Source organism: Erithacus rubecula, assembly GCF_903797595.1.
Source record: "Erithacus rubecula genome assembly, chromosome: 13".
NCBI lineage: Eukaryota > Metazoa > Chordata > Aves > Passeriformes > Muscicapidae > Erithacus > Erithacus rubecula.
The window spans coordinates 9,270,574-9,340,559 of record NC_136665.1 but is presented as its reverse complement, the minus strand read 5'-3'; the positions used below and the strand labels follow the sequence as shown (position 1 = coordinate 9,340,559).

General features: G+C 48.8%; 1 protein-coding gene and 3 long non-coding RNA genes across 7 annotated transcripts; 3 read left to right on the top strand and 1 right to left on the bottom strand.

The window, feature by feature from the left end:
• Positions 1 to 19,466: 19,466 nt before the first annotated feature.
• LOC306807234 lies at positions 19,467 to 26,231 on the top strand. Its single transcript, XR_013775671.1, has 5 exons — positions 19,467 to 19,516; positions 21,560 to 21,700; positions 21,988 to 22,095; positions 22,629 to 22,777; positions 26,100 to 26,231. It is a non-coding gene; the product is annotated as an uncharacterized lncRNA (long non-coding RNA).
• GATA2 (GATA binding protein 2) lies at positions 25,994 to 38,680 on the bottom strand. 4 transcript variants are annotated; one of them, XM_079316586.1, is made up of 6 exons: positions 37,955 to 38,680; positions 34,829 to 35,314; positions 33,539 to 34,138; positions 30,750 to 30,895; positions 27,654 to 27,779; positions 25,994 to 26,822 (listed from the first exon to the last, which is right to left on the bottom strand). In XM_079316586.1, exons 2-6 carry the CDS (start codon positions 35,055 to 35,057, stop codon positions 26,523 to 26,525), a joined length of 1,401 nt encoding a protein of 466 aa, XP_079172712.1. In that variant the 5' UTR covers positions 35,058 to 35,314; positions 37,955 to 38,680; the 3' UTR covers positions 25,994 to 26,522. The 4 variants fall into 4 exon arrangements, with proteins under 4 accessions (XP_079172712.1, XP_079172710.1, XP_079172711.1 ...); XM_079316584.1 differs by lacking the exon at positions 37,955 to 38,680 and adding an exon at positions 35,849 to 36,379; XM_079316585.1 differs by lacking the exon at positions 37,955 to 38,680 and having other exon boundaries at positions 34,829 to 35,817.
• Positions 34,819 to 45,615, top strand: LOC306807233. Its single transcript, XR_013775670.1, has 4 exons — positions 34,819 to 34,936; positions 40,705 to 41,553; positions 43,034 to 43,137; positions 43,827 to 45,615. It is a non-coding gene; the product is annotated as an uncharacterized lncRNA (long non-coding RNA).
• Positions 45,616 to 63,989: 18,374 nt separating this feature from the next.
• On the top strand, positions 63,990 to 65,058 carry LOC306807415. Its single transcript, XR_013775718.1, has 2 exons — positions 63,990 to 64,358; positions 64,690 to 65,058. It is a non-coding gene; the product is annotated as an uncharacterized lncRNA (long non-coding RNA).
• Positions 65,059 to 69,986: the final 4,928 nt, after the last annotated feature.

Below are 69,986 nucleotides of genomic sequence, written 5' to 3'. Positions count from 1 at the left end.
CCATTCCATCAGGTCAAAGGAAGGGGAAGGGTGAATCAGTCCAGAACAAATGAAAACTATTCTGAATGTTGGCTCATAAAATTCAAGGCAACTTTTAAAATCTGAGGGGAAAAAAATTGGCAAATCTTTCACCACTCTCTTATTTCTGTTGTCAATCTAGCACCTGGTTTAATTCCTGCCCCAGATAAAAGTAGAAGTACCAGGATACCACAAGTAATTCTTGGTGCTGTAGCTCTTCAGGTCAGGAAGAAGCAGAAGTAGTGGGGATTTCTCATGAATTATCCTACCAGTTTCTAAAACTGTATCTGTACAGTCTTGAGCACTCTAAGGCACCAGCAGTAGCACAATTTCTGATTGTGACTCAGTCCAATTTGGCTGCAACATTTCAGATGCCTCATCCCATGAGCTCTAGGGCTCTCCATGCATTGCTTCAAGTCCAAGTGAGCATTCAGTGGAAAGGGAAAGCAAACTGAAGGGGCAGCACCCTCTGTGACACAGAGGAAGAAGTTAAGGCAGGACTGAGTGAGACTGAAAATACTATGTGGTGGCAATTTTCAACCATTGTAACAGGAGCTCAGGAGAGCTGCTACAAACCAGAATAGTTTGTAACAGCCCTGTGGGGCCAGAGCCAGAGCAAGGAAAGTATCGGGTACCTTTGTCCCCATCATAGAACTGAAGTTTAGCATGACTTGGAAAGCAAAGGGTATGTTTTCTCTCTCTTGGAAATAGGGATTTATGGATGGCAGAGGATTAGGGCTTTTTTAACAGAAAATGCAGAATAGAAGTATCTCATAACCCTGCAATCTGCTCACCTTTCAGCCAGTGATTACTCTCTCTTTTAGATCCTTTTGTGCCTCCTGGATGGAGCATTCACTTTTGCAGAGCATTGGCAATGTGATGCCATGTTCATGCAGGCCTGGAGGAGCCTTGTTTTCCCCATTACCACCATCAGGACGAAAACGTGACCTTTTACTGCAACCAGACCTGCCCATAATCCTCAGGTCACTGCTGACAGCATGCCTGACATCCACGTATGCCGACAAACATTCCCGGAGATCTCTCTGATGCAAAGCCCCTTTGGCCATGCGCTGCTGTGTGAGGCAGCTTCTCTCTTTGCATTTCAATCCCATCCATCTACAGCCAATCATCTGGGAATCTTGTCACTTGCATGAAGTCCCCTCTGCTCCATAATTAAAAGGGCTGAACTAAGGTCTTTAAATCGTTTTCGTGGTGATCCAGGTGATGAGGATGTGACCTAAGGTATCAAAACTTCCAGCAATAAAGGGGCATCATCGTTAGCTCAGCCCCTTCAGGGGCTGGTATGTGGCAAGCACTGGAATGCACCACTTTTCTTCCTCTGGCTTGATATAATTACTTTCAGTGTTATTTAAAGCTCTGACTAATCACAGGCAATGGCCAGGTTTATAATGCAACAGTGTGTAGCCTGGAGCAAATTCTGACATAATTACATTGTATAAATTCCCCCATTAGAAATGACACTGCATTGGCATTGTGTACAAAGCAGCCATGGTCCAGTCAACTGGCTCTGTGAAAATCTGTCTGACAATTGTTTACCCTGTTGATATCTTATTGACACTTCTTACAATTATGAGACTGTTACATGACAGCAAATGGAAACCAAAGGCTGAAGAGTCTCTCCTTTCCTCTTGATGGCTTCAGCTGTGGTGGTTGTCTTGCCTGGTTTTCTCTGGGTGAGGCCTTGCTCAGTTGTGATCACTCTGAAGTAGAAAAAGAAGCATGTGGTTGTGATACAAATCACAAAAGCCCATAGAAATCCTGGCTGGAGTTGCATCATCTGCTTCAAGGAGCAATTACTCCCCTAGGTCCTATCCCTCCACTGCAGTGGGATTATGGGCCATATTAGGATTTGTTCCGACCTGGCACTGCCTTGCTCCATGGCAGGGTAGCGAGAGCCGAGCTGCTCTCCTGCTGGTTTTAGCTCATGCCAATGGAACAGCAGGGTGTTGTGATGGGCTAATTTGTCAGATCCTGGTATGTTACTCTGCAAAGTGGTTGCACGATATATTTGTTTCTCACTGCAGTGTTAGGGCTCTGGCACATTTGGATTGCCTGGGAACTGGGGGACTGCACCCTTGGTTGGGAGGACAATGACAGAGCCCTCAGGACTGTGGCCAGTGCCATTTGGGAAAAGGAAACCAAAAACATTTCCAGTTTTGGAGCACTGATTCAATGTAGGTCAAGGAAGGACTTTGACCTTTTCAGCCATTATCTTACGTAAGGATCAGAAAAGAAAAAATAATAATCCGAATAAATTCAATGAATATTGGTTATTAAAACAGAAGCTTGTAGAGCACTTCAAAGCAGTTTTATCACCTCCCTGAGGAAGGTTCAGGAGGGACACACTGAAAATGTAACAATAGACTTTCTAGCAGCAGAGTAGCAACAAATGGTGATATGGTTCAGAGGCTTGGATAGGGCAGTATGATTCCAGCCTCCCTCTAACCTGGGACACCTGGGCTAATGTCAGCTATGGGGAATGGGATCTGGAGCCTTTTCAGATCTTCAGTTTCAAGGTGGCTCAAGTGACCAGCAGGTCTCCAACACTGACAAACTTAAGAGACAAATTAAGGGGTGTTTTTTTAGTTATAGCTGAAAAAAGAAAAAAATCCTACCTGTAGAGGATTATCCCTTGCAGTATGTTGTCTATACCAGTTAATTTACAAAATCCCAATAAATTAGTTTCATTGTGAAGAAAGTGAGACAGACTATTATTTAAGGGAGATACTGACACAACTATTTAGTAATCTTTTGGACTTCATGCAATACTAGTAATATTGGTGGTATTTGTCTATTTTCACCAACTAAGAGATGAATTCATTAACCCACACTCAAAAATCTGAGGCAATAATGCTTGTCCTTTTTTTGTTTGTTTTCAACATCATGAGGAAAGCTGTGATCTGGATGCAGCACACAGTCTCCTTCTTAAGCAGTAAGTAATTCCTCTAGGATATTTTTTCTAATGGCATTCAGAGGCTGGAGCATGTATGGAGACAGTGGGGAGGTCCCCTGCTGGTGTTTCCAAATCCTGGTGTCCCCACACTGAGCTGGGTCCCTATGGGAATGAGTGTTTTCCCCAATCCCCTCCTCTCTGGGGTGCATGCCCTTGCCTGGGCCAACACCAGCATGGAAAAGTTAGCACTGCTGTTCCCCATGGCAAACCAAGCTGTGGCTAAAGGAGTATTTGGATACCCTGGGCTGCCAATTCAGAACTTTCCTAAAACCAGCAGTAAAATTTGCCTGCGATTCCTTTTTAGGAAAAGAAGGCTGTAATATAAAGTCCCATTTTCTAGGCATTAAAAGTTTACAACCCACACCATTAAAAGCAACATTCTGTGTCTAACTTAATGTTTGGTCTTCAGGAACAGCTAGGAGGAAAAGAGAAGGTTCCCTGTTTGTTTTACAAAATAGGAAAGTGGTTGCTTTCTATACTGTAAATATGCATTAGAAAGCTCTTATAGGCTCGTGCTGGGGATTTGATGTTTTTAACTGACTACATTCCTTACATTTTTGTATAACTGCCAAGAAAGCTAAATAAAATGGCTTTTTTAGTGTTTTCTCTAAGAATAGCCCCACTTCTTTGTAAATATAGCAAAGGAATTGTTGATAATAATTCTTTGGGAGAATAACTAGTGTTATTGATGTTAAAAGTAGAAAGATTGCTGTTTCTCTGTCTCAGAAAAAGAGCTAACCAAGTAGGCTGGGACTTCAGAAAGCCTGAGCATTCCTTGGCCAGTTACTGAAATTAGACTGGCTTAATTCCTGTGCCAGAAGGTGTAGAATCAGAGAAGACTAGCACTGTAACCCAAGTAGAAACAAAAACCCCAAACCCTAAGGTTTGCATTTTCTTTCAGGATGTAAAACTGAACTTTTTTCCTTCTTGTTTGCACTTCTCCATTTGCAGATGGTTCTGTCTTATGCCAGCTTGCCCTGAAAAACTGGAGTTAATTTACTCAGCTTGATTCAAATGTGCACAATTAACACTTGGGCACCCTTAAACCTTTGCAGTGTTAGGGAAAGTCCCAGCCTCCTGAGATACCAGCATGCAAAGACTGAAATTCTCAAGTTGAGCCAAAGTTTAGACTACAGAACCCTGGCTATTGCTTGATTGACACCCATCATATATATGCCAAGAACTTAGATGTGTTTTGTAATGCCATGCAATTAACTGGTGGTAAAACCAAGATTGCAGCATGAGAATTTGAACCAGCCTGTGCCATGCTTTGACTGCTAAACATTCCTGCCATCCAGGAGTATGACAAGGTGGATGGCTCTTAATCCACTTGTATGTCACTTCCAGGGGGAAAAAAGCTACAATTATTTTTTTAGGGTTGACTGAAAGCATCTGTCTTCCCTGCAGTTGAGACAACCCCTCACAAAGGCTCCCTGTCATTAACCAGACCTGCCCTTCAGCTGAGCATGCAGAGATTTGGTGCTTGTTCAGCCCGGCTTCGTCAGGGCTGGTAGCCCTTGTCAGGATTATTTTTCAAAACAGAGACTCAGTGGGGCCAGGCTGTAGCACACGGTGCCCAGACACTGCCTTGTGTTTGTTCTGAGTCTGCCTCCTCCCAGCTTCCTCAGTTATTCCCTATCTTTGCCATAAAAACTGCTCAATGGTTGTTCCTGATACACCTTTGCCAGCTCCACGCAGCATTTTATAGCCCTCTATCATTTACTCTCTCATTTACTTTCCAGACTGAAATGCCCCAGTCTCTATTCCTCATAGAGGTATAGTAGGTAAAAATAGGGCAGTTTTAGGAAAAGCAGTAAGCAGTCAGTGATGTCATGACTGGGTTTCATTCCTCTGTTGTCAGTTTGATTACTTGCCCTCTTTGTCAGTAAGACTGATAAATGGCATTTGAGGGGCATCCTGGCATCTTTTCAGCCAAAGAAAGGTTCTGTGTTTCACCTTCAAGCCTGTGCTTGTGCCACAGCTTTGATGATATCCAAAGCTGCAATATCTCAAATAACAACAATATTCATGCAATCTGTAGGGGAAAGGCTTCTCATCATCTCTACAACTGACTTGTGAATGTGAGGTGGTGAAGGATGGAAGGCAGAGTTCCCACCCCACAAGGGCTTTCAAGATTAAAAAGTTAAAACAGCTCCTAGTGGTCCCTGTATCTACCAATTAAAGCAAATAAAAACCCAATGAACTAAAAACCAACACCACCAAAACCCACTTTGTTTTTATCAAGATTGAGAGATGACACAAAGGCTGACTACAGCATTTATGAGCTTGTTTGTGGTTTAGGAAGATTCAGATCCTTCTACTGTTGTTTCCAGTATGCATCTGAGCTGGTGGCTGCTCTGCTTGTGTTCTTAGATTTCAAGTTACCACTACTAGTTCCAAATTTGGGTGGATTTTCACAGGTAGGACTTTGTTTGGGTCTAAACAACAGCTAATTTAGCAGGTTCACAGAATTTCAATTCCAAATGAGGACAGAATTATGAAAACTGATTGTCCTTTAAGATTTCTGCCATTCAAAGTCAAATTCACATGTTATTCCTTTTACTACTCTATGGAAAAGTCTGAGCACTGTGATAAGGCATGTGTGGAGTACAATGAGAGCAGAATAGGTTAAATGTTGCAGATGTGCTCAAACTGGGGTTAAGAAGAGACCCCAACCTGGGATCCAAACCACTTTATGACTTCTGCATAACTGGATAATTGAGCTGTAATGGGATGCAGAGTGTTTGCATGTTTGTCTGCCCATGAGAGGCACAGCTTCTTTTAAGTTGCCTGGACTAAAGGCCCCAAAAGATCTTGTACTAACTATAGGATAAAGTATCTATTGCCTCCCTGAATCCATCCATGTGCCTGAGTAAGAGGGATGTGAGTGAGGGCTGAGTTCCCAGAGTGGGTGCAGGGAGCACAGTGTGAGAGCGTGCAATGCTGTTCAGAAACATGGCTTAAGGTCAGACTCCACTCTAAAGCTTCCCCAGAATCCCAAATCCTCTTTTTATATGAGTTTCACTCAAACACAAACAATTAAAGAATTTCATCTTCTCCTGCTACGGTGGGAAAGCTTGGATGCTTCTCTGGTCTTTTGACTTTATTAAACAGCCCCAGAGTGTTCCCTGGATGAGGGTCCTGCCTGCCTTCAGACAACCCAAATCTTTGTGTTTTCTGTGGATAAGCTGGTCTCTGATGCCAATTGGCAGTAAGGAAGAGAAATAACAGAGTTTGTTGCAAAGAAGAAAAAAAAAAAAAAAGAGGGGCAGCTACAAGCCTCATGTCTGCTCATATGGTTGGAATGATTTGACAAGGACTCCCATCAATGGCTGCATTTCAGAGACCTCAGCACTGGCCGTTGTTCATCTCCACTATCTGTGTCCTTTCATGTTTCCTTAAGCACCATATGTTCTGACTCCTGCCTGGAGCACAGGAAGGTGCTTTTTGTAGTTTTAATTTTGGAACTTGCCCCATTAATAGGCAGGTCTGGTGGAATGGAGAGAAACATTCCTCCTGGGCCAGATTGCTCTGGTCTCCATCATCTCTCTCATCACCAGGGGTTTGTCAAAGCGTGCAGTATGCTAACATCCTGCCAGCTCACCTTTCCCAAGCTGTCTCAAAGGCATTAGTCCCACCAGTGCAAATAAGGTGTCTGCCACATGTCTGCTGGTTTCTTCCTGGTGCACTGAGGCAAAGCAGCCTTTCCTTGTCAGTCATTGACCAAAACTGTTGATTCTGGAACAACTGACTGTGCTGGTTGTAGAGGATGCCAAAATCTCTTGAAAGCTAGGAGGTTAAGGTGTTCTCTTTTCAAATTAATTAAGCTCTAGAATGAATTTTCCTGAGATCTTATTTGATATCTGGAATAGAAATGCCTTTTCTTCTCCAACTCCACCTACTCAACACTCCAAGTCACATCCAGAGAGCCTTTTAGACACATTTCTCCTCTCCAGACTACCTGCATTGGAGTTCCACTGCATTTGTTTCTAGACAACTGACAAATATTCCAGGTGAGTCCAACTTGAATTTGATTGCTGAGTTAGTGTAGTGGACTTAATTCAGTTTAGGGAGAATGTAGCAATTGAGAGGCATTTTCTGGTCTATCAGATACTTGTATCAGGGCTGAGCCCGAGGAAATTTGGTTCAGTTTGATTAAACTATTAAAATTACAGCCAGTTAACTGCTTGTTAAAGTTCAGGTCTGCTACATCCCACTCTATGTAGGTTTTCTAGGGATCCCCCCCACCCCCGACCTTTCTGCTCTGTTTAGCAAACAGTTTTCCCCCTTCCACTCCCCAAGAGCACAATGAGAGAGATTTCTGGGTAGCTCCAGGTCCCTGGCACCCCCAGACACCTCATGACCTCCCTGCCTCCCAAAGGAAACACAGCTGTGACAAAGGAAAGTACAGCCCAACATCTGCATGTGCCCAAAACAGCATGGACCTGTTATTGCTAAATGCTGTCACAGGTTCTATGGCTGAGGAAGGACCTTGCATTGCAAAATGCACACATAGAGAGCAACCCTGTGATAAAGAGGCTTTAAAAAAATCCCAAATCTTATTGAGAGGAGTGGTAAGCCCAGCTCTATCTGTATCTGAGGACACAGATCCTGGTGGTACTGATAAATTGCTGGAGCAAGAGCCTAATGCTCCTTGGCTTCTGTAGGAAATAGGACCTCTACTAACATCTGTAAATAAATATCCCCCTGTGTCTTTACACACTTAAATACCTTTGCAAATCTGGCTCCTTGCCTGTTTCCCATACTTGGCTGCTGCTTCTTAATGTTTTCAGTGTAGCAGGAGCAAGAGCTCAGCTGTAACTTGGGGTTGCATTTTGCAAAATGCTGTACAGGCACAGAACAAAAGACCTCTGACCACTTCTTACCATTCAGGTCTTGTTTTAAAAACAACCTCCCCTGTTTTGTTTGTATGGGGCTTTTTATCTTTAATTCATTATTTTCTTGTTTCCTTTATATTCCTGATGCCTCCAAGCTAGAATACTTTTGCCGAGCTCCTGACTGAGCCAGGCCAAGTCTGCCACATGGAAAGGACTTTTTACCTGTGTTCTGCTTATCTGCAAGTGGTGAGTGTGGCTGGAGTGAAGCTGCAAGGGTTGAAATGGAGGGCTTTAGGGGTAGTACTGCACAACAAGATTTGTGCTTCAAGATTCCCACTGGGATTAGGGAACACGAGCACTGATGGAATAAAAAGCAAAAGTTTAGACCACAGAGAACTGAGCAGATGCAAACATGTGATACAAAACTGAAAAACTTTGCTCCAAGAGAGGCAAATGCACTCCAGCTGTGCCTGGAGTGGGTGGGTCATGCTTTTCCTGTGCCCAGGCTGTTTATTCGACAGCAACTACCAGGATGGGGTTTCCTCCAGGTTTACGTCAAGGAGCAAGTCATGTCTCTTGACCCTTAACTAGGTAAAACTTATTGTATTAATAATCAACCAACCTGGGATTCCAAACTGAGTGACAGTTTGTATCCATCCCCAACTTACATAAATCTAAACCACCATAATTTAAAGAAAAACTTCTTGAGCTGGTGTTTTCTGTGAAATGTCAATAGAAGAAGTGTGTATTCTGGGTGCTTTGATGCACCTCAGGTTCATTTTGGGGCTCTGTAATTCATGGCAGCTGCTTCTCTGATTATTTTATATTAAGGACCAACTTCCAGTAACATCAGTGGGAGCAGGATTTCAGCTCTAAAGCTATTATTAACTAATGCAGCACAACAATGCCTGGCTTTCGTTCTGTTTTGTTTTCTCCCAGAGTTGGAACGTGTGTGTATCCCATTAACTCTGTCCTCACTGCTCTCAAGATGTTCTGCACAAATGATTTTTTTTTTTTGTAAGAAAATATATTTTACTAGGCAGTTTTATGAGAACTGACAAAATGCCTCGTAAATAACCCAGCAGGAAATATGGGGTAAATAAAATTTTTACAGCTTTATCATAAACCTGAGAAGTCTTTGGTTCCTTTTCGAATGGAATGAGCAAGGTATTTCATTAAAGGAAAAGACATGCTCTCTAAAGCCCAACAATTATAGACACAATGCCTTTTTAACCTGCAATTCAGTCAAACAGGTTTGGTGGCAGTGGAAAATGTTAAAGGCCCTGTTTTGACACTTTGGGTCATGCTCCCCACAGATCAATTTGTGCTGTAGGTTCCCTACACAGCAGAGGTGGAGAACTGGTGTGTGCCTGACCTGTCCCCAAAGTATCCAGGACCTCTAAGGAAACACTTATCTGGGAGAACCTGCTCAGGGCAGGCTAAGCCTTTCTGCTGCCTTTGTGCATTTCTCAGCATGGGCCCCTAAGTGCAAATGGAATACAAACAAATATGATCCTCAGGTCTTCAGCACAAGAAATGCACTGAAATGCAATGATTTGGTCAAAGACCAAGAGTCTGAAATAAAAACGCTTGGAATAAGCCTCAGTCCTTGAACTTTGTGTGAAGGGGGAGTTCAGCTCTCAGAAGGATCGTTGATGTGTGATATTTTGGTAGGGTGGGAAGACAGGATGGGGTATCACTTTTAAGTTCTTTTCACTTGTAAAAGATCGTTGACGTCCATGACTGTTTTCTACTTGCAGTGAATCACAAATTGAGCAAAATAATAACTGTTCCTGGGTGCATAAAAGTTAGGGGAAACTATCTCCCCAAAGAAGTGATAAAGTGCCACTGTAGGCCTGCATGGTGTGATGAAAACCAGATGAGGTGATCTATAGTGAAGGCCTTTGCCATTTCTCACGCCTCTTGTTCTCTGATCCCCACCCCGTTTGTGCCTCCAGCCTGGCTCAAAACTTGAGAGAGAGCAATCCTGGAAAGGCTGGGTTTCACAGAAGCATTGGAGATGTTCAGATGCCTTTGTTATCTTCCCTGCATTGAGAGCAGACCAGAGTTGACAGCACCGCCCAGCCTCACCCTGTGGCACCATGGCTGCACCCCACAGCCATGGTCCCCCCCTCTCCTCTGGGGCATTCTTGCATAAAGCCCAGCACTCAGGGTGGTATGGGCCCTGCCTTCCCTTGGAGGCACTGCTGCATTCCCTGCCTTCCCTCCCTGCTCCACAGCCTCACCTGCCCACCACATTGCCTGGCTCCTCAGGACATCTACAGCACTGCCTACAGCAATGTCACCTGAGGAAAGCAGCTAAACCTTTTGTAGCTAAAATGCCACCTAAACAAAGAGCTAGGTTCACCCCACCCCACACTCAAAAGCTCTTGTGATGTTGATTTTTTAAATGGCCACCAGGCACACTTTGTGAACAGGACACCTTCAGGAGAGCTGGTTCTCGAGCCAATGGGTGCAGTTCTTCAGCCTGAGCCTCCATAGTGCTGAGCCCTGCTGTCTTCCAGGCCAAGGCAGGGTGTCCCTGGGAGATTTGACTCCATAAGGGCTCCAATGTTAAAGCATTGTAGAGAGACAATTACCACAGCCCTTTCCCTAAAGGGAATTCCATCTTGGCACTAAGCAGCATGGCAGTGTGGCAGAGCATGGCAGTGTGGCAGAGCATGGCCCTGGCAGAGCATGGCCCTGGCAGAGCATGGCAGTGTGGCAGAGCATGGCCCTGGCAGAGCATGGCCCTGGCAGAGCATGGCTGTGGCAGAGCATGGCCCTGGCAGAGCATGGCCCTGGCAGAGCCAGCTGGGCTCTGTGTAGGGCTCTGCCCTCCCCCGGCAGTCAAGGGACAGCATGTCAAGGGAAATTGGCTTTTCGGTGGGACACACAGCTTTAATGAGAGCCCATATGGTCCTGAGTTATCTGTTGTGAATTCCCCTTATTATCCCAATGCCTCAGTCACCACATCCCCGCCTCTACCCTCTTCTCAGCCCTCCACCGTGATGCAGAGGTTAAATGAAATATCATTTCCTTCTAATTTAGCCTTTGTCTTTGGCAATCAAAATGCCCTTCAGGCCCCTGTGGATTCAGCCTTCCAGGTCAGGGTAGGACATGGGAAACCCCTTCCCAGGCATTTCACTGTAGATAATGTGGCTGATTCATGAGATCATTCAAATCTGCCTTCCGCTGTGGCTGCTGCTTTTGGTGATTGGGCTCTGTCTCCTTTTCCCTCCCCACAACACCACTCTCCTGGCCAGATTTTGCAAACCATCTCCTGAGAAAGTGGGAGCCACAGGAGAAGGAAAATAAGAGCAGGTTAGATCTACTGCAGCAAAGTCTCTGTGCACAGGAAAAAAAAAGCTGTGTGAGTCCAGAGAGCAAGAGAGCTCTGTCCCTGCTCTAGGAGAGGCTGAGCCTGGGAAGCAGCAATACTCTGCAATTCTGCCACTCCTGTTTGACCACTTGAGTGCCAGCATGGACTGAAGTGGGAGGATTCATGTTGTGATACTGTTGGGCAAATATAGCAAGAGATGGGGGAACACAGGCAAATCTGCCTCCAGAAGCATCACCTGTGTGTTATTTGTTGGGTTGGGGGTGCAATACAAAGCAGCAGCATATATTTTTATTATTTATAAAATCCAGTACCCTATTTAGCATCTTCCTGGAGACTCCCTCTACATAACACCCAACAGAGATAATGCTGGTAAAAGAAGAACCTCTGGTGTAAAGGAAAGATTATAAAGGGCAGTATATAATTTATAATGGAGTGTTGTTATTTTAACCTTTCCTTGATTGTTCAGTTTTATGTATTTGAGTTGAAAGTGCAGAGGCAACAGGGAGATAGAGAGCATTAACTTCACCCTGTAACATGCAACAGAGGTAAAAAGTGAGGAAGTCTGACTTGTTTTTGTCACTTGTGTAGTCTCCAAGGTAAGTAGGATGAGTATGGAAGGAAAGTCTCTAGTGCTCCTGTCCCACACATTTTTCTGCCTATGTTTGTCCATTTCTGATACAGTTGAATGTGCAAATGTGTGGCTGGGGAACAGATATGATTGTCATGTGTCCTAGGACTTCGCCCCAGGTATCTCCTCACTGTCTGCTCTCAGCAGGAGATGCAGTAGGGATACAGGAAAAGGTAAGCACTGAGTAAAGGACTAGGTATGGGTTGTTTGTGTGCATCCATGGTTATCCATGGATTAAGAACCCTGATGGATGGAGTTTAGGGAATTAGATCACAGGAGTCTTTCAGAAATAGTATCTATCTATCTATCTATCTATCTATCTATCTATCTATCTATCTATCTATCTATCTATCTATCTATCCATCCATCCATCCACCCACCCATTCATCCATCTTAAAGCAGCATCATCCTAAATATCTATTTAAAACATTTCAAAAAGCCAAGCTGGCAAGACATGAAAATCAGAGGGAGACAGCAGGGTGGGGAAAGCGCCTGAGAGCCGGGAATAGAGGACAAATGGTCCCCACCCCTGCAATGGTCCCAGCCCCCATTCTCACCCTGCTAGCATCCCTCCCTTTGGTAAACAGAGACAGGCAGGTTTTCACCTTGTCTCCTCAGACAAAGGAGCTGGCCCTTTGTTTCACTGTGTGACGCCCTGGTAGATGGAAGATGCCTGAGGGGTCTTGTTCAAGGAAAGGCTCCAGTATGCAAAACGCGCCCACAGGCAGACAGGAGAGGGGTGGGTTTCCTCCTGTGAAAGAGCTGGGAGAAAAAGTTTTTGTCTCCTGATGGTTCTGTTTAGACTTTGAGAAGACATAAATAGCCTGTAGTTTTACTAACAGAGCCTTTTGTTTTAATAGGAACTGAGAGGGAAACATGGGGTTTGGAGCTGAAGTTTTAATTGTAAAAGGGGAGAAAGCCAAAATCCTGATGTCAGAAGTGTGTGCATATTTCAAATATTTTAAATTCTTGCGCAAAATTTCTTAGGAGGTGAGAATCTGACCCATAAATCAGTTCAATGCAAGCTTTTCGAAGTCCTAATATTTGCCAATCCTTGCTTTCAGCCCCAGGGGATTTACTGGTTTTGATTCTTGTTGCTTTCAGTGGAAGAGAGGCACATGGAGGAAATAGTCAAGCCAAGGACCAAGACTTGGTTACTCAATGGTGTGTTTTACCAGGTCCAAGGCCATTGCACCACATGTGTGGCCTAAGCTGGATGTATGTGGTTTCTCCAGCCTCCTACGAAACAAAAAGCCAGGCTGAGGCAATTACATCTCTGAAAACATAGATTTATTGTAGGAAGTGTCATGCACTGCATGGGGAGATTCATTTACATACCAGCTCTCCTGTGATGGCAGCTCAAATCTGCCCTGTGGATGGGCAGTCTCTGGGTTGAAACCAGTCACCAGCAGTGGATCTGTTTGGAGGTCTCAGACTGGCTGGTAGCAGGAAGATGCCAATAGTGCTGTTGGCATTATTTGACCTCTTGTTTCATTATTTTCCTTCCCTACTCTGACCTATTATTAACAGACCCACCTTCTACCTAGTGCTTCTGTTTCCCCTGATATATTTGTAAAAGGCCTCTTATTCTCCTTAATCCCTTTGGCTATAATTAACTCATTCTGCATTTTTGCTAGCCTTATCTTTTCCCTGCAAGCCTTAACTGACTGAATATTCTTGTTTGGTTGCCTCCCTGTTTTCCATTTCTACTAAAGGTTTTCTTTTTAAGCCTCTGAGCAGGCTTATTTCTTGCATTTTTCTTCTTTATTTACTATTCTTTTTCTCTCCCACCTTGCTGTGTAAGGTAGACCCCATCTACCTAACACACATCTCAGGATGTGTAGATCTCAAGACTGACTCACATAGCACATTATTTGCTCCATTTCTTAATTCACTTCAACTCATTCACCTTTTTCCTTTGGCACTATGCAATTTTTTTTTTTGCAGTGCTGGATTTGCCTCACCTTCTTGGGAGATTCCTACCTTCTTACAGTTCCTTTCTTTCACCCAATACCTTTTGTTCTATAGTAAACATGCAAAGTAAAAATTATTTCTTTTTCAGAAAATGTTATTTATGCAGGGTTTATTTTTGACCCAGAAAACCAGAAGGGCTGAATGTGGACTCAGAGCTTTCCAGCACTCTGTGGCTGTGGATTGGGGTGGTAAAAGCCCACAAGGGATGGTGCAGACCTGTTCACCATCCCCATGCTAAGACAGCCTGTCCTGCCTACTATTTTAGGGTGCAGAAGGAGGGGGCTTGGGCCACCCATTTGTTCCTCAACCCACTGCTACCATCGCCTCAGGAGCAAGCACAGAAAGGGGATGATTTTACTGCTAACAGAGAGATATAAACAGAACTGTGATCTCCAGCCGTGCTTTCCCTCTCCCTCCCAAGGACACCTGGAGGAGAGGCCACCAGGCCATGCAGGTACACCGTGTAATGAATGCAGTGAGTGGGGATGGGGATGAACAGCCCATTCTTTTGTTCCTGTTATTGTGGAAACAGAGGCTAAAGCAGATGCCCTTGGTGGAGAGGGCTGGCTGCCTGCCCCGCTCTATGCTCAGTCCTGGGTGAGGGCAGCAGCAGCTGCCCATGGCCATGTCCACAGCCAGTCTTGCTGGCCTTGCTCCCTGTCAGCACTCTTAACAAAGCCCATGGCCACTTTTTTATCCTTTACTTTTGTCCAGTTTCAGACTTTGCTGCTCTAGCACTGTGGTTCAGCAACGCAGAGTGGGGGAGGGAAGGAGGAAGAAGTTTGGGAGGGTGATTTTACAGAAAAAAAGGAAAAAGTGAAAAGGCAATCCTCTAGGGCCTGGGCATTTTGGTGGCTTTGCCACTTCTGTTGCCTGACCCACCTTTTCAGATAGATGAGGAAACTTCTGAGAATAGCCCTGAGCCAGCCCGGAGCGATCCAGCACAAGAGGTGCCCGGCACGCCAGGAAGGGGACCAGCGAGGCCAGGCTGCTCCCAAACACACTCACGCAGGCACACCTACCAGCCTCCTTCCACAAAAGAGGCTTCTTTCATTTCCTGCGAGAGGAGGAGGCGGGAGAGAGGGAACTTGAAGGCTGCAAATTCCTCAGCCACATATCTCGCCTCCCTCTCCTTTCCTCTGCTGCCTGCCAGCTCCACGTTCAGGAGCTGTAGCTCCTGCTTCCCATACAAATAGGCAAGGCTGAACAACTGTGCTTTTAAACCTTGTGAGACATTCTGTTGCTTTGGGGGCTGTTTTCTTATCACAGCATTTATGTGCTTTGCCTGTCAGAGCCACCTCGAGGCTGCTCTAACTCCAAAGGGCCAAGTTGCTGGGTAGATGTTTTGGAGCACAGGCATGCCTTGTACTGTGGTTTAAACATTTTTTCAACCTGAGCTGCCCCCTTCTTGCCCCCAGCCAGCCTCAGGAAGCTTGTCTTCATGCATATTGACAATTACCCTGTGCTGGAGAAATGCTTTTCCAAACCTTCAGCTCTATACCTGCCTTTTTTCAAAGGGATATTGTTGTCAAGCACCCAGCTTGTCACAAAACTGTGAGCTGCAGACACTAAATCAGCAGGTGGCACCCAGGTGTGTTGGGCTAATCTTCGGCTTTTCTAAGGCAGGGTTACTTTTCATGAGTCATGAGTAACTAGGACAAGCACAGGAGAGGCAGACAATATTTCTGTTTCAGTTACTTGGCACTTGCAGGCTTTCCCTTATTTTTAAGGGGTAGGTTATATGGCTTCTCCTGTGTCAGGGACAGACATTAGGGGTTATAGGTGAGATCTTATTCTCTCCATAGCTGTGAAAAAGCAGCTCACAGCAGCCTCATCAGAGATGCTGTGTCTGTGAAGAGGTGGAGGTTCTTAGCCTGTTCAGAGCATCCTGATGTTGTGCAGGAGTGAGTCCAGCTCCTCTTTCTTTTCCTGATCCTGGAGACATAAATGAGTGGTGTCAATCAGAAACAATGCCTGAAAGTCAAGTAGATTTGGTGTTCATCTAAATAGGGGAAATCCTGTGCACTGAGATTTCAGGACCTGGTGGCTGGAGTGCAAAATGCATGGAGAGAAAGCACACTTCTGCAGAACATTTCCTAAGGCATCCAAGGACTCTCTGAAACCCACAAAGCCTGCCCTAAAACCACAGCTGCAACAAAAGAGGAAGAATCCACAGGAGCATATTAAACCTTGCAAAATTGGTCCCTTTCTGTGGTGGGGAGCATGTGTATAAATACATACATACGTACACACAGAGACAGCTCTTCTTTTTCAGCATCAGGGCTAAAAGTGAAGGCAGGATGTAGGAATGCTGAGCAGCAGAGATGGTGATTTCAGGCAGGGCTGGATCAAGTGCAGTGGCCTGAGCCAGTGGCTTCACAAGGCAAATGACCAGTCTTCCCAGGACCTAGTGCAGTGTATTTAAAGCATTCTAGGTGGTTTGTAAGCCACAGAGGTAAATTCAGGAAAGATGTAAATGAGTGAGTGAATGATCAGAAAGAAAGCAGCAAAGATGAGGGTGCAGATAAAAAGATGTCCAACTAGTGCAGAGTACTTAGGGCAAAAGGAGTGTAATTTCCAAGTGTCACTAAGGAAGAACATAGGAAAAGAGACTAGAAAGACTTTGTTAAAATATAGCTATCTGTCTAACATTCCAGTACCACCTCTGTTCTTGTCCTGACACCACTGAGTGCAGTTGCTGCAGAGTTCCAAGTTGTGCCAGGTCCTGTGAAGGCAGACCCTGAAAAAAAGCTGATCCTAGTGAGACTGCCCGAAGTGGCTGCTTTCCTGGGCATTGAGTCAGGAGCTCAGGGTTAACTCTGTGATGCAGGACCTTTGTTGGGCAGTGTGTGTCCCTCCTGAACAGCTTTGCTGGAGCTGGAATGACTCTGGCAGCAGGAATCTTGATAAAGGAAGGAAATTCATGAAGCCTGTGCCTGGACACATCGTCTGTAAGAGCTGTTGCTTCATCTGGACAAGCCTCTGGGCCCATAGTGCTGGTGCAGACTTTGGGAATGTGCCTGTGGTATGGTTTGCAGTCAGAGCTGCATATTTTTTCTGCTGCATGTGTCCACCTGCAAGTTTCCATTCATGGCATGTGACCATGTCCAAGGCCTGCATTGACATGGATTTCCACAACACTGCATGATGGAGGAAAATTCTGCCTTAATTAAGCAGGCATAGACTGTAGGGGTTGGAGTTAAGCAGGTGTAGATCCTGTTCCAAATCTAGGACTCTGTAGCTCCTGGGTACAGCACACTCACCTCCTGGAGGATTTTAGGAAGCACAGAAGAAGGAAATGCACTGGAGATCCTTGTTGCTCTCTCTGTTCTGAGCACAAGCAGGAAAACAGCTACTCCATGCTATGTCTGGACTGCAGGTAGACAGACTCCACTGGACAAGCCATAGCCCTGATTCCCTGACCACCTCATCCAGCCCAGGGATGTGGCTGGAGCTCTCTCACCTCCTTTAGCCCACACACCCAATCTTTCCTCCCAGGAAGTCAGATCAGAGCTGCTGTAACCCTCAAGATGGAAGGTCCAAGGAGTGGCTGAGATCAGGGTTTACAGCAGCATTTCTGTCTTGGGGATTATCTGTATCTTGCCTTCCACTGGAGCAAAATTGACTTTCATATCCCTCAAAGTCAGCTTGCTGTGGAATTAGTGGAGAAAGAGAGTAAAGCAAGAAGATAATGCAGTGGGGGAGCATTTCTTTGCGTCTTTCCTGGGTAGAGGCATCGTCCCTGTTCCCATCACTTGCAGGACCAGCTGTGATTTCTGGCAATGCCAGACACAGCCATCACTCTCTGGGTTCCTTTCCCTTTCATTGTCCCTTTGGAGAACAGGACTCTTGTTAAAAACCCTGCAAGTATCATTGAGAGCCAGCTCTATTATTCCCTAGCCAGTGAAGCAAGACAGGCATACTCTCCCACAACCTAGGGATGCCCCTCTGATCTATTACCAATGGGGCTATCTTTAATGGGATCAGAGCCTGCCCTTTTTCACATCCCACAGGGACAACACCTGCCCACCAGAGAACAAAGAAGAAACCTGTTGTGATGGGAAAAAAAGACAGAGTTCTCTCCAGAGAGGCAGCAAGGCTGTTTGATTAAGAGCATCTTTCTCCCAGCCAGCTGGTTTGCTAGCAAAACCAACTAGACTTCATCTTTATGCAAGAGAGAAAATCTCTGTGGAGCAAATGCCACGAGTTCCGTTTTATTCACCTATATAAACCACAAGAAATCCGGGGAAATCTTTGCAGAAAAAGACTGTAGGAGCAAGAGGGAAAATGTTTCTGCCTAAACCCAATATTTAAAAATATTTTAAAGGGTAATTTCAGTGCATTTGAAATTCTGCAGCAAAGAGATCTAGAAGCTTTATCTCTAGCTTGTCTTCCTCAAAAGACACAACATTTACCATTGCAGTACATTTCTCTGTACCCCCTCTCTTCACACATGTGCAGCATCCCAGTCAGGCAAGTCCAATTCCAGCTGTGTTTTCTGCATGACTGTCCTCTGGACACTGTCCCATGTGTCCACATCTGCCCAGGAGTCCCCTTTATCTGTATCACTTCTAGTCCTGAGGCAAGAAACCAGGACAGGACCAAACAACCCCCATCTCCTTGACAGTGGTGCCAAACTGCAAACCAAGCCACACCTTTTTCTTTTCTCTGCCTGTTTCTCTAATTGGAGACCAGGCTTCATTGCTGGTGCTTATCCCATAAGCTGCCCAGAGAAAAACTGGCATATGAGCACAGGTGCAGGTTCCAAGGGGGTCAGAAGAAGGTTGTCTATGACAGAGGGAGCTTTGTGGTACACGGTTCATTAGCCCAGTCCAGAGCTGGAATGGAAGGACTCAGGCATGCTTGGGCGTGTTTGCTCATCCTAGTTTCTTTGGTAATTTGGTGACTCTTGCAGAAGTGCAATTGTGAGCAAAGTTTTATTCCAGTGGATGCAGCACGTAGCAAGAAGTTCACCTTCAGTTAGAGAGGATCTTAATATGACCTTCTGTCAAAAAGGGACATTGTTTTGAGTTGTTAAACAGCTGCTGTGTTCCACCCCACTAATGGTTGCAATTCAGGAGTGAATAATATAAGCTTTAGATAAACACCCGGTAAAATAATTGGGATCTTTCCTGGAGGGGGGAAGCAGGCAAGTTACTCAACAAAAAGAAATTATTATTCTCACTGCGTAGGAAAGGAAGTGCTCTCCTTTTCATCATCAAGTGGGCTGTCACACGGAATCTCTCCCCGCCCTTCTGGAAGCAGCCCAATACCATTTGCAACTCTCTCTTGCCATCTTCACTCTCATAGGAAGCAAGAGACCATTTTAGTTTGGATTCATGTATCTTCTCTGTTTTCCCTTCCGACCTTTGTCTCCTTCTCCGTCCCATCCCGTCTTCTTAAAAATAATCCTTCCAAGTGCCCTTCTAGTGCTCTGTGTGGGACAAACACCATCTCCTTTCTTGAGGCAGCTGTGAGATGACCACAAGAGAAGCACAAGTTTCCCCCAGCCACTCCCTCCTGCCAAACTCCGCGTGTGCGCTGGGTACACGCTGTGTCTGCTGGGCTGGGGCAGGACTGCAAAGCACTGGGCCTTGGGTCTTGGCCTCCATCGGATGAACAATTTCCCGTCGAAGGTTACTCACTTCCTGTTTTCCGTATTTAGACAATCTGGGCCTATTGGGAGCTTTGATTTGTTGTAAACTTCAGCTGTTTTAAACGTTAAGTCGCAGCAGACTGAGGTAAGGGGAAGGAGGGGGAAAGGCCTGGAGACAAATTAGGGTTATTTCATAGCAGGGCTATGTTCTCTCTGCAGTGTTGTAGTGACCATTAGAGCATGTGAAAGGAAGGTCAGGGGCTGACAGCCTGGGAGATGGCAAAAGGGCTGCTTCACAAGGAGGAGCTGCTGCGTGCGGCTCTGCGTGTGCGTGGGGCTCTCCCCGAGTGTGTGTGGTCAGCACTTGGAATCAGCCAGGGGATGCACTCCAATGACTAATGTCTCCAATGTGTCATGTGTGCCACAAACAGCTGTGTGGAGGTGGTAGGAGCAGTGCAGCAGCTCCACAGCAAAGTAGGGAGGAGTTTCTAACCCAGAGTGTGCTGTGCCCTTTCCCTGTGCCTATCAGTACACACCACATACTGACATTTGTTACAACCTGCCCTGAAGTTTGCTAGGCTGGAGCAAGTTAACACTTGTATGTAGCTGATAGGGCAGGTCATGTCTTCTTTACGCCTGCTTTGCAAGGTAAACTGAGGCACAGAGCGCTGTAATTCTGCTTGTTATCAGAAAGTGAGTGTGGGAGGGAATGGGGTGAGTCCTGGCACCAGTCAGGCAGTGATCTGCCTCCAGAGATGTGCTTTTTCATCAAGAACATCTTTCCTGTGCTGCTGGGAGAAATGCTTGGAAAGAGGAAAATAGTGTGCAGTCCAGAGTGCCAGTGGGCTCAAAGGTAGTTTTACTTCCAAATTTTTCAAGGATCCACAAAAAAGGAAAAGAAAAAAAAAATAAAAGAAAATAAAATACAATAAAATAAAATAAAAAAAAATAAAAAATAAAAAAAAGAAAAAAAATAAAATAAAATAAAATAAAATAAAAAAAATAAAATAAAATAAAATAAAATAAAATAAAATAAAATAAAATAAAGTAATGGATGTGCTGAATTAAAGCAAGAGATGGTGAAATTATCTGTATTTTACAGGAAAATCTGATAGGGATTGCCTTGAGATCACCCTAGCAGTATAACCTGCCACCAGAATGCCAATGTGGGCAAGTGGGAGTGAACTAAAGAACCAGAGATAAAAAATCACAACCAAATAGACAGTAAAATGTCCCAGATAAAGAAATCTGCCATATACTCTCTGCCTGACAGAGCAGGCAGGAACTGAATCAAGAGCCAGAGAAAACTAAAATTGGGGTAGACTTTGGTGAAGCAGGTGAAGAAACAAGGGTCCATGTTCACAGTCTGGCATTGATAAGCCCAACTCCAAATGATTGAAGAGTCAACTTTCCCCCAAATAACTCCCTGCACCCAGAGTGCAGAGCCACAGAGAGAGGTGTATGCAGGATACAGGCAAGTGGCTGATTGCTGCCTCGTGCTGCTCTGTAGGCTGGGTTAACATTATACTTCCCTGATTCAAATTTTTATAGACCAAACAGTAGCAGTTCCCTCCCTCAGTGGTATGTGGAAGGCTTTCTCTGAAGGAGGAGTTAGTTTGCTATTGTTTTTCTACCTGCTGATGTTTTGTCTGCTGTATCTCTCTGCAACCACATTTTGTTCAGATGCACTTTTGGTGCTCAGAAATGACACTTAGCTCTTCCTGCAAATGCAGGGCAGTTCTGCAGTGTCTCCATTAAGTTTCCTCTGATGAGGGTCCTAGACCTCCCAGCAACACCTAAGTGCAATGTGAGCCCTGGATTCAGGACAGGTTCTGGATCTGACAGGGTCACATCAGGGTAGACTGCAAAGCTGGCACCGCAGAGAATTGCACCTAAAGCTGTTCAAGTAAATGGTGCCTCTGAATTGGCACAAGCAGGCTGCCCTAATGCTGAGGTTTGATCTGTTAGACCCAGAGAAGCCTGGTTTGCACTCATATCACTATGCTTAAAGAGCAGTCACTCACTCTCACTTAGAAATGTTTACTTGCAAGGACCAGATGGTCCAGGGAATTGAGCTAAACAAAGCATTTTACTTCTAGGTCATGCATTCTAATCCAGTCCAGGTTGGTGATTAATGAACATACTCACCTGATAGCTCCTTTTGGCTTCATTTTTGGTTGTTTTTCAGGCTAATCTCCAAGGAGAGATGCCTCACCACACAATCTCCCTCTCTGCCCTGCCACAGTTGGTACTGATTTGACTGTCTCTGTGGAGAAGCCAAGGATCAAATGCTCCACGGCGCCAGACTGTTTTCTTTTGCAGCCTGCAGGTAAGGGGAAGTTGTCCAGTGTCTGGCTGTGTCACGCCTGCTCTGTGGATGGGCAGTTCAGTTTGTAAATCTGCCACCCCAACCCCCTCCACCAACATCAAATTATTTTTTTTAAAATGGGAAAATGCTTAATTGCAGTTGACATATAGGCACTCTCTGCTATGAACTTTACATGCAATCACAGATAACAGCATCAAAATTAATGCCTGCTTCCCACTTGTCCTTCTATAAGCAATAAACGTTTGGCAAGTCAGTAAATAACAAAATTCTCATGTGGCCATCTACAGGTCACCAGGATACTTAAGAAGTTTGCGTTAATTATACCATGTTTGCCATCAAAGAGGGGATATTAACCCTTTCAAGCTGTTGCAGGAAAGCTGTGGAGTCATTTGAAAGTAAGTAAATAAAATCTTGTCACTAAAAGTGCAACCTTTGCAAAATAATAATAAAAAAGGGATGTTTGAAGCAAAAACCTCAGTAGACATCATGGAAAATACAGTACCTTTTCAGCTTCCCTTTTATTTATTTTGTATTTTGACATCAAACACTCCCTGTAACCTAATCTTGGCTTTTGATGTGGCCGTGGAGACATGACAATTAAGCACCGCTTAAAACAATAATCCCAACAACAGGAACCAAAGGCAAGTAATGTCAGGGTTCCCCCCTCACAAAAATCCTGTCCCCCAGTGTTTGGTGGTAGTGAAAGGACTATAAATCCCAATTTGTTGCCTTGATATCTGCTCTGTGCTTACACTTTACGCTGAACTTTACACACTTGCTCCATTTCCATTCCCTGCTGTTTGTTTTTCTTCTGCTATGCGAAATGTCTGGAGACAAACACAGTACACATATTGCAGAGAGATGGTTTGATCTTTCACAGATTAGTGCCACCTGACAAACATGGGATTACTTATTATCTCTGTTGCAGGAACTGCTGAAGCCCCTGCTCAGAGCAGCACGCTCCTCGGGGCGCTGGGGGATGCACCACCCCTCCTGACAGCCTGATGGATTATGGCCCCAGTTCTGTCAGCAGCTCCAACCAAACCAGCAGAATGACAGCAGGGAGGCAGCCCCCAGGTAAGCCACCAGCACAACCTGAATGGGATGTGTACTGTGCAACCAGAGCAAACAGCTTGATTATTCCATATTTTAAAGAGATGTTGCTAGTTCTCCTTTCTCAGTTGTTCAAAGATGGAGGGAGAGAGGCTGTTTAGTTATAATCCTGTTTTAAACCTGCCTGAAAAAAGAACATATTTCTTTTTAAATGAAGCTTGCACAGTATGCTATAAACTGCCTCTTTTTTTTTTTTTTTTTTTTTTTTAATGGGTGTTTGCACTAAGCCTTGCTGAACAAGTTAGAGAGATGATTAACTCGTCTGAAATGATGCAGGAAGGCCTTGTCCCAGTTGCATGTTCTTCCTTCAGCACATGGAGAGCTGCTGCGACTCCGTGGTATTCACAGGCAGGGCTGCAGCCAGGGCTGGGCAGGAGGCTGCAGGGGAAAGAGAAGCACTGCTAGAAAGGGCTGGAATTTACACATACACAATGAAAAAGGAACCCAGGTTATTTTTTTTTTTCCTTAATGAGTAAAGAGTTATCCCCAGGTTGGTTTTCACAGGGGGTCAAAGGGAGGAAACCCAAAATTCCTTAGCAGTTTTCTTGAAAATTTTGTTGCAGGAGCAGTGCCCACCCACCCCTATGCACAGCAGGGTGACTTTGCAAGACTTTGCTTCACTTTGTAAGGCCCCAAAGTGTTCCCTGTGTGGGTCAAACTCGACTGTGTGATGAAAGCAGCTGCAATTTTGGTCATGGAAGGTTTGCTTGTCCATGTGCACACCTCCCTGAACCCAGGAGTCCACATTCCTAGGGCAGCACTGAGCAGCTCCAGGCTGGCCATCCCCCCTTGCTCCCTTCACACCACTGATAATGACAAATGGCAAGAAACAGGTGGAGTGTTCCTTTGGAGAACTTTCCCTGGTCTAATACAGGTTCTGCCTAGAAATCCATTAAGCAGTTGGCCACTTTTCTACGTTTTCAGCGCTTTTAAAATGTGTTTTAAATGTAAAAGTATTTCTCCAAACACTTTAATAAAAGAATCAACACAAAAAAAAAATCAAAAGAAACCACAGTTCATCAGTTACAATGTGGCTGCTGCCTCAAAATTTAAACTAGTTTAGAAACTTAGGCACACTTAACTGCATGACCTTGTCACCCCAAAACAACACTGGAGAATGAGCTTTTGTACCTGTGCTTCTAATACTAAATCATTCTTTAACTATTTTTTTGTCCTACCCTGTTAGGTTTTCAAAATATCAGTAGACTGCTCTGCATAAAGTATAAGCTAATAATTCTACTGGTAACAATGACGATAATTTTTCCTCTCTCCCTACTAAAAGCAGCTTTTATGACATGAAGCAGGGCACAGGTAGTTTCACAAAAAAAGTATTTATTATTCTTAGCAATATTCACCTTGAAGGAATATGAGGAAAGCATACACTTTTTACAGACAATATATAAACATGTTGTACATAATTAACAATAATTTAGTTCACTAATCCAAAAATAAGCAAAATAAAAATTAAAATAAAACCAGAAAATACTGAAGAATTTTTTATGCTGATACAAGTACAAAATAATTTAAATCTCAACTGCCGTTGTCTATGCTGCAGTGACTGACAATATATTGCACTTTGTCAACTGTATCAGTAATCCCTGTCTTTCACCCACATCCCTTCCCCTCTGCCCAAATCCTACGGAAATTTGAGTTGGGTACAAATAATGTACAACTGTACCATTGTAAAAGGTAAAAAATAAAAAGGACCTAATTTTTTACCTCAGTAGATTAAAAATTCTTATGATTTCTCCCAACCAATTTAGTTTCCCATTTATTTCCACTTCTTTACAAAGTGCACCTATATGCCTACGCAGACCAAAAAAAAAGGAGGAAAGCAGGATTTTCATGGCTGCTTGGTTCTTAATTATAAAATACTAAAATTACAGGTTTTAAAAAAATTTACATACATCCATTTTTTATTTAATTCTGTGTTTTTCTTTAAAGCAGGACTTTTGCAGTAAAGATACAATTTGGCTTGATCCAAAAAAAAAAAAAAAAAAAAGAAAAAAAAGGAAAAACCCAACAACAAAATAGTTAAAACTAAAAAAAAAAAAAAAAAAAAAAAAAAATAAAAAGCTTGTCACAGAGTTAAGCTTACGTGGTTTACATTATCAAACCCCTCTGTTCATTGGGGCATTTTCATCAGAAGTATACCTAAATATGTACACTGTATGTTATACTGGAGCTTGTGTTCACAAGAGGCATCAGATCATAACAATCAATAGAATACACTTCACATTGGCAATAGCTTTGTTTTCGGTCATTTACGTACAATAAGGTTTAATAATGGGAGATTTTAATTCTTTTTTTTTTTTTGCTATTTTTTTTTTTCCTATAAAATCTGCTATGGAAAACAGACGTTCCCCTTAGAACGAGGCTTTCCCTCAGCTGTCTGTGTGTCTGGGGTTTGACGGATGTGTGAAGCTCAAACTGATTGTCTCTGTTTTCCCCTCTCCAGTGATCTCAGCCTCATTTCTGCCCTTCTTCCCAGTGCAGTCCACGGGGGCCTGGATGCCTGGGACAGCACACTGCATGTGGATGTGGTGGCCACACTGCCCAAAGTTTACCCAAGCAGCTAATCTGCATTTTTAAGCGACAGCTGCCAACACAACAGAACAAAATGCTTCAACCTCTAAAGTCTGCGAGCAGGGTGGTTTTCGTGCCCCTTTACAGGTTTGGCTGTGCTAGAACTTATACAGGCATTTTCCAAAATTGTGTTGCAGCTATCACCCCTTGCTAGTGCAAGATTGCCTGCTCCAAAGTTTTTTTCCCAACAGTTTGTCTGGTTTGAGGAACCATAGGGTAGTTGGGAGAGGGGCTCTTTTTAAAAATAAATCTTTCATGTCAGGGAGAAGAATGAAAGAATTGTGTCAAAATAATCACCATCTTGGGCATATTAAAATCCCATATTACGGCTACATTTTTGCTTTGTTCCTCGCCCTCACAATCTTTTCCCCCTTCCTAGTAACTTTGGTATGGAAGATAGATGGAGCCAATCCAAAAGGGCTGTTGAGTACATTTCCCCTCTGCTTGTTTTGAAGGCAGCTTTTCTTACAGGATAGCCATTGCAAATGACAGCACAAAACCATGCAGTCAGAGGGGTTGAGGCTTTTCGTGGAAAACAAATTAAATATGACTTTGTGTCTGATTTTTAAAATTACAGTTTTAATAAAGATGCCCTTTTCTTTTTTTTTTTTTTCCTTTTTTTTTTTTTTTTTTTTTTTTTTTTTTTTTTTTTTTTTTTTTTTGGCTTTTTTCTTTTTTTTTTCCCCTATCCCAAACGAAGTCCGCAATAGAAATCCAGCATGTCTGGCTTCCAGTGAGCCAATTCCATCCTGGGAGGCTGCTTATATCTCTTTACAATATTCACAGTAATAACAAAGAGAGAAAGGAAAGCCAGTTCCAAAACTTCTCCTTCAGCTTCTGCCATCTTTTGCTTCCTGCTGGACCATTAAGTATCAAACAGGTGAGTTCTTTTTACTTATACCTGAGGGGGCAAAGTGCATTACAGGCACCACTACACATTTCTGCAGAAGACCCATCATTTGCAAGGTTTTAGTCCAGCTTTAGGAGTTAAACCACATGGGAGCAAAGGTCTCCTTTTGCCATCCCTATATTCTCCTCTTGGCAGAACATTGTCTTACTTGGTGTCATCCTAGGCAAAATCCCATGTTCTTAATATCTGGATGGGTCTCTTGGTCAGCAGGTTTTATCCCATAGCTGTAACCATGCTGGATGGGTGTGGGTGTCCAAATGAGATGCTGGAAGATGGGTGGATGGGGGTAGGTGTTGGTAGGATGTGTCCAGAGTGGCTGAAAGGGGGCAAATGCCCCATGGGTGCCATGTGACTGGCAAGGGCAGCGGCGCTGAAGGGAGACGACTTCTCCTGCATGCACTTGGACAGTTCCTCAAAACACTCAGAGCCTTTCTTGCTTTTCTTTGATTTGTTGGACATTTTCCTATTCCTGGTCTGAATTCCTTCCTTTTTCATGGTCAGAGGCCTGTTCACCTGCAAGAAATGAGAAAATCAGGCTCATGCAGACAAAATGACCTTATTGTGCAAAAATGAAAATATTTGGACAGCCCCCATGTGTTTTTCCTGGATGGAGACCTCTTTCTGGCCAAAAAAAAATGGTGTTTCTCTCTGCAGAACTTGTTTATATTGATTTGTTTAATAAAACCACACACAAAAAGAAAACCCTAGACATGAAAAACAAATTGAACTGAATTTGGCAGCTGATGACTCTCTTTCCCGTAGGCTTACCCCCAGTCCTCATTAATTTCCTAATAGAAGATCAAACTGGGAGACATGCTGACCCAAATTCAGTCCTGGGACATGAGCAATCTTGTACCAGTAACCTCTGTTACCTACAGTGTAATAACGTTCCAACATAACAAGTGTTCCTGCTTAGGATTAGCTATTTAAAAAAATAAAATAATACAACAAAGCCTTAGATAAAATTATTTTTTTACAAAAATGAGTCAAAATTAAGATAGCCCATCAGGATTAATTTTTGCACAGAGCCTATCCCAAATGACCTCTGTTTCTGGAGGGAAACAGCACACAAAACCCTCTTAGTTAAAACCAAGTGTGGCAGCTCTATTTTGCCTGCTTTGCCCAAGCGTTAGAAGCCAAGCTAATACATTGTAATGTCACTGAACTTAGCATCACTATGCTGACAAAGAACGGCTGTCACTTCCCAGGGGAACCTTAGAGACGGGGAAGGAATAAAACAACAACCAAACCCCTGAAACCAATAAAAGCCTAGTGTACACCATGCAGTTAAGACATCAATCCACACCAGGCAAGCAGCGACACATGAGATGAGTAAATACTCACATTGTGCAATTTATAGTAGAGTCCGCAGGCATTGCAAACCGGGTCCCCGTTTGCGTTGCGTCGCCATAAGGTCGTGGTGGTTGTCTGACAGTTGGCACAACAAGTCCCTGCTCTCCTGGCCGCTGACTAACCAAAAGAAAGAGAAAATTAAAATGTATCACCAGGTGGAAGATGATCATAAGAAAGGTCAAACTGGATTTAATGTTTAGTTTGGGGAGAACTTGTTACTAAGATTTTACAGAGCATCAGTGCTGGAGGAAAGCCGCTGTCAGTTTTTAGTTTTGTGGACGTTATGGTTTTGTTTAAATTTAAATATTCTCCTGTGCAAACTTTCAAGCCCCATGGCACTCTGTGTGAAAGAGAAATAAGGAGAGAAACAATCAATCTCCGATTCCACAAATAAAAATTTTAGAGAGGCGAAAAATAATCTTGATGTTTTCAAATTTTCCCTTTCCGGGATTCTAAAATGCACCAAGAAAATGCATTTGCCTTTTTCTTTAATGAGTTTAGCCTGTGCCACTGTTGGGACGGGTTTGGAAACAGGGAATCTTTAAGAATGTGATTTTTACCCCTACTCTTGCCCTTGAAATTTGGGTACAAAAGAAAATGAACCACATTACTTAGCTGGGTGCAGTATTTATCAGAGCCATCACTGACAATTCAGTTTGCATTTACAAGTGAAAGGGAGAAAACAAAACCGGCTCCAACTTTCTTTAAATATTTAGCAAACCAAATTTCATGCCTTGCAGCAATGATTCTGCTGACCCCCGTCTGCCGCCTCTGTCCCTTACTTAGTTCCTTGGCTGACAAGCCCTCAAACAACTGTCTTAAAATTAAACAAAACCACTAAAAATCCACCACCCTTTCCTAAAACTATTGTTCTGCTGAAACCAAGGTGAGGGGAAAGAAAAAAAGCCCAAACATTCACCCACCTCCCAAAACAAGAACAGGAAAAGTAGAACAACAGGCGTCCGTGATTCCTGGACAGGCCCTTGTCTAGCAGACCCCACGATAAAGAGTCCTTTGTGCATGGACAGTGACTTATAAAGTATCATGGACAGACTAACTGCACCAAGTGTTTTGGGAAATTATTTTGTATTAAAAACCTTCAGCCCTGCCTCTAGAAGTGGTCAAAATACCAAGTCCATTTTGTGCTACTGAATTAATGCTGAGAACTCAGTATTTTCTTAAATTGGACTTTGCTTCCTAAAGCGTATCAATCGTGGTTGTTCCCTGGTAGCCTTGCTCCCTGGATATTTCTGCAATTAGCCATGGAGAGCCATGGGGTGAAGCAGCAGCAAAGCTCACAGGGTATCTCAGTGGCAGGGCAGTGGGATTCCCAATGAACTCCGTGGGATTCCCAGAGCACTCCGTGGGATTCCCAGAGCACTCCGTGGGATTCCCTGCCCGCCAGCCCCAGTGGGGAGCAGGCGCCGCTGGAAGCGCAGCTCGGCCCGCTCACCAAAGAGGAGCACAGGGCTCTGTTCTCACTTGCTCCTGATTTATGCCATGGCTCTCTGTAACTTTCCCAAAGCTGATGGACGGTTCAGCTGCTCTAGGCAAGAATCAGGCCCTCGGAGACTCGTTTATTTCAGTGCCTTACTCGCCTGTGAGAGCAGGCCAAAGGCAGAAAGAGGGGGTACCCCCTACTGCAAATGCACTCATGCAACCCAAACACAATTAATGCCAGACGTCCAAACGCTGACATTATTAATACGATCACTTTGCTATTGCATGGCAGATGAACAAATTCCCAAAGATGGCCACCTCCTCTCCCTCGCAAACAAGCAAACTACAGTGGAAAAAGGGGCAATAAACAAAGCTGTAAATCAATTAAAACAAAACAAAACATTTAAACATCTAAACACTAAAAGAAAACCTCTCTAGTGCCCCCCAAACCCGGCACAGTGAGCTAAGTATAACAGTCTCCCAACACACTGAAGGTGGAGACCTATGTTTGCATATTTGAGATGGCTTACTGATACTCAGCTATGCTGCTTAACTCTATGGCCTGTCCCATTCAGTCTGGAAAGCACTTGAGCTTGAGAGACGATAATGTTACACTGTTGTCTTAACATTTTTCTATATGTCAGTCACTTTAGAAGGCAAGTCATTAAGAAGCTTGCATAGCTGAAATACTGACTCAGGACAGAAATCTTCTATATCCCATCCCAGCGGTAGAACAGTAATGCCAATTTTCTGCTCTCTAAACCTCATTGATATTTGCAAACGAATAGCTAGGAGACTTAGGCACCATAAATCACAAAGCTCCAAAAAATATATTTATTATTCTTAGCATTTTACGCATTATTTGTGGAGTAGAGTGTATTAGAAATTTCAAAACAGCAAGCATGACTGGCAAGGCTTGCCTATAGAAACTCTCTAAAGCTTTTAGAGTCAGGAAACAGATACACAAAGTTTCATTATCTTTAACGTACAGATATCCGGATAGGAAACTACTACCAGGAGCTTAGAAAGGACTTTTTTTTTTTTTCATCAGTCAAATGAAAATACAAAGTATAGGTGACTCCATGGAAAAATAATAGGATTTTTTTTAACAGTAGGGGATTGTCTGGGGAGGGAACCAATATTAATATTGCCAGAGAATATAAGAGTGAAAATTACTTCATGGCTTTTATACAAATAATTTTCAAGTAGGGAGCAGTAGCTTTGACTCATCTGATTTGTTTTGCTTTTCTGAAGCTGGAACTTTTTTATAGTACATGGTGGAGGACATTCATGCTCATAACCCTTTCACTCCCAGTGTGTGCCCAAACGGTCCCAAGAGGCCGAGTAAACGAGGAATTAAATTAAAAGCTGTCATCTGAGGACAGCCAGGGAGAAGGACACGGATATCCCGCATGCATTGTGAGCGGCAGGGAGGCTGGGGACAGAGCAGGCTCGGTGGTCCTGCCGGGACGGGGGCGGAGGGGAGATGTGCCCCGAGGCACGGCAGTGACCTCGCCGTGACTGACCCCCGTGTACAGTGCAGCTCCACGCAGGGGCTGAGCAGAGAGCAGGCACGACTGCCTTGTGCCTGTGTGTGGTCCCGTTGCCTTATTTATCCCCAAACCCAGGAGAAATAAAGACACCTACCAGCCTTCGCTTAGGTTTAATGAGAGGTCGGTTTTGGCCGTTCATTTTGTGGTAGAGCCCGCAGGCGTTACACAGGTAATGCCCGGTGCCGTCTCTTCTCCAGAGAGGGGTAGCAGTGGCTCCACAGTTCACACACTCCCTGCCTTCTAAATGGAAACACGAAGAAAACAGGTTTCTTTCTTTAAAAACAAATTCACAAAATCTTTTCACGTCGTCCTTTACATCTTTTTCAAAGTAAAAACAGTGTGTTAATTCTGTTAATTAGGCACAACCAGACAGCAGTGACATCTACAGTACAGGCAGCAAGGAACTCAGCGTCTCAAGAACTCCAAGGCTCCAGTATTTTATGTCATGATCAGGAATAGGCAGCACTCTCTGCAAAGTGAGGAAGAGTGACACTCTTATTGTGTCAGATGGAAGTTATCCGTTCAGCAAGGAGAACTCCCTCAGTCCTCACTGGGCACCGCTCCCCTCCCGGATCTATTGCACTCCGGTGGTGAAATCCTGTGTTCCCGTGCCACAAACACACACACACACCTGCAAACACACAGCACCTTCAAGAGACAGAAGAAAAGGTTTTCTAGGAATAAACCTAAGCAAAAAGACCTCCAATTCCACACTTTCTTTTTTGTTGCAAATGCTGCAGTGTGAGAAAGTAGAGCCGATCAGACTGGGAATGGATACAGAATACCAGGGTCTCAGTTATGATTTTTGTTCTAAAGGCATAAAAATGCTGTTAATGCTGTTCTATGAGAAAGTTAAGTTTCACTGGATGTTACTGTAAAAAACAGGCTTGAGTGCTTTTCTGTTTCTCTGATTTTTCAAAAATCCAGTTTGGATTTGTTAGGGAGCAGTTTACCTTCATTATTACTTTTACTACAATGTGGTAAATATGGCAGTGTAGAATGGCTGCATTAAATAAAACACAACATGTAACTCCTAGATATCTGTTTTTGCATCAGAAAGCTTCCTGCTAAAAGTTCATTTGCCTTGGATGGTTTGAGGGCACGTCTGCTTAATATAGAAATCTCTCTTAATACCGTTCATGCAAATCCTACAGTATTTAACTGGAAAGGAAATTCTTTTTGCTAATAACTGAAGCAGGCCATGTTGAGTTCAGCGGGGTTTGTGTCTGCTTTAATCTAGGGAGTGGGGAGCTTTTAAACAACACGGTCTAGAGTGAGAAATGAGGGGAGCTCTGCGGCACTGCATTTGTAGCTTTTGTCCCTCCTAGGGCAGGAAGCTGCAGGAGTCGTCCTGTCGTGAGCCTTAGTTTTCCTACGAAAACACTGAGTGGTCACGAACTTTCCCCAGATCCTTGCACTGGGAGCTCCCTTACAGAGGGAAGAAAAAAAAAAAAAAGCAACCGTAAAACAAAAGAAAAAAGGTCCTTGCTTCCCCCATCTAAAAATCATCGGCAGCCATGAGACAATTTTTTTTAAAAGCTACTCAGGATCCCTCTATCATTAGAGACCTGGATCTTGAATCAGTATCCAAATTCAGGAGGTTTGGGCTACCCACTGCCTCTAGTTTCTCTTCTATGCAATACCTAAAAATGCATACACATAGTAGCAACTGCCTGGAAGGAACGGCAGAGAAAGAATGTATTTTTCCCCTCCGAGGAATCATTTGAAACAGTACTGATGAGCTTGTAAAATAGCTGGTATTTTTGTTGCAAAACTCATAAGAGATCACATTTCTAAATTATTGTCTACTTAAATAAAAACATGTAGTGTATTCATAAGCAAATATGTTCAATGGAATACATATGCAAATGCCTATAGGGACATTTATTTTTAAAGGGCTGTCCAAAATCAGCCCCAATATATTGCAATTAATTTCCTTCCATTGGTGAGAATATTAAACCAAGAAGGTCAGTAGAATTACATAAATTCTCCTAATTTGTGTCTAGCTGTATAATACTGTGATTTCAAAGTGGGGTCAAAACTTTGTTCATCGCCTGATTTACAGATTTAGGACTGCACTTTCAGAAGAAATGCAAGGAAGGTCTGTGAACATGGGAAAGGTCTGCAGGCAGTTCTTTGGAAGCAGAGATATGTCTGATTCAGGGCTTTTTTAAAAAGCCAGGGGGGTAATTTCTAGTTAAAGTTAGGCTGGAGTAAGTTAGCAGTGACTAGACACCTTAGTATTTTGCACTGGTATGTAAACTATATTTGAACTTCTGCTCTTGTAAAATGCGAAGGGAAAAAGGCCCTTTGCGATCTGAAGGGGACAGGCCAGGGAAGTTTCGCTTTCATCTTGCACTGGGGCTTTGGGTGGCGTTAATGGAGAGACATGGAAATTATGGAGGGAGAAATACCTATCCTGGAAAGTCCCCATGTGTCATCCATGGGGGTTTCCCTGGCTTGAGGGAGCAGGGTCGAGCCTGAGCCCCTCGGGAGCCTGAGGCCTGCTTTTCTCGGATGAGAAGGGTTCGGGTTTCTTTCTCCATATAAATCCCTCTTTGTACAACGCGGTCTGCTGGCTCAGACTGCCCTGGTCCCATGCCCCGCGGCCCCTTCGAGCTCCCTGTGGCCAGCGCCTGGGTGCATTGGCACCCACAGGAGCCCAGTCCAAGCTCCATCTCCTATTTTTAAAAACCCAGAAAAGCAGAACCAAGCAGTCACCTGTCCCTCTACCTCAAAGAGGGCCAACTCAAGCACCCAGCCTCGCAGCAGCCGCACCCTCGCCCCGACAGCCGGCGCAGCCACCCAGAACCCGCACGGAGCCCCGGGAGCGCGCCCCTCCGCCCGGGACACGGCGGGGAGGCCACGGGCTGCCACACTTACCCGAACAGGACCTTGCCTTGCTCCGCGGCTTGGGGGTGAAGCTGGACGCCGGGCCCCCCAGAAAGCTGCCCGGGTGGAAGAGGCTGCTGCTGTAGTCGTGGGCAGCCGGCACGTAGGAGGGGTAGGTGGGGATGGGGTGGTGGGTGGAGGGCTGGGCCCCCATGCTGGTGAGGCTGCTTCTGAGCGGGCTGGCGCTCTCCATCTTCATGCCCTCCGACAGCGACACTTGGTACTTGATGCTGTCTTTGTCCTCCTGCCGAGCCCCGGCGGAGGAAGAAGGGGAGGCGGCGCTGGTGGAGTTGGGGTCTGGGGACACTTCCTTGGGAGGGGTCGGGGGGAAGCCGAAGAGGTGAGAGCCGGAGTGCGAGGCCGGGGTGAGCGAAGACACGGAGGCGGTGCTGGAGGTGCTGCTGCCCGGGTACACCGAGATGGCCCCAGGCGCTCCGGCTGCCGAGGGGTGAAGGGGTGTTTTGGTGAAGGGGCTGACGGTCCAGGGGTTGTGGTGATGGGCAGACAGTGCCGCCTTGCTGCTGTCCAGCCAAGGGATCCCGGGACTGTGGATAAGATGAGGCCGGCACATTTGACTCCCGGTCAGGCGGGCTGTAGAAATACAAGAGCGTTTGGGGTCAGTGTGGGGCGGCTCAGCCCGGAGCGGCTTGAGGAAGACCCCATCTCCCCTGCGTTGGGCAGCTCCTCGCTCTGCGGACAGCCAGAGGACAGGCGGCCACAGGAGAGGCTTCACAACCCGGGGAAGAGCAGCCAGGCTGTTAGCAGCCCCTTCGCCCTGTCCCATCTGAGGGAGATACCAGCCAGCGCGGCCAGAAGGAGCAAGGGGAACTCAGGCAATCCCTTTCCTCCCATCCCATTCCTGGGAAAATGCAAGCAAACCCCCTTCTGCTTTATCTTTCTGAGCTGCCGTAACGCTCTCTCTTCGGCTCCTAAAAACATCCCCAAATAAAATCCATCGCCGGTTTGAATCGGTTTGTATTTTGCATCCGGGAAGTAGCCGTGTCTGAGAAGGTTTTTGGCCCGTGCGCACACTGTTTCCCCTTCCTCTCTCACCTCCCCCCTTTCTTTCCCTCCCCTCCGCTAGTCCTTGGTTATCCCTAGGGTTAAAATCCACCCGTGCCTGCCTGTCTATCCTGTTTTCGATCTCCTTTTCCCCGGCTCCGACACACCGAAGCGGCCCGGAGCGAAAGTTCTCACCCCCGCGCAGGACACCCGCGGCTCGCACGGAGGGGCTCGGAGCGCTGCCGAGAGGACGGGGAAGGGGCCGGAGCGCTGATTTACCGTGTGCCTGGCTGTAGGAGACCCTGGCCCGGGCATGGGCGGAATTGGCGTAGTAAGGGTTGCCTTGGGAGTCTAGGTGGTTGAAGAAGACGTCGACTTCATCCGGAGGTAGGAGCTGCGCTGGTTCCATGTAGTTGTGTGCCAGCCCTGGGTGGTGGCTGTCGGGGTGCTGCCCGTTGAGCACGGCGTGGTGAGCCATCCAGCGAGGCTGATCCGTGGCCACCTCCATGGCCTTGGGCCTCCCCTGTCACCCACCACCAGGCCAGGAGCGAGCGGCGCTCGGTGGGGGCGGGGAGTGCTGCTCGGGGGGTCGCTTTTGACGCTGCCTGGTGGGTTTGAGAGATTGGAGTGGCTTTTCTTAGAAAGAAAACCGCCGAGTGACTGGAGCGCGCCCTCTGAGGCGTAGGAGAGGACCCCTGAAGTCAGCGTGTCCCTCTGTCAACAGAGGGGTAGCGAGGCAGGTCCGGGAAAGCGCCAGGGCAGCACCTGTAGAGAGACACGGGAGGGTTTAGCAGCTGGGCGGCCCTGGGTGCGCTGCTCGACGGGCCGGCTCCTGGCCGGCTTCTTTTCCAGGAGATACATGGATGGGGAGGGGGGAAGTAGAGCCCCTCCTCCCTTCCAAAAATATCCTGTCCCCAAAACTCCTTGCCTTGCTCTCTCCCTGCTCATTGCCCCACAAAATAAACAGAGATCCATTTCAAACTCTGAAGTAAAAGCAAAAAGGAAAAAAGGAGGCAAAAAGAAAGGGAAAAGGGAAAAAAAGAAAAAAGCTTCATTCCCCCCCCTCGCTAGAAACGTCAATAGGAGTTTTTCCAGCTGGCTTCAAAAGCGGGGTGAAAAAGGAAGAACGGCAGAACGAATACAGCGTAGTTCTACCAAGAACTCCAACTGACACAAAAGGAAAAGAAGGGGGAGAAATAGGGAGGGGGTAGAGGAGAAGAGTGGAGAGAAGGGTGTTTAGAGAAAGCAGCGAGTGCGCCCTGGCAGTGGCGAGGCGACCCCCCCGCGCCCCACACTTACCCGGCGCGGGAGGCTGGGTGGCGATGAATGCCGGCGCGGAGGATGCGAGGGCAGCGAAGAGGGGGAGAACGGAGGGGGAATTTAAAAAGCGAAGAGGGAGAGGAGGGGGGAAAAGGCAGAACGAGCGCGGGAGGAGCAGAGGAGGTTGGATGGAGGGTGTTACTCAGATGGCAAAGCCGCTGCTCTGGCCGACTCGGTCCCATCCCCGCGCATCCTATATGAGCGCTGGCGCCAGCTGGCCGCGGCGCCGCAGACGGGCCGGGGCGCGCAGGGCCGGCGGCCGGGCCAGCCAATCCCGCCGCCCCACACCGCCCCCAACCGCACCCCCGGCCCCAAACGGAGCCGGCCCGGGGGGGTGGGGGGAGAGCGGCAGACCCCCTCCTCCGCCCCCCTTCCCCTGCTCGCAGCATCTCGCCCGGCAGCGCCGTGGGGGCTTTCCCCGCCCGGGCGCTGCACGCCCCTGCGGGGCGGGGATGGCAGAATAGAGGGGATCCTGCCGGGGAGTGCGGGGATGCGGAGTGGGGAGAGGGGGGGCCGAGCGGAGATGGAGTGCGGGAAAGGCTCGGCGATGGGGCTGACTCCGCCGGGTGCTGCCCCGCCGCCAAGCCGTGACTTTCAGCGCCGCCGCCGGGATGCCCGCGGCTGGAAACCGGCACCGGGGAGATAAAGATGCTAAAATCCCTTAAATCAGGCACAGCGGCGCTCAGCCGGGAGCGGGACAAACATCAGCTTGGTCACGTTAGTTTGAAATAATTGTCTGGATCGGGAAAAAATAATTAAAAACAAATAATTGCGAGGCTCCGAGCCGACCCCGGAGACCGACGGGACGTGCAGGGCCCGGGCAGCGGCGCCGCGCCGAGCCGGCTGCAGGGCAGGGACGGATCCTGCCTGCTCCCCGGCCCGTAGTGCTCGGACCTGACCCGGGCCGGGGTTGGCTGGCGACCCCGGGGCCCGGGAGCCGAGCCGAGCCGGGCTGGGCCGGGGCACAAGGACGTTGGGACGGGGCACAGCCTTCCCGGTGGGGCCGCTGCGGCATCGGTAACAATTTTTTCCCCCCCAATCTCTCACTTTTTTCTTAAAATAATTAATAACAAAACCCAAACATCACTGTTTTAATATTTGCAAATACTCGTGTGTTTTGGGGCGGGGAGCGGAGCTGCATCCCGAATCAACAGGCGTTTTCCGCGGAGTTTGTGGTGCAGTTTAGCGGCAGCAGCCGGGGCGCCGGTCTGGCTTCGCCACCCGCGAAGGTGCGGATAAACCGGTCCGCCTTTGGGGCGGAAAATAATAATAATGGGAGAGGCACAAACAACTCCCCGGAGCGCGGCCGGGCTTTGCTGCAGGTCCCGTTTCCCAGGCGCTCCTGTCCCGTTCCTCAACCGCTGCTTTCGGGGAAAAAGGGAAGCGCGGATCGCAATCCTTCAACCCTCCCAGCTGGGCGCGGGGTGAGGACACTGTCCCTGCCCGGGATTGGGGCGGGGGCGGCGAGGAGCAGCCCCTCGGCTCCAGCCCGACGACGCGGCCGGGGCGGGGGGCGCGGGAGCGGCGGGGCCGTGCGGACTCGTACCGGGCGCACCGGGGAGCTGCGGGCAGGGGGAGCGGGGCAGCCCCGAAGATGCTGCTGCCCCCCGGGCCGCGGGCAGCGCTGGGGGCTGGGAGCTGGAGCCGGCCTCCCCCGGCCCGACCGCCCCAGTCACTACGACGCCGGGGCTCTGACGTCACCCGTCACTGCCAAATTCGCCAGGAAATGAACTTTTAAAAAATAATAATAACAATAATAATAATGACAGTAATAATAATAAGACTCCTTTTCCTCGCTGCGGAGCACGTCTGGTCGGAGCGACAAAGGGATCCCTCTCTTACTATTCCCCCACCACCACTCATTGTCCCCTTGTAACCTTCCCCCGGGGGACCCTCAACTCAGCCCCCCGGGGGGAAACCCACAGCTCAGCCCGGCGGGGCGGGGGAGCCGGGGCCGTGCTTGGGGGGGCTAAAGGTTGGGACAGGGGGAGGCGATTTCCCTTCCCCCTCTCTCCCTCCTCATGGTCTCCTCTGACGCCTCCTCCACCCAAAGCCCGGGTGTCCCGCTCCTCCCGGCCCCCTGACCCCGGGGCTGCGCGGTGGCGCCGGGACCGCGGCGCCCCTCGCCCCCTCCTGCAGCCGCGGGGGGGTCGCCAGCGGTGGGGCCGGGCAGCTGCTCCTGCGGCGGCTGCCGGGCGCGGAAGGGGCGGTGGAGCCGGCTTCTCCCGGGACGGGCTGGTTGGTCCGGGCAGGCCGGGGACAGGCACTGGGCCGGGCTTGGTGGGAGAGGGGCCGGGGTTCGGGAGGGCAAATGCCCCCCGTTCTGCGGAGCGTGGCCGGGAGTATTAGTCCGGTGGTGCCCGGAAGGAAAGGGAAACAAAGCAAAAATTTAAGGAAAAAAAAAATTAAAAGGGAAAGTTAAAGGCAGAAAGAAAACCAAGATAGCTTTCAAAAAATCCGGCTTCTCCCTCCGAAGCGATTTCTTTCTACATGCACCAAAAACACCCAAGTATCACGCGAAAATGGATTTTTTAATGTTTTGAAATAAAGGTAATTATAAAATGGACTCGGGCCGTTGCAGGTAGATCCCCTCATTGCCGCGTTCTAACCAAAGCCGGAGGCGGCCGGGGTCGGGGTGCGCCGTGCCCGGGGAGTCCCGGCCGCTGGACAGGGCGGCGGTCAGCCGGGATCACCCAGGCCTCGCCAGCTCCCGCTCCCGACCGCCAGCGAAATCCAGCTGCTCGCTACATGCTTATTAATTAATGTGGATGTTTTAATTACTGCCCTCCTGCCATCAGCGCGGGGACGCGATTTTGGGGGATTTTTTTGGGGGGAGGAATGGGGTGGGCTGTTTGTTTTAAGCAGGTGATAAAATCGCAGTTAACGAGCTGATAATTCGTTCGTGTTTGTTTTAAAAGACAAATTGTAAAGATTAATCAGTCGGCTTGATTTATGGCGAGGCAGACCCCGGCGCTGCCCGGCCAGGGCTCCCTGAAGCCCCCGTCTCGGGTTACCCGAGGCCCGGCAGGCGAAGGAAAACAAAAGCGGCGAGCGGGTGGCGGCGGCGGCTCGGACCGGCTCCCCCGGCGCCCGCGCCACCTCCGGGCCGGGGGTCCGGCTACCAGCGCCCCGCCGCCGGGTGCTCCCCTCCTGCGGCCGGCGCCTCTCCTCGCACCCACCTCTCGCCTGCTGCAACCCCTCCCATTAAAGCCCTTTGTCAAATAAATGACCCCTCCAGCAGGGATGAAAGATTTCTGCTGAGAGACCGGCTGAGCTGGAAAGACTTCCTAACCGGCCGGCTCAGAGTATGTTGGTTTATTTTGCTCTATTTTATAATTTTTTTAATTTTTTTTTTTTTTAATTCCTGTCGTGTCCCGTCCCCGATGCCTGGGTCTAGCGGATCGAGTGCCGGCTCTGGTCTCGGCCGCTCAACGCCCCGGCTGCACGGCTGAGGTTTTAATTGAATTAATTCACCCACCGGGAGCAGCAGCGAACTGCGCTGGCTGCTGGAGTCGAGCAGCTTAGCTCCGCTCCGCAGCCCGCCGCTCACACGGCTGGTTAAGCAGCTCTTCCCTCAATTTTCTGCCAAAGCTTCCCTGGAGAGGGTCCGGTCGGGCCCCACTCCTTCACCCCGCGCCTGCCAACCCCCTTTTACCTCCTTTCCCCCCTTCTTCCCTCGGGCACTACGAGCTCCGTTTTGTCAACTTTCTTTTTTATTATTGCTCTTGCAATTATTTTTCTCTTTTATTAAGGGAGCTTTTCCAGATCTGGGAGCACAACTGGTTATTTTGATTTGATTGACAAGTGATGTCATATCGTTAAGGGAGGGGGGAGACGACAACACGTTTTAGCAACAGTTAGTAGTGCCATGTGATGGAGTTGACACCTATTCTTGGGCAGAGGAGAAGGCAGAAAACAAATAAGCCGGCGCCGCACATGGACCATTTATTTACATGTCCGGAGAGGGGATTCTTCCTCTTTTGTTTTTTTCCCCTCTTCATTCTGAGTATTTGGATCAGGAAAAAATTGTACCTGAGAAGAACCCGCAGACCCCAGGGCACGTTCCTCCAGACAGCCCTTCCTGGGGTGCCCCCGGCGGCCCCCCGAGGGCCACACTCTCTCGGGGTGAACGGAGACCTGGGGGTCGAGACCTCCCAGCACTGCCCCACTGCTCCCCGAGGTGCAACCCACAGACGCGATCAGGGAAGGCAGGAAAACTCCGCGAAAGGAAAGAAGAGGGAGCGAAGTGCTCGGTGCTTAGCACTGCACGGGGCCGCGGCGCTGCCGGTGCCGGCGGGCGATGTGCTAGCCCCGGGCGAGCTGGGAAAGGCGGCTGCTTGCCGGCGGGGAGGGGGCCGGGAGTGCCTTTTGTGGGCGTCCCGGCCCGGCCCCCCGCCCCACCGCAGCTTGGGGACCGGCCAGCTCTGCCAGCGGCTCCCGCAGGTAGGAGCCCTGACAGCCGCTCCCTGCCAGCAGCCCCCCATCCGTCTAGGGTACATTTCCTTGGATTTTTGAGGGGAGACAAAGTTCTTGCTTTCTGCCTTGAAAAAACAAATAAATTTCTAGGTATTTTCTGCCCTCTGGTCTTATCTCCGCTTTGCTTTTCTTCTTCCCCGTCCTATGTTACTAGCATGAATTAATGGCTCCTGATAGGGTTATAAAGTGACACAATTACCTCGTAACCACAAGACCCTGACTTAACTGCATTAAGGAAAAACAAAAAGAAAAAAAAAAAATAGGGGAAAAAAAGCGCGAGAGATTCGAGTAGGGGAATAAATAATGTAAAATTTTAATTTTTGCTTGCTTTTGTAAATACACTCTCCCTCATCCCGCAGAGGATTTCTGCGGCGGATGCACCCCACCGTGGGAACCCTCGGTCCCAGTCTCGCTCCCGACACGCTCCCGCACACTCCTTCACCTGCACTTTATCCGCAATTTTTCTGGTGTCCGCAGCCCTCCGACTCACTAGGCTGCAAAATAAATGGGAGGAAAAGCCTCAAGCAGAACCCAGCCTGCCCACAAAACCGCCTTTTGTGTAAGTTCCCGAAGAGAAATGCGTGCGTGGGGAAGGGAGAGGTTGCACACGCGCAGCTTAATCCAGAAAAAGGTATAATTTTCTTTTTCAGACTCTGCCAGGAAAGATTTCGTTTGCAAGATCTCTTAAATTTTGTGTATTTTTTTTCCTTTCAATGTTATTTCGGGAGCAGCTGTTGGAGGACGGAGGAACGAGGCCGACCCCGCAGGTTTGATTTGTTTCTCCTCAGGCAAAACTCTGCTGGGGAGAGATCGACCCGGCACGGTGAACGGGACTCGACTCACTCCCGACAACGGCGGTGCCCCAGCGAGCCGCGGGGCTGAGCCAGGCCGGAGCACTGGCTTCCGAGCAAAAAAATATTTGCGTTTAATAAAGATGCTCCGTGTGTCGGGGAAGAACAATCCCTGCGACCGAAACTCGCACCCCCTTTAGTGAAATCGCTTTTCTTATTGAAATCGCATCAAATCCAGGCAGGCTTCGCTCCTGGACGCTTCTCTTTATTTTTTTTTCTTGCCTTCCAGCCTGAGCACCCCAAAGCAAAAGGAGGATAAAGAGGGGAACTTTGCACATACAAAAACAGAAGAAAAAAAAAAGGCGAAGGGGTGAAAGAGTCGGCGGAGAGGAGCGGCCGTGTCCCCGATGTGCCTGGGTAATTTTAAATCATGCAAAGCCCCGTAAAGCTGCCGCACGGGACTGGGACGGGAGGACTCCCCGGCAGGCAGGTGCAGAGAGAGCGGGGCCGGGCCCTGCCGGCTTTCGGAGCAGAACAAACCCTCGCATCTTTTTTTTTTTGTGGGTTTTTTTTTTTTTTTTTAATGCCCAAATCTGCTAACAAAGAGAGAGAGGAGATAGGATGTAGCTGCGGGGAGGGGATGCAGGGGTCTCTGCACACCCTGTCTCCGGGAAATCTCTGCCTGGCCGCCCTGGGTGAAATGCAACTTTCCAAGATGGAGATTTAAATAATCACCCCAATGACAATGGGAAAGGAAAAAAAAAAAAAAATCAAAACAACCAAGCTCAGATCCAAGCAGGGCCCGGCAGCCCCGTTCCCCGCGGGGTGCGGAGCGGGGAGAGCCCCGCCGCCGGTCAGAGCCGGGGGAGCTCCCTGTGCCCCCGGGCAGACGACACCGCGCTCAGCCCGACCGGCTGCAAGGAACGGCCCGGGAACTCCTGCCCTACCGGGACATTTTTTCGTTCTTTACAAACCCTGCCAGCTTTGTCCCTGGGGAAAACTGCTCCGAGAGAAGCGCTCCCGCAACGGGACCCGCACCTCGGTGCCGGCAGGGCCGCTCAGAGCCGCGCTGCCGCAGCCCCTTACCTTGCCTCTCGCCCGTCCTCGTTTTTCTTTCACTTCTCCGCGCGGTGCATGGGAAGCGTCAGTTGTGCTGCTCCGGGGCCGCTGCGCGGGCTGGGAGGGGTCTGGCCGGCAGAGCCTCCCCGGTGCCGCGGGCGGAGGGTGCGCGCAGCCCGGCGGAGGGGCTGCCGCCGTGCGCGCTGCTCAAAACTGGCAGCAGTTTCGAGCTGAGCCCTTTTTTTTTCCTCCCTTCCCTCCTTCCCCCCTTCCCTTCCTCCCTCCTCCCTCCCTCTCCTTTCCTCTCTCCCTTCTTTCCCTCCCCTTCTCTCTCTCACTCTCCTGCATTCACGGATGGCACAGCGAGCCACTGTGTATTTATGTACATAATACGGCAGCTCGTCCCCTCCACTTCATTTGCATCATTACAATATCTGTACAAGCACATCACATTGTCTGTTGCTTGCACCTTTTGTTACGGTTGCTGTCACAGTCTACGCGACTTGACTTTCATATTTTAAATGAATTGATATTATACCAACAACACGCATTCGCATCCCAGGCGCTGGGAATCCGGGCTCCTGCTCGGCGGGCGCAGCAGCCCCAGCCTCTCCCGAGCCTCTCGCTTCTTCCTCTGATCCCAAGGAAGGTGGGCTGGGGGGAGCCGCTTCGCAGGATCAATTATTCCTATAAATTACTCCTAGTCGTGTTAATTTTCTTTCCCTCTCTAATGAAGGAAATGCTTTGGGAGCCTTGGATTTTTTTTTTCCTCACATTGACCAGCCTAATTTTTGCATAACCTCATGTCTCTTCTCACACCTTTCCCTTCCAAATTCAGCCTTTCGGGCTATGCACCTGCACCTAAGTGAGGCAGCGGAGAAGCTGGAAGAGGCACAAGCAGATATTACGCGACGAGTCGTTGTTATAGCTAGGAAAGAGACGGTAAAACAACGTATTTCGTAGAGCACTAAGAAATTCAGCCAGAACGAATGTTTTCGGAAATGTTTGCGCTCCCCAGCCCTGGCTTGGCAGTCCTCACCTGCCGGGTGTTTTTCTGCCCGCGGGTGGGTGTACGGGGCGGTGGGCTCCCCTCGCCCATCGCCCGCTGCCTGCATGGGGCGCCGGGCACCGGGGCCGCTCCGGGCGGCTCGGGGGGCGCGGCGCGATTCTCCAGAGGGGGGAACAGCCGGGACCCCCGCCCGAGGCTGCAGGAAAACCATATTAATACAGAAACAAAGGCCGGACCGTCCGGTGGCGGCCCTGCGGGAGGTGGGGGAACGAAATACGGTTCGGGAAGGGAAGGAGAAAAGTTTCGCGGGAGAGGAATTATCATCATAATGGAGGTAAAAATGTGAGCAGGGAAAAGAGGGGGGGATCCTATTCTGCTGGCATTTTCTGTCTGTCTTTGTGATATGGTTCGGGGGAAAAAGGGTCCTTGATATGCGGCAGATAATTCTTATCAGCCACACGCAGCCCATTTCCAAAGTAAGTGTTTTAATTACTCCTCCTGTATTACCCTTCATCCTCTGAGAGAAGATACATCACCAGATTTATGCAGGGGAAAAATACAAAAGAATGTGGTATTAAAATACATACATACATGTATCCCTTCTTTTTTCCCTTGTGCCCAGGAAGAGGCAGACGCTGCCGGCAGCCGCGTCCTGGGATCGCCCCGCACGGAACGACTCCAAAACGAGGAACTGTCACTCAGGAGGAAAAACTACGGGAAAAGTGGGGTTTGAAGGCTGCAGATTTTTCCCCAGACGGGGTCAGACGGGGGTGTGCTAGATGGGGGCTCAGGAGACTGAGACCGGAGCGGTGCCCACCCGAGACTCTCCGCGCTGTCCCGGGACAGCCCGGGTCACCCCTGCTCGTGCCACCAGAGACTTTGGGGGTCGGAGGGGCAGGGACTCGGGATTTTCCCCTCATGCCTGCTAAAAGAGAAGGATGTTTTCTTCCTTATTAAGCTTTCGTACTAAAGATGTCATCTGAAAGTCTAGAAGGAAGGGGGACCGTGCTCTGCTCTCTTTCACGGTAACAATCATATCATATTGAAAAATATGATAGACAGTGGGGGAAGATTTCCTCCCCCATTAAAAAAAAAAAAAAAAAAAGAAAAAACCCCCAACCTTTTCAATATTGATTTAAAAAAAAAAAAAAAAAAAAAAAAAAAAAAAAAAAAAAAAAAAGACAGAATTTTAAAAGAGAAGAAGCAGCACCAGCAGCAAGGAGAATATAGGCTCAGCAGCTCTCCAGGTTCGCTTCCTTATTATTACTATCCAGGGGTAATTTTTCATCTCTGCTAGCTAATCTTTGTTCCTTGTGAAGATAATGAATAGCCCAATCCTTATCTCCTGGGCTCCTGGAGGCTGCTGGAGAATGGGGTTGAACAGGGTTGAAAATTGGTTCCAAAGTGCTGCTGAATAAATGGTGTTCCTTATCTCTCGCTTCCAGATTATCGGAACCCTTTCAAAACTCACACAACAAATACAGCCACCGCATCTAATGCATCATTTACCAGAGCAGATCTCCGCGTTTGATCGGCAGATAGGCAAAATCTATGTATTCCTTGCTTTACTTAGTATGCATGGACGCGGGGCTGCTGTGCACGAGGGTTGCCCCCAGCCGGGCCTGGGACACCCCCGAGGCTCTTCGCACACGCGGGTCTCTGCTGTGGATTCGTGGAGTGACAAGAGAGTCCCCTGTCCATCCCCGATCCAGGGGAGCAGGGTGGGACAGCAGCTCACCGTGCAGAGTGCTGCCACACAGCATGCTTGGAAATTTGGGGCTGCTCTGCTGAGGCACTGGTGGATTTGCAGGGAAGGGAGAAGAGTTGTGAACATCATCCTGGGCACCCCAGGCACCTGCCTGCACTCACACTGTCTCCTGCACCCACAGCCACCTTCACCTGCATCCAGAGGCAGTCGCTGCTCCAGGAGTGATGGAGTGCGTGGCAGCACCTCTGTCCCCATCCTGAAAGCCACGCTGAGGTTCAGCTGTGTCCCAATCCTGCCCCAGCCCTCAGCAGTTTAGTCGGGTCAATCCAGTCGAAACTCCCAGTGCTCCCCCAGCTCGTTCCCCCCAAATCCCGGCTATGGAGCCCTGCCAGCCCCTTGGTCCTCCACGGGCTGGGCTGCCTTCCAGCCCTCACTGCTGGGTGACCCCTCCACCTCCCAGCCACAGGCAGAACAGGGCACCTGAGGCAGCCCAAATTTGGGAAGTAATTGATGATTCTGAGGGATGAAAATAAATACAGAAAGTGAGTTATTTGCTCCTAGAGTTAGTGTGAAGTCTGTCCCTTCCAGCTCAGGGCAGTATCAGATTTTTCTTCCTTTCCTTCTTCCTCTCTTTCTTTACTTCTCTCTTTATTTGTTGCTTCTTCTTTTTTTTTTTTTTTTTTTTTTTTTTTTTTTTTTTTTTTTTTTTTTTTTTTAACTCATTTTTTCCCCTCCCGAAGTCTATCTATACAACAGTAAATTCCATGCATTCTGGGTGTCCAGCCCCCAATTCCAGAACAGGAGATCCCCCAACCCAGAGCCAGGGACAGATGTCCCTTTGGCTCACCCAACCCTTCTTTCTTTGGTAGTACCTGAGCTTGTGCCCAGGAACCTGACAAGGAAACATTTTATTCTGCAGCACTACAGCACATATTGCTAGCTTTGCCCTGGACCCCCAGAAGGACAGCAAGATTTTGGGTTGGGGACAGGACACCCACAGTCTCTTGGTTCCCTCTACCTGTCCAGCAAAGCTCATCTCATCCCTGCCTGGAAAGATAGAGAAACTTTCATGGGATGTTGCAGGCAAGCAGCAGCCCCTGCCCGCACTTGAGAGTTTTGCAAATGTTCAACTTGTACTAATTTTGTATGGCTGTATTCACAGTTGTTCTCTGTAAAAAATGGACCTGTGTTAGTTTATTAATAACCTAAACATTACGCATTAAAGACCTATGAGTGACACAAGATGACAAAAAGCTGTATTTTTCCAATATACACAAGCACACATTTAATAACCTTCTATTGCATCTCAGCTAGGCCTTCTCTCTGATGGTTCCCATGGCAACTGAGATAAAAAAGCAGCCATTTTCCATATCTCTATGAAAGTCTATTATATTGCAGGATTAGTTCATCTTCTGCTAAGGTCAAACACAAAGTCATACAACCTGAAATATTTAGAATCCATGTACATTCATTTTTTTATATGCCCTTTCATTTCCCACAAAAGACTGGGCTCCTCCGAGGTTTTATTCCCCAGAAAATGCTAAGCAAAGCAATAAAAAAAATCATGATTAGCAGCTGATGAAAAGTTCAATTGTTTTTTTTTTCTCTCTCTCTCTCTCTCTTTTTTTTTTCCTCTCTCTCTTTTTTCTCTCTTTTTTTTTTTTTTTTTTTTTTTTTTTTTTTTTTTTAAACCCACTATTGTTGGGCAGATAGTGCCTTCCCCATTTATCTCTATCAGCAGCCGTGATTGCAGCCGATACCTGCCGCCTAATTGGGCTGGGAGCGATTCGCAGGCGGACGGCGGCACCTTCTGGCAGCGGCGGGTGAGAGCGGGGACGGGGACAGCTCAGCATCCCCCTCTCAGCATCCTCTGCTCAGCATCTCCCTGCTCAGCATCCCCAGCTCAGCATCCCCTGCTCAGCATCCCTCTCTCACCATCCCCTGCTCAGCATCCCCTGCCCAGCATCCCCAGCTCAGCATCCCCCTCTCAGCATCCCCCTCTCAGCATCCCCCTCTCAGCTTCCCCAGCTCAGCATCCCCCTCTCAGCTTCCCCAGCTCAGCATCCCCCTCTCAGCATCCCCAGCTCAGCATCCCCCTCTCAGCATCCCCAGCTCAGCATCCCCAGCTCAGCATCCCCAGCTCAGCATCCTCTGCTCAGCATCCCCCTGCCCAGCATCCCCAGCTCAGCATCCCCCTCTCAGCATCCCCAGCTCAGCATCCCCTGCCCAGCATCCCCCTCTCAGCATCCCCCTGCCCAGCATCCCCAGCTCAGCATCCCCCTCTCAGCATCCCCAGCTCAGCATCCCCTGCCCAGCATCCCCCTCTCAGCATCCCCCTGCCCAGCATCCCCAGCTCAGCATCCCCCTCTCAGCATCCCCAGCTCAGCATCCTCTGCTCAGCATCCCCCTCTCAGCATCCCCCTCTCAGCATCCCCTGCTCAGCATCCCCAGCTCAGCATCCCCCTCTCAGCATCCTCTGCTCAGCATCCCCCTCTCAGCATCCCCTGCTCAGCATCCCCTCTCAGCATCCCTCTCTCAGCATCCCCTCTCAGCATCCCCTGCTCATCATCCCCCTCTCAGCATCCCTCTCTCACTATCCCCCTCTCACTATCCCCCTCTCACTATCCCCCTCTCACTATCCCCCTCTCACTATCCCCCTCTCAGCATCCCCCGGCCGCCGACCCAGGGGTGCCCCGGGACTGCCCCGCCCAGATCTGCACAGAATTGTAACAATTAATAAAATCCCGCCGCGGGTTTGAACGTTCAAGATTCTCCATCTGCTTCTTTCCGTGGTGATTAAACATTTTTATTTAGTAGTACAAGTATATTCCCAAAGCCTTTCACCTGCAAGTTCTAGCTATTGCATGCTTGCAGGAGAAAAAAAAAGTTATACACATCTGGTTGGCTCCTGTGAGCCCTGATCTCTGCAGGAAAGAGAAGTCACTTTTCTTTTTTTATGAAGGAGTTGGCAACGTAATTCAACCGGGTCTTGGTGACACCTCGAAATGCAATAAAATAAAACACGGGCAGCCTTCAGACAGTTTGAATGGTGACAAACATGTTGTCACCCACTCCATGAAGAACCACGGCTCACTCTTTTTCCAAGGTCACTCCTGAAAACCTGGGAAATCAGGGGAGAGAATTTGTGCATGTGGCCAGTCATACTTGTGGCTTTGTTCACAGATATATGTGCAACGTGGCATTTATTCCAGCCCCCTTTAATGTGGAAAAATAGACACTCTGGAAATATGTGGAAACAGGCAGAAGCTTGAGGGTGGCAAAAGATGGAAGAATTTTTTTTCTCTTCTTTTCCCCATCCCTCCATCCCCAGGAGGCCCCACAGGGGTGTCCCAGTGGCTCCAGTCATGCTGTTGGAGCAGCTCAGGAGGGGCCAGGTGGGGGTTTAGCAGGGATGGTGTATTCCCTGGATATGTTCTACAAGGGATGGTGTATTCCCTGGCTATGTTCTACACCTGCTGCAGAGAGGTGCAGTGGGACTGGGAGACAGGAGCTGGTGTGGGTAATGCCAAATCCAGCCTGACCCTCTGCTCCCCCACTGCCTCAGCTTCCCCCAGCCTGGGTGAGAGCAAAGAGGTGTTGCCAGAGGTCAGCACATGCCCAAGGGTATTTTCAATAAGCTGTTTGCAGGCAGGAGCTGCACAGCAGTTGCCAGAGCCATGCCCACCTTCTGAAAGCAGGGAGCAGCCCTGGGTCTCAGCAGCACACCTGGCAGGGGGATGCCAAGGTGGCTTCCCCACCTGGGGACCCACTAACCCAGGGCACCCATAAAAGCCCACAGCTACACCTTTCCTTCTCCTTCCTTTACTCTCTGCTTCCCACTGCTCCTTCTTGGGGGAGAGCAGATGGCAGCATTTTTAGGGCTAATGCAAACCTACATATTTTTAAACTTTGATCCTGGGATTTGGATGTTTGGTGGCTTGGGGTTTTTTTTAAGGTGGTTGTATTTTTAGTCTCAAGGTTTGGACTAAAGAGAAGAAGACTGGAAATGTGTCCTGAGCTAAATATTTGAAAGAGGAATTTAGCACATCACCAAACACAGGTGGTTTTCTGTTTTAAGTCTTGTGATTTCTTTTCTCCTCTACTTCATCCTTTCCCTCCTGGTCAGCAGTTGCCATGGAGGTCTCTATCACCTCATATCTGAGGTCTGTAGTCCTGAGAAGGCCTTTAGAAATCTGGGAGTAATTGTGTCCTTCAGCTAAAAAAACACCTTCCCTGGAGTACAGTGTTAGCACCCTTTTTTTGAGGTAGTGGTGTTGGTCCTTTCTCACAGCTCAGGCTCTCCTGTAGTAGCTGCTGCTGTGACAGGTATGGGCTGAGCTGCCTCAGTGCCACCAGTGCTGCTGGTGTGGGTGTTATGGAGGGGCTGTGACAGAGTTCACTGTGAGCATTCCTGTCCTCCAGCAAGTGGAGATTGTTTGTGTGCTGGTGTCCTCTGGGGCTTCTGGGAACTGGAACTGCTGGGTACCATGCTGAGTGCTGCTCAAACTCAGCAAAAATGGGGAAAACAAACAAGTCTTCTTTGGGCTGCAAATATTTAGATTATTTCCAGTAGCCAGTTAGTGCTGAGGGGAGCCTGGAGGATGTGGGGCTGTTGGATTTTTCCAGGAGCAGGGTGGCTGTTCAGGCTGGGAGAAAGGGGCTCCCTCCAGCCCCAGGGGCTTGGGAGGCTTGGCAGTGCCACCAAGGGAGTGCTCTGCTCCCCACCCCAGTGAGCCAAATGCCACATGGTTCACTCAGGGCCATGGTGAAATGCCCCAGTTTGGCCCCTGGTTGTTTTTCTGTCTCTCAGTGACATTGCTCTTTCCCAGAAAGAGGCCCTGATGGAGGATGTCAGGGTAGGAATAAAGGAGCTGACCTTGCTATTAAAAGGCAACAGAAATGAAAATGTTTCAGGCTGTTTCTAGCAGACATGTCTGGGAAGAAAATCTCCTTGCTCTGTTCCATCAGGCCTTCATGGGTAGCTTTTCTCTGCTAATAGTTCACTTCATACTACACTGGAGATGCTTGATTTATCCTTGTCCCCATTGTATGCCTGAAAAGATCTTGTGGTGTTTGAGAGGGATTTAAGCCCTACCGATCCCCCATGACTTTGTACGTTTCTGGTCCTACAGTGACACCAACAGCCCTGATGCTCTTGGGTCAGAGATGCTGCTCTTGAATGGGAAGAGTTTGGGCCCCAATCCTGCTTTGGGTCCTAAGCAATCCTGTTGAATCCAGTTCAGCAAACCCAGGAACACCTCTTTAAAGAGAGAATTTCTTGCAAATCTCTGATGCCTGCCCTGAGCAGGGTCCTGTGGAGGAAGGAAACCTTGCCATTGTATGTCTGTTCCTTATGATGTGGGAGAAGTCAAGTAATTATTGAGATTAGAGAGACTAAGCTTTGCCTACAGTTTGAGATGAATGAATGTTTTAAACTCTCTTGGCTTTTTGGCTGAAATCAAATGTGGCATCAGTGTAACACCTGTATCCATTATCTGGGGTGTGGAAGACTAACTTTTCTTGATGCAAGGCGTGAACTTGATTTAAAAGGGCTTTGCTTCAATTTTGTTGCCCCGTGCAGAGCGATGCTGCTGGGTGATACTGTGGGAAGCAGGAGCTGCTCTCCTGCCTGGAGGGGAGGGAAGGAGGGAGGACAGTGTGATAGACTGTGCTGGATATTTGCAGAATGAGGAGAGCAACGCCTGTGAAATGTGGTTGGGGGTCAACCTGTGTGCTAGAGGACAGCGTTGGTATGGTGACAGCAGGGTGACAACAGGCACTCATTGGGATGGACATGTACAGATTGTCCCTGCTGGGCACACAGCCATCATCTCCCTGCTCCCTAAGCCTCCTTTGAGCTGTGTCTGACAGCCTATCTCCAAATACCCAAACTGTACCTCATCAGCAAAGGCATAAATCATCCCCTGTGCCACTTACCTGTGCCCCAGTGCTCTGGGAAGCTCAGGGCCTGGAGGGAGCTGACAGCCAACACTCACCCAGACAGTGGGTGGTGCAGGGGGCTTGGTGGCAGCCACCAGAGCCAAGGGTTTAAATGAGTAAGGCCAGGAGCACAGGCTCTTGACTCCAGCCACAGTGCCTCCATTGTTCAGACCAAGGTTCTCCAGCTGCTGCCTGTGGATGTGTCAGTGGTGCTGCCAGCAGCTGTCCCACCAGGACACAGCAGTGGGAAGCATCAGTGAAGCAGCTTCCAGGAGCCATGAGCACACAGCAGGGACAGCCAAAGGCTTTCTGAGCTTCAAATGCTTTTTGATGATGAAAGTGGCTCTTGTGAAACACCATCACAAGCTCTGTGGCGCTGAGCATGGGTGGGCACTGCCTGGGCCAGTGGCCTGTGCTGCAAAGTTGGGCAGTGAGGTCAGTGTGCCCCAAATGGAGAAGACTGATGTGCTCAGGGGTGGGCTCTGCTGTGGGGTTTATCCATCCCCAGTGCATTTAATCTCTGCTAGGGTGAAAGCATCAGCTTCAACCAGTGTTTTCACTCCATGTGTTGGTCTTGGTCTGTCCTTACTGTTCTTAACAGTGACAAATCCCTGAGCAGAAGCGTACCCAATGACTTTGTTTTCCACTCCACACAGAGGAAAGATGCATTTAAGAGACCTCAGGGGCCTGGCCAAAGGCTTGTTGGAATAAATCAGCCTGGTATGTCTCTGCCTGTCCTTGCAAACTGTGTCCCATGTGTGTTGGAAGGAGGTTTTGTTTGCCGGGCCAGAAAAAGTGGAACACAGCCTGAGAGAGCACAGGAGCCCAGTTCAGCTGCCACACTCAGGCAAATGGCACATGAAGGGGCAGAGCCTCATCCCTCAAAGCCCCTGCACACTCGAAGGGTGTTGCTCCAGCCCTCCACAGCCACCAGTCAGGTTGGTGGTGGATGCAATGTCTGTAACCAAAGGGTCTCCAGGAAGCTCCTCTCCCCTTCAGAGACTAAGAGAGCTGATGGGGGGAGGCTGAGCAGTTTGTCTTTGACTATTGTGGGCTCTTAAGAGCTACTGGAGCATCTGGCTGGGCCACTGTGGGGACAGGATATGGCAGCAGGGGATGTTGGAGCTGCTCCACCAGCCAGTTCCTCTGCTGTGGAGATGTGTAATGTACACCAGCACAACAGACACTGTGCAGAGTGTGTGACTGTGGATGCAGTATTTATTTAGGTGTTGAAGGTGAAATGAATCTTTACCTGCTCTCCTAGCTGAAACACAACCCTGCTTCTCTGCACCATGGCAGCATCCTCCCAGCTCAGCAGGATGTTTGCTGGATTTTGGGAGTAAAGTCCTTTTCCCTCCACACCCCCTAATGCCAGCACTCACTTCCCCTTACTCCCCTCCTCACCCACTTTTCCCTTCATTTCCAAAGGCTGGTGGGGCTGCTGCTGCTCTGCCCCTTTCCCTTGTTTTTCCCAGCTGTTTTGGAGCCCAGTGGGTGGCTTGGGACAGAAACCTGCCCAGCTCATGAAAGCCATAGAAGCACTTCCTGTGGGGCTGATAAAAGCAGGGTGGTGTTTTCCTTTTTTTTTTCTTTTTTTTTTTCTTTTTTTTTGACCAGAGCACAAAATAGCCCTTTCCAGTGCAACAGATACATCACCAGCAAGCCAACTTGTTCAGTAACTGCAAATCCTTCTGGACAGTGATGCTTGCTGCTCCTCCCCAGCATGTGCAGATGAAGTGGGAGCAATGGCCTGGGATGGGTGGAGCCACTGGGAGCATCCTTCAAAGCAAATGTTTTCCTTAACCTGTTGATCCCAACCCTTGCCTGCTGAGCTGTTCTCAAGGTTCCTAAACAATACCTATCCTTCATTAGTAATGTGGCTACTTTTCTTTTGGAATGAAGGGGTTTTTTTCTTAAAACACTTTTTTTTTTCACCCAGCTAAGAAGGAAGGAAAAGGGAGGAAGGGAAACCCCCAGTTCTTGTCTTGGTGGCTTGTCATGCCTGCCTTTAATTGACAGACCTTATTAATGTTTTCCAGCCACCTCTCATCCAGGGCTCAAACCTCCCTTTTAAAGCCCTGTCATGTTAAAAATTGACATGTGTTGACTTTGGCCTGGGAGAAGCCAGGCCCTGGCTGTAGGTAGGAACTGCATGTGTTTAGTCTGGCTTATATTTTATTTTCTCCTTTCATCGAATTAGTTCAGCTGTATTTTTTTCTTTTTCTGAAGGAAAAAAAAAGAAAAATTGCTTGACAGTCTGAGGCTATGGGTTAGAATTGCAGCATTGTGTTAAAACAACAAGAAATAGTTCACAAATGTGGGCTGTGCCAGACCGGGTGGAGATGGGGCTGCTGGAGCAGGGATGGGAAAAGCTGCTGAAGTGAACACTACCTCTATGGAGGCACAGAGATTCCTCCTGCAACCCCACAGCCCTGGATGCTTGCCTGATTTATTCCAGTTGAGCTTGTTGCATCCAGCCTTGCTAAAATTAGTGTTGTCCTGTGGGTCCCTCAGTTCCCCACCCTAAAGCTCAGCCAGGGTTGTGCTGCAACCTGGCTTACCACGGAGTGACCACTGGGCTGGAAAGCCAAGGAAATCCTGATTCTTGCCCATTAAATATCTGGGAATAGGGGTTATGTGGCACATTCCATTGGGATAGCAGGTAAGATCCAGACTGCATCCATCAGGGATGCTCCTGTCTCTGAAGGTGGAGTGGAGGAATCCCCAGACACTGGGGAGAGCATGTCCTACCCCTGCTGTCCCAGGGTTTTACCATCTATTTCCCTCTTCCTGTATTTCCTCAGGTGCTTCAGAGTTAAACGCACCCCAAATGTCCATGGGGTTTATTTAACACATAGGATGTTTCCCCAGCCCCAAACCACTGGGGACCAGGGAAGCACCAGGTCCTGTTTTTGTGCCAAATGAAAAGAAATAGTTGAAACTTCAGGGAATTACTAATCACCTGTCATCATCCTGCCCACACTGAATCCTCCCTGCCCTGCCTGGGGCAGATGAAATGTCTGGGCTGGAAACAGTGTTGGGGGGTCGGGGGGGATGAGCCCCAGGAGGGGCTGCCAGGAGGGTCCACAGGGACAAGGGGGAACACCTCTCCCACTCCCTCAGGGGCATGGCAGTGGTGTTACTGTCCTTAGCAGTGTCAAATGTCTGAGCAGAAGAGCACCTCATGACTTGGTTTTCCATTCTACAGAGAGAGGAGATGGCATTTAAGAGAGTCCAGGAGCTGGTGTTGCTTTTGCAAGGAATGACCTCCCTATTATACTCAAACAGCACAAGTGAAGTGGAAAATAGAGAAGGATTCTCCTTTGATGTTGCAGACCACCCATTTTTGCCTCCTGAAAGGTCTTTTGTGTGGGTGCTGGTTTGTCATCTCCCCTCTTAGCAATTCCCATGTATATCCTTTTTTCCTGCACCTTGTGATGGTTGTTTCTGTGTGCCCCATGGGATGCCCATCAAGCAGACTCTAATCCTCAGTGCCCACTCAAACTGTGCCAGACCCACCATCCTGGCTGTCACAGGCCCCCAGCCTGGATTATCTCCCCATTTTTTGTCTGTATGAGCAAACAAGAAGAGGTCCTGGCTGTGATCCTGGCTGCCCCAAAGTTGTCACTGCAAACTGGGGGAACTGGAGGGCTCCTGCCTCCCTGGTGGACCCATAAAGAATCAGCTGTACGTGGGAAACTCATCCCCCCACAGCCACAATCCATTTCCAAAGAGTCTGCCTGGGCAGTTCATCCATACACACGAGGATCTGACTCCTCATGGGGGGGCTGAAATACTTTCTAGAAGTTACTTTTGTAACATTAGTGAAATCAAAGCAAAACGTGTCAAAATTCCCATTAAGACACATTTAACTTCCCTTGTTCCAAGACAAAGTGCCTTTGCCTGGAGGCAGGTTTTGGGTTTGCTGCTCGGCCGTGGGAGACTATTGGATTACAGGCAGCACCGAGCCAGAGTTTGCATTCTTCGGGGTAAAGGTTTTTCCTAATCAGGATCAGTTTAATTCTGTTATCTGAATTATTAGCTTGGCTCTGTGTCTGGCCTGTGCAGGAATGGGTGCGGGAAAGGAGGCTGTTGCTGGAGCTGGGGAGGGAGAGGGTCTGAGCCCCAAAGGGCAGTGCCTGTCCTTGGCTGGGACCTGCTCCCTGCACTACAAAAGCTCTGTGTTCGTGCTGCAGACAATGATGGATGGCGGAGCCTGTGAAGGCTCTCCAAGGGCTCTGCAGCTCCAGGTTAAGGCTCATTGTCTGGCTCTGCCATAGGTGAGTGTCGACCTGATTTACTAGTGGGAAACTGAGGCATGGGGCAGCAATCAGGAATGTGGAGCTAAGATGCCCTCACCTGTAGAGATGTAAGATGAATTTTTCATTAAGTGGAGGATACAGCAAAATCCCTCTGGAATCCTTTTCTCCTGGAAAAAACCAGCATCTCTGCATCCTGGCTCAAGTGTCAGGGGAGTATGTTTGGGCCTTACCACATTCTTGCTTTGAAAAGGATACTTTTTTCCCCTTCCTTTTCTTTCTTTCCCTTTCTTCTCCCAGGAGTGAGGGTGTGTATGGAAATTAGAAGGGAGTGTTTTCCATGTTATTCCTCCACTGTCCTCGCTCTCTGTCACAGGGTCTGTCTGTTGTCCCCACTCCCTACTGGACCCTGGTGCTTGAGACATACACAATCATAATGCTTTGAGGCCAGGCCCCCCAGGGAGCATTTTGGCTGTCAAACCTGCTCACAGGGCACCAGACAGCAGCACAAACAAATAACATGTTGGGTACTGCTGGTGGCATCACAAGGAGAGTGGGATGGGGAATGTTAGTGTGGTGGTGCTGGGAAGGGCAATAAGACACCTCTGCTTAATAAACCCTCCTGTCTTTGATTACAGTCAGGACATGTTTATTCCAAGGTCTGAGCCCAGGCAGGACTGAAGGTGTGTGTTAGTAGTGCTGTGGAAAATGGATGAAATGTAAAAGACTTGGGGAGCCCCTAACAGATCTACCACTGGGTTGTGTCTTACTGAGTTTTTATAAGGTTTTCTTAGCACCCACAAAGAACAAGAGACTCACATGAAGAATCTCCAGCCCATTAGATTTGAGGACAGAAGAGCTGCTTGCTCTCTTGGGAGTGGGAGCAGGGAGATCCATCACAAGGCAGGGAAGTGATGCAAACAGCACCATTTCTCATCAGTGATGGGGAACATGTGGCTGGACCTATATTGGTCAGCATTTAGGGATCCCATACAGGGCAGAGCCTGGCTCCAAGGTGATGGAGGCACTGCCATGAAGTTCTCAGCTTTGTTTTTTGCTGGCATAATCAATCTTTTGCAAGAGATGTTCTCTGCTCAGTTTTCTGACATTATCTCATCCCCACTGTTAAGTGCAGGCTGAAAAAATGTCCCAGCACTTTAGTTTTCAGCCACTTAAACTCTGAGCATCTTTGAACCCTTGGTTCCATGCTCCCCTCTGACACCCACATCTCCTTGCTGATGAGAAGCTGTCACACAGGGAATTCAGCACCTGTCTTTGATGTCCTGTCCCTATAAAATGCTCCTGTCCCCCATGGCCTGCTTTGGTCTATCAAGTCTTGCATGTTCCCTGTGTCAGAGATCATCTATTTCCTCCTAAATCAGAAGCTGATGGTTTCTTGTCTGAGTCCAGGAACGCAGTGATTTCTGGAGTTCTCTTTTCTTGGCCTCCTCAACCTGATGGAATCAACAGGCTGGACCCAAATATTTTCCAAAGAAGGTAATTTTATGGGGATATTGCTGTGGGCTGTGCTAGCATGCATTTGTGGTTGAGCTGTGAATTTTAATATCGTTGAGGGTTTTGAAGTGTGATGCTGATGTGTGGGTTGATGTTGAGATGTTGAGAAGCTGGGGGCTTCTGCCATAGAGCTGCTGATGTCCAAGGTGTGTGGTATCAGCTAGGCTAGTGTCATTGTCACCTTGAACATCTTCTCCAACATCCTCTAGTCCAGTCATGTATCCTGAAGTCTTTCTTCCTCTTCTGGAGAGAGGCCAAGAAAATGGGAGGTGGCATGAGCTCAAGTGATGGGGGAATCCACTCTGCCACAAGCTGCTGACCCTGCATGACAAGGATGGCACTTCCCAGGGCCATCAGCTGGCACAGCCCACAGCCCCACTCAGAAGCTGTGCAGCACCATCCCCACACTTCAGCAGTGCTCCTTCCCCAGGGAGGGCTGTTTCCACTCCAAGCCCTGCCTTGCAGCTACTCCTGCTGAGCACAGACTTTGTCTGCAGTTCCTGTCTGGGTGTTTCATGGTGCACTGCCCCCCAGCCATGGGAAAGGGATCTTCTCCCAGCTGGGAGTGGGCAGAGCCTGAGCAAGCCTGCTGGGCTGTTGTGCCTCCAAAGCTGGCTGGTGCCGACCTCTCTCACCCCAGGCTGCCTCACCAAAATAGCTGCTATGGAAAGAGGTTTGTTGACTTTTTTCTTTTCCTTTTATTTTTCTTTTTTTTCTTCCTGTGCTCAAAGTTCCCCAGACCGCCCCAGAAGACCCTGGCATATCATCCTACAGATGTGGCACTGAAGCCTTGGTTGCAAAATATATCCGGCATGGCAGTTGGCAGTGTTGTGCAATCTGCACCAACTTACGGAAACCACTGTGAGATCCTATAGAAGAGGGACTCCAGCCCCATCCATCACTCCAGCCACGGTCACGTGTGCCATGTCAGCACAGGGACTGTCAGCACCAGGAGAGCTTTCCCTCCCATGGGTGCTCCTGTGCAGGGCTGCCTGGGGTGTGAGCTCCCTGCTGGTGCCCTTTGCTTTCCAGACCTTCTCTCTTGAGTTGTCACCAATATCCTACCATTGCATATTGTCCTTCAGTGTCTGTCACTGCTGCTGCTTTCACACCAGTAGTCAAAATCTGGGTGGTTGTGAATGGCCATGGAAAGCTCAACACTGAAACATGGCAGAGATCATGGTTATAGTGGCCCTGAGAGGCCACTGGGGTGGCAGCGGGAAATCTGTTGTTCAGAGCCCAAGTTTCCTTTTTCTTAATCCAGCAGAGACCTTCCCACTGGCTCCATGACCCAGCTGTCCTCTGTGGCAGTCAGTACAATGTGCTGGGCAGGCAATAGGGCACTTTCCTTCCAGTGATCCATCCTGTTTCTCTGTTCTCTAGGGCTCTTGCTAAATGCCCTCTCGAATGAGGGCAGCTTGGCTGCGAGGTGGAGCAGCCTGGCTCTCCTGGATTGCCAGGAGCATCAACATGGACTGGCAGCATTCACCTATGGGCAGACTTGGGCTGCAGCACACAGTTCTCACTGCCTTTACCCATCCCTGTCCTTGGGACAGCTTCCTTAGCAGTGCCAAGGCTGTGGCAGGCGTGGCAGAGCACTGGGAAGGGACACGGTGCTGGAGTGAGTGGCCATCACTTACCCTTTGCTGCTGAACCCTGCTCAGCAAGGCCAGCTCTTAATCACCATGGTTTATTGCTGGCATCTTCTGGCCCAGCTCACTGTCTCCTCTTGGGTTGCCTCTTGCCCTTCTCTCTCTCCCTGCAGGCATATTAAATCACCAAGGTCTGCCCAGGAGAAATTGCTGCTGCTCCATTACCCTGCTGTCAGCATCCACCTCACTTGTGAGAATCAGGTTCCACATCAGAAAATAATAAAGGCAATATTATGAGCAGAGGGGAGAGGAGATTAAAAAACCTGTTTAAAGAGCCTTCTGGTCCCCATGCTGGTTTATTGCACTTCATGACTTTATGTTATTTTTGTTGTCACTGAAGTTGGGCTTTTAATTTTCCTCTGATCATCAAGTGATTGGATTGTAATTTCCCTATGGCTCCAAGGATTAAAATAGGCTGTTTCTAAAAATACCTGCTGCTCCCCAAGATCAGGTAGTGCTACTTTCTTTGCTAGTTGGAGTGCTAATTAAACATTTCATTTAGCTCAAATACAGATGTGGTGCTCACTGAGCCCAGACCCAGGGCTGAGCCAGACTCACAGTGGCAGTGACAGAGCTGCTTGTGGAGGAATTTCTGTCCCAGTGCTTGGCTAGTTCTGTTCTCCTTGGGATCTTGTTGCCACTCTCATGTTTATCCAGGACATTTTTCCCGTCTTTTTTTTTTTTCTCTCTCTCTTCTCTCCTCTCTCTCCTTCTTCTCTCTCCTTCTTCTTTCTCCTCTGACATGATTTACTTTCCAGGGTGTTTTGGTCAATTTTCACCCTTAATGCCTTTGACTAATGATCCTGTTGAATTTCACAGAATGGTTTTCATGCACTGACACATTTGTGCTGTGGGCTGGCAGCACTATAAAGTGAGGGTATTTAAGTCCTCCAGCCAAAACTGCCATCTCCTTCACCTTTCTGCCAAGTGTTTTATCTGTGATAGGGTTTTTGTGGTGTTTTTTTAATTAATGGATAACTGCATATATAAATTCCACGAGCTGTAAGGCAATGCTGGGTGATGGTTATTGAGGCTGTGGGTGTGGATGGGCATGTGCAGCCCTGGCCAGGAGACCATGTGGTGTCCAGCACAGATGTGTGTGTGCTGCCTGCCTGGATGGCAGTGCCATCCCTGCACTGGTGGGGTTGTGTTACCCTTACCCAGCCTAAGGGACTAAGGCTACCAGGGGTGGTGTAACCCAGTTTATTGCAGTGCAAGTCTGTGGCAAGCCAGGAGAGTTTCAGTGATGTGAGTCTGGGATCCATCACAGGAGCAGCTGTGTCTGTCTGTGTCTGCTGCTGGGCAGTCACTGCTCCAGCTGGCATGGCACAGGAGAGGGGGTCACTCTTGGGGATGTTGGCTGGAAGCCACCCCTGGAGGGCTCCAGCCTGAGAGTGCAGGACTGCTGCTGATCCTAGACCAGCTCAGCTCTGGCTTTGCTCAGTCAAGGCCTGCAAACTCTAAGGATGGCTCTCCCCTCTGGGCAGCCAGCCCACTGCCACACTCTTGCTGTGCCAGAAGGAGCAGGCAGAGACCAGAGCCGTGTTTGGCACTGGGGCATGGGGAAGAGCAAACACTGTTGATGTGAGGGCTGCTGGAGGAAGATGGGTCATGACTGATGGACTCACTGGCCTCTATGTGGCAGAACTGCTGCAGGCACTGCTGGGGTTCCCTGTTCTTGTCTCTGTGTTGGATTTACTTATTGCCTGAGATGTGAGTGCAAGTGGAGATGTGCTGTGCATATTCCCAAAGGGAGCAGGAGGTGAAAACCCTGTGCAGGAGCCACTGCTTCATTTTACTCTGCAATCCCCTTTTCCTTCACCCTGCTCCCTGGGCATTAGTGTGGGCAGAATTCTGTCACCTTCCCAAGAGCAAAGGTGTTGTCTGGCTTTGCTGGAGATTAACCCAGGTCCACCTCCTGCTCCCCTCTCACTGCTACCCAAGTTCCATCACGGTGCTTGGCTGGTGAGATGGGAGCAGAGCTCTGTCTCACCTCTGATCTATCCCTCTCCCTTTCCTCAACCCTAGGAAGTCACATCTGGGACCACCCCAACTACAAGTTATGCTGGCAGCAGTGACTAAAATTTTAAAAATTATTAAGAAAAAAAATTCACATGCTTCTGAAGAAAACTCCAAACTGAGCTCTCCCAGCTGGAGGGCAGGGGCTTTGTAATCACTCCCAGCTTACTGTTGAAAACATCTTGGTCAGATTTTTATCAGTGCCTGCACAGGAACAGCCTTGGAGGACTGTCTCTGGGGAGATTAGGTGGGTACCTAGTGTGGAGTGAGATGCTCCTGCCCAGCCAGATGAGATGCATTTCAGATGACACTGATTTAGTGTGGGGACCAGCATCCCTGGTGTTCCAGGGCAGAGCCAGCTGCCTGCTGTCTGCCCTGGGGAAGGCCTTTAGCTGTGATGGTGGTGCCCACAGTGGGGTGTAAGCATGGAGTTAACTCCTGTTCATGGTGTGAAGGAAGGGCTGGGGATACCCAGAAGGTGGGGTGAGTTTGTCCATCCTCAGAATGTTGTGAAAGGAGAAAAGGGCAAGAAGACTCAGGGCTGGTCTGTGGACAGAAAAGAGATACTGGGGATGAAACTTGAGCTGTGCAGAGAGAACCCAGCAAAAACCTGACAGGGAGATGTCTGTGCTGCAGAAACAAAGTCAAGGTGAGACCAAATGGTGTGAGAAGTTTGGGCTGGAAGTGGTGAGATTTGATCTATGGTGTTGTTAAGCAGCTTTGGGGCTAAGTGGGTCCCAAGAAGGTTGCAGCATCCTCCAGTGACAGTGACCAGGGCTGGCAGAGGAATGTGCACAAGAGGAGAGATGGACTTGAACAGCAAGAAACTGCTGGTGCAGGCTGGGATAGATGTACAATGGGCAGGGAGAAGCCAGTTCCTTGGAGGGGAGCCTGGGTGTGGGTCTTTGTGGATGGGAGGGAGTGAGGGTTGGAAGGCAAAGAATGAAGAGCCCTGTTCCTACCAGGCAGCACAGCTCTGTGAGCCCAAACCCTGCAGGCATGACCCCTCTGCCTGACTAATGCAGCTGCAGGCTGGGAGAGCCTGCTGGGGGCTCTGTGGAGAGTGACTCCCCCATGAGCCCAGCCACCAAGGGGGCAGAGTGGCTGAAACTCCCCATGGCTGCAGTGCCAGCACCATCTGCCAGGGTTTGTGCCATTCCTCCCTCTGCTCCCATTCTCTCCCCTATCCCTACGGAAAGAACACAATCACTTTTCTCCAGCAGCACACAAAGCAGAGGGAAGGGTGAGGGCAAGGCCACGGCTCCCAGCAGCCCATCGCCACCTGGGCAGCGCCGGTGCCTGGCTGGGAATGCTGAGGGGCACTCAGGGTTTCCAGTAAGGCTGTGGCCGTGGCGGGGACAGGGCAGGAAACATGCAGCAGGAAGCTGGCTGCCGCTGCCCGGCATTCCTGAGCGCTGGAAACTCGAGTCACGCTTCCTGCAGGCTGCTGGGACAGCCTCCGCCCCAGGCAGCGCCTGCCCCGGGCTGCGCCACAGCGGCTGAGACGGGTTCGCTCTGCAAACGGGCAGAGCCCTCTGCTCCTGTCCTGCCCCACACTCGTCACAGCGTGTCTCCTCCGTGCCCTGCGCCCACACTGCCCGCACAGATGTTTAAATGTGCATCTCTGCTCTGCACCTCCTGGGCTTCAGCCCTGGAGAAACCCAAGCTGCTGTTTTAGAACGGTTGGCAGAAGATCCATTCCTAAGAGATGGTGTTGTTTCCTTTTCTCCACTCATACGTGGTCCACAGCTAGGCCATGGCCAAAATCAGGGCTGGTTACCGTGCTCCTTCCAGCTTTCCCCATTTCCTCCTGTCTGTCCTGCTGCCAGGCATTGGATGAGAATGAGGATGAGACTTTGTGCTTTTCCCTCTTCCACACTTATGCTTTGGGTTAATTCCTGTGTTAAGGTGCATGTGTTTTAGCTAGAAAGGCCTCAACTGATCAATAATTATTGTGATTCCTTTTGCTTTCCTCCTAGACCCCTCTGATTCGACCTTGCTTGTGTTCACAGACAATTCCATTAATCCATTCACCAATTAAACAAGTTTGGACTTTTTGCTGGCACAACAGCACACCTTCCAGAGAGCTACCAGCTTTGTTCTCCTCTGCCAGCCCACTGGATGAGTTCAATCCTCAACAAGAAGCTAATATGCAAGTTGGCTCTTGCTCCGGAAAGTCCATGGTGGCCATGTTCTGGTTCATTTCTGCTGGCATCCTGCACCTGCTTGCAGCATTGCTTCTCCGTGGCCCTGTCCTTTCTTTCAGCATGCAGGTGAGAGCTCTGTCTTGGTGTTGATCTCCATTCTGGATGGAGCTGAGTGCTGTCTGTGGAAGCGTGAGCAGTGGGGTGGCTGCAGGACCCTCTGCTTCTGAGCTGGACTGACACAGTTGGCAAAGCAGGAAAACAGATGGGCACAGGCGATAAGAAAAGTCTCACTGGGCAACTTTTTGGATAGGGGGTTGTAGTGCACCTATTTGAATCTGACACATGCCCACATGACACAAACTGGGGCTATTGAAACCCCACAGTTCACAGCAGGGGAAAATACAGTATTCCCAGGCGCCACAGCTGAGGCCAGTGCCATGATTCTCAAGGTCAAAAAAGCCTATTTTCTGTTTTCTCTCATTACAATACAACTCCAGCTAGCCTGGAGTATAAGTCTCTTCACTGCAGTTTTGCCAGCGCAGCTCTGCCTTGGAGAGGGTCAGTGCTTTAGCCTGCAAACCTCCAGAGTGTTTTCCTTGGCAGCCCTTGTTTTGGCAGCATGAGCCTGGCCCATCAGTGATCTCTGCTACCTTGGCTGCCTTTCACAGCACACCTGGAACCGGACTGGTCCCTGTGTGAACGCCAAGCTCCACCTGTGACCTTCACCAAGCCCCCGACTGCGCCCCACCCCGCGGGCTTTGATGGCTTTGAAGCGACTCGCAGCGATGGTCCCATCTCCATCCAGCACTGGATAAGAAACCCCCAAGGCAGCCCCCTGGCCCCTCCTGGCCCGTTTTCCCCGCAGAGGCTCAGCCCTGTGCCGAGCTGCCGCCGTAGGAAGCGGGAGCGCGGCTGGCGGCTGCGGTTTGGCCGCGGCCGCGCTCCCAGCCGAGATTGCAGGGCTGCAGCAATAATGAGTTACCCAGCCCTGCAGCGGGGCCGGGGGGCTGCCCGCGGAGGAAATCCCAGCGCTTCGTGAGCTCCCTAATCACAGCAGCAAGGAGCAGGAAGCACTTGTTAGGAAGGAGCAAGGAAACAGAGCCGCTGCCTCGACCCAAGCACACCTTTCAGGGCCGGAAAGTGGGAGTAGGAAGGCATAAAAGTGCTTTGAGCTTTCGCAGAGGATCGCAAAGGGCAAAGGGTGAGGGGAGAGGGAACAAACACCGGCAGGGCTCTCGAGGAGGGGGCAGCCAGCGTGTGCGTGCTGTGAACGGGACTTCATGGTGGAGCTGCTAATTAAATAAGAAAGGCTCGTCTCCATGCTTGTTAGGTTAACTCAGCAGGGATATTGCAAAAGCAAATTCCTCCCAGCAAGTGTAATTAGGGGGCCGGAATTCCTCTGGTTCCTTGTCCTCCCTGCGAATGCTGCTAAAGCCATCAGGTGAGGACACCGGGTGAGGGGGGAACATGCAAGTCCTGTGCAATAACAATCCCCTCCCAGCGTGGCGAGGATTTCCAATCGAGGCTTGACTTTTTACTCTCTCGTTATTCCAGGGTGGAAAATACACATTCAACAAAACAGGCTCCCTCTCTGGGCTGGGTCGTAGGGCTGCTTCCCCCAGGACAACTCGAGTTGAAGATGGAAGGAGGGCTCTGGGGGCTCTGGACAGGGTCCCAGCAGCTCCCAGCCCACAGGATTTGGGAGGTGTCCTGGATGTGCTGCTGACCTGATTCATCTTCCTTGCCAAGGGGGGCACAGCTCCAGTCCAGCCCAGCAGGAATTGCCTGAAATACAAACCCGGAGCTTGTGTTGCCATGCTTGTGCCAGTGTTGCCTGTGCAGGCAAAGGATGATGCTCATGGGGGACAGGGCACGAAAATGTGTCTGCCTGGCACCAGGGGACACCTGTGCCAGGTATGTCTGGGAACACAGGGCCAAGGGGAGCTGTGTGGCATGGGTGGAAGGGGAGAGCTGACTGGAAGGGATGGAGGGCATGGATGGAGGGTGAGGGGCTGGGAGAGGAAATGTGGGGGGAGGAGAAAGGGCGAGCCTGGGACCTTAAAGAGCAATTAGTCAAAGCTGAATTGTTTTTCTAAACTCTTAATGAAAACAAAGAGTAGGGCATGGCCCAGATGGTGCCAGGGGATCAAATAAATGTCGCACTCAGGAAGCAGCTGCTACTGGGAATATTTCCTGCCAGCCCTGCTGCTGCTCACAGCCACTTTTATTATTTGTTATTTTTCAGGACTGCAGCTGGGGTTTCCCTCCAGCCCTGTGGAAATATGCTTAAGGCTGGCCCATGCAAAGTGCCTCCTGCTAGGACTGGTCCCTGGCTCTTGGCATCCCTGGCTATGCCACCTCCCTGCCTGGCATCTGCCATCACCCTTCTCCATGACAAAGCCTCTGACAAAGGAATTTCATCCTCCCTTTCCCACCCAGCCTAGTCCATGTTTTGTGTGCCTTTATCTTGTGTAGGGTTTTACCATTTTTGCCCTGTTTCTGTGCTGAACCCAGACATCTGACAGTGTGAGTTCAACACCTCTCTGTTCCATGTTGGTGTAAATTACCAGAATCAAGAAATTTGACCAAAATGAAATTTTGGATGTTGTTTTTATCTGCCTGGGTTTTATCTTCCTGCCGAGTTTCAGAGAGAGAGAGGGTTTTTTTTTCCCCACTCCAATTCCAAGTGCTAAAATTACCCTTGTTTTTAGGTAAAAAATAGGGGATCACAACCAAACCAATATTGTCCTGACTCTAGCAGCTGAGATTTAAGAAAAACACCAAACCCAGCCGAATGAGCTCCTAGCCATGGGCTGGCAGCCATGTGAGCTGCCAAAAAATAGCTGTGAGAGGACTTGTCAAGCAAGCAATTTGTGGAGGCTGGTGTCCCTTTGGTGGAGAGGAGGATGGGTGACTGTTCTGTCACACATGATGGCTGGTCTCATCCAGTCCACCAGCAGACCCTCTGCTCCCTTTTTTTGAAGCATAGAAGCCATGACTGTCTTACATGTATTTTTTTCTGCACATCAGTTATGTAAGCTCAATGTGCCTGTCCCACTGTTTTTCTGGGCTTTTCAAGGCCCCTGAGAATGTGTGTGCAAAGAGATGAACTGGTAGAGAAAAGGACTTGCTAGTGCTACCACAGAGGGAAAGAGCAGAACAAGCACTCTACCCTTTATTAGCCAGCAGAGATTCTACATGGGGCACTCTGTGGTACCAAACAGTTGGACGTTGCTTTGTAGGGCAGCTGCACCCAGACCAACACACTTCCAAGACATAAGGAACATGGTGGTTTGTGTGTATCCAAGTGTTTTATTGGGAGACCAGATGTAGGGACCACTCAGGTCCCTCCTGAGAAACTGTGTGCTGAGCTCCTGTCCTTTGCTTATTACACATGGAAAAATTTGTCAAACATTCAATGCTGTGGTACAGCCTGATCTTGGAGAGTCTCATTTTCCACCCAAGCCCTTCTCTGTGTGCTCAGAGGATGAGCATGGGCTCTCACCTGAGGCTTGTGGCTGCCTTTCATCCAGACTGGGGTCAGATACCTCCAAGCTGGCTCTGCTGCTCGGGGATGGGGACAGCAGGCATGAGGGCTGTGTGGGTTCCCAAAGATGGGGAAGGAGCTGGGCCAAAGGGAGCAGTCCTGGAGCCATCAGCACTGCCTGGGATGGTGAGAAACCCCTCGGTGTGCCAGGGGCTGGCCAGTGCTGTGGCCCTGCATGCTGGAAGGGCAGGAGTGTTTCCCTGCTGAGCACGTCCCAGGAGTTTTGCTCCAGCCAGACCGTCGGCTGTGGCCATTGTGGCAACTTGGAGATGCCCTCTGGGGTTTTTGGGCTGGGCCAGGGCAGGGGGCTGTTTCCCGACTCTGATGGCCAAGGCTTTGCCAGCTCATGCTGGAGATACCACTTCCCTGCCCGTCATTGCATGTCCTGGGATTTGTGGCTACGTCCTCAGAGCTGTTTGATCTGCTCAAATCACAGCTGATCAAAGGGGCAGTTTACGAGAACAAAACACTGGGTGACTTCCTCCAGTGGTGCCAGAGGCAGCCCTTTGGAGGCGAGATACAAGAAAATAAGAATTTTTTTAACTACTGAGTGTCTTGGATCCTCAAAATAGCAACTTCTGCTGGACAGCCCTGCTGCATGGCCCAGACAAGACCTCAGTGAGGAGGTTTCAAAAAATATAAATAAGATATGTATATTCTGATAGATTAACTGATTTCTCTTCTACACACATATATTTAATAATTTGTGAATTTCTGTATTTCCAGGCTTGTGAGCCAGCTTGGCTGCTATAGTAACTCAGAAGTGAAAGCCCTCAATTGCTCATCTTTTGAATAAGTGCAGAGCAAAAGTCCAGTGGGCCAATCAGATTTGGGGTTTGCACATCAGCTGGGAAACAAAAATGGAAGAAAAATGGTAGCCAGCCATGATAACCCCATTCTCTGTATTTCAGTAATGCTGTGCCTTTTAACATAGGGCAGTCCTCTCAGGCACATGGTGGGATTCTTGGGGTTGTCCTGTGCAGAGCTTTGGATGATGATTCTTATGCACAGTGATTCTTATGACTTCCAACTATTGATATTATCTGACTTTATTATGATTTAATTATCTTTGCTTGGTCAGCAGAAGAAAGAGATAGGTAGTGCTGGCTGTCCTGCAGCAATAAGCATGCAGTGGTGACCACACATTGTCATCCTGCCTGAGACATGGAGAGTGTCACCAGATGGGAAGAAGCTTGTCCCAGGTAGGTGCTGTCAGGCTGGGTCTCAGCTGTAGACTCCCCTGTGTTCCCTGTGCTGGGTGACCCTCCAAAACTTCCTGGTTCTCTTTTTGACCTGTCCAGTGAATTGGGAGGTTTGCTGATAACAGAGATTGTGTTGATCATAATTTCTGGAAGCTGGAGCATCCTCTGGGATGGTTGCACTGGCCCTGATTGTCAGGAGTAAATGGGATAAATGGGCTTTTCAGTGGAATAGTGTTGGAGTGACTACCACTCCAAAGGCAGCTCATAGAGAGTTTAGGGACCTTTCTGTGCTGGTGTGTGTGTTACCAGAACATCAAAGGCTGAAAACTTAAATTCTTGTTTCATGGGAGTGGGAGGAGATGGGCAGAGAGTGGAAAGTCACCCAGTGGCAGGGGAAGCATTAAAGAGGGCTGGGCAGAGGGGTGCTCCCCACCCAGCTCCATGCTCTGGAAAAAGGCTGCTCCCCAGGTAGAGGAGGAAACTGGCGGTGGAGATGTGCTCCGGATGTCACTGTGCAATCAGGGAGGCTATTTAGAGATCACTAATTGATGAGGGCAGCCACAGCAGGAGGAAATTACTTTCAGGAGAGACAGAAAACCACACTGCCCAGTCAGCTTTGAAGAGGTCTCAGGGAAAGCAGAAAGTGCTAAAACAACCAAAATATTTTGGAAAGAGGCATTTCTCTTGTGGTGCTTGACTTGGGACATGGCCTGGAGAGAAGTGGCCCACCTGCCTGTGCTGGTTTTGGGGACCGTGGGGCATGGCAGAGCTGTCAGACTGGGAGGCCCCTGGAGATGCTGGTGGCTGTACTCAGTGCTGGGGCATGAGATGGAGATTTGGCTCTCTGTAGCCATCCCCCAAGAGACTTATTATCTCTTCTGAGCTCCATTTAAGAGACTTCGTCCCCAGGAGGGGCTCTCAGGATTAATGAATTAAAAGCTGGTAAGTAGAATGGACACCAGCTCAGAGAATGCCTTAAATGCCAATTGATGTCCTCCCAGGCAGGATGCTTTTTTTTGTTTGACTCCTTGAGACTCACAGATTCCCTCCAGTCAGAGACTGACCTCACAGTTGGCCACTGGGCTACTCAAGCCAGAGCATCTCAAATGTAGCTTTTCCTTACAGCCTGGAAGATGCCAAGCTGATCTCAAGGATAAACCTGGGCACTGTCCTGTGCTGTGACAAGGGAAGAGCATGTTTCCTGGAGGTCCTGAAGTGAGATGCCAGCCTGCAGGGAAGAGTAGTGGGGAGCTGGTCCTGCATGCTGGGGCTGCCTGAGGCGAGTGTGCTGAGCTGCTGAGAGCTGCAGGAATGCACTGTCTCCGAGTCTGCTCGTTTGGAAATGGTGCTCTTTTCAACGGTTCTGTTATCAGATGGAGCATTTCCTTCATCAGTGTTAATATCCATGTAGTGAAACAATGAAAGGGCTTCCTATCAGTTCCAAATAGGACGTGAAAAGCTCTCAGCGTTAAGAGTAGAGGATGCTGGAATAGGGCAATGGGAAACGCCTGAGTCACTGAAATGCCTCTTTGATTCCATGAGGCTGATACGTTCAAAAGGGAAGAAGAAAAAAATAAAAAGAGAGAGAGCAGAGCTAGTTAATGATCTGCAGGACAGAGAACAGGAAGGGGCAGCAATTGCAGCGTGGGCTCTGTAGAGGGGAATCACAGGGGGATGTCTGGCAGAGGCTTTGGAAAGCAGAGAGTGCAGCAGGGAACTGAGCACAGGGAGCTGCCTAGTTTTTTTCAGAAAGGGGGAAGACATGATGGAGAAATTGTTTCCCAGCCTAACCCTGTACCCCATGTCCTACTGCCGCTTGGCCAGTGTGTGCCAGCTCAGTGCAGGATCAATGAACTGCAAAACAAACTTTCAAATCTGTGACTTAATGGTGCCCAAAACACTGCAGATTTGGAGTAGGGGAAGGGAAATACTGCTTTGCAAAGCACCCAAGGCCATGAGCCCACTGCTCAGAGGATCTGCTCCTTTCCATGGTCTGCTGTCCCACCTGGGGGGACATGCACAGCTGCTTGTGCCAGGCATGAGGGAGGGATTTGCTGAGGTTGGGCAACACCTGCTGTCCTGGGGCAGAAAGAGCAGGATATTCCAAGCCCGCAGAAATCCCTGGCCTGGAGTAGGGCAGGTAGCCAGGGCAATACACTTTCTGCTCTTTGCTGAAACTGAAGGTCTCCCTGCCTGTCCCCACTGGCCAGGTGTAAATCTCAAGGCCACCAAACAAACACAGGGGCTGTGATCCGTGCCAGGTCAGAAGCTGCAGGCAGACTTTTGGTTGTTACAGGAAGAGCTGCAAATATTTCAAACATAACCTGTTTTCTCTCTCTGTTTTGAAAACCAACCCCAGCTGCCTACAGGCAAACAGCCCACTGGGCATAATGGCAACTGCCTCACTGTTCTCTCAGGGGAAATTCCTCAATGGAATGAGTTGGAAACTGAAGTGGAGGAGGTCAGACTTGCTCCATGGTGGTAGGAATCTTTAGTCCTACAAAGCTCAGTAAAGAACAAACCACACAGAAGCAGGTTTCTCCCCAGCCTGAGAAGCCCCACCGTGGTCTCTATCCAAGGCTGCTCCCTGTGCAGGGTGATGGGGCAGTGCACACCCAAAATCATCCCTCTCCTGGCTACATGGCCACAGGTAGGCTGTGCAGAGGTGTGCAGGAGTCCTGTGACCCTGCTGTTCAGGGCTGTGCCCCGTCCCCCATGGTGGCTTGCCCAGGAGATTCACCTGTCTCCCTGTTTCCCTCACTCCATAGGGAGCCCAGCCCATGGTGATGTGCA

Excerpts from the sequence above, each read along its gene's own strand:
- GATA2 (XM_079316586.1), bottom strand. The coding sequence starts at position 35,057 with ATGGAGGTGGCCACGGATCAGCCTCGCTGGATGGCTCACCACGCCGTG. Across the intron at positions 34,139-34,828 it reads CTCCTACAGCCAGGCACACG|CCCGCCTGACCGGGAGTCAA; the intron begins GTAAATCAGCGC and ends GTATTTCTACAG. Across the intron at positions 26,823-27,653 it reads TCTACTATAAATTGCACAAT|GTGAACAGGCCTCTGACCAT; the intron begins GTGAGTATTTAC and ends CATTTCTTGCAG.